Here is a 68,996-nt window from a genome sequence, read left to right as displayed (position 1 = left end):
AGCAGGTGTAGGTTTTGAGGGGATCTATAAAAAGTGTCTTTGTTAGTCAGACAGCATAAAAACTTTATAACTATAGCTAATGTGTCAGCCCATCTGTATCGGCCGTGATAGCCTCCAGATAAAACAGACCTACAAAGCCATGCACACGCCATCCTATTTACACAGCAGTAACACCTATGCCTTTACAGTATCACAACCAGGCCTCACATAGTCCCCCAGCAAAACACACGTAAACACACACCATCCAAACAGACATGGCCTGCATGACCCGACTCACAGCGAAGTAAGCAGTTTAAGCCGCACATCTCCCTCCAACACCTAAACAACTGACAAGCCTCTCATAAATAAGGCTGGCCAGCAACTCCCACATAATTTACACCTTGGTTATCTCCTGAGCTAACATGTCACAGGTCTTCACTCCATTTTTCACCACCCAGAGCTCACCACTCACTGTAGAAGATAGAAGTGCAAAAGTTAGTCCAGAAGATGGAGGCACAGGAACTTCAAAAGGTTAGTAGAAAGGTCTAGATTTGAGGATGCGGTGCAGGGATTGAAGTTCTTTTAGCCTGGAGACATGTGTGTGAGCATGTGAATGACCCTGGCTCGGGGCGTAGCCTAGCCTAGCCTAGCCACAGCCCAGCTCAGATCAAGGCCCACAGCCAGGAGTTCCACTTCTATGTCTGCCATAAATCGTCCTGCCTTTGTCTGTTCTCTCTTTCACTGGCTGAAACTTATCCTCTTCCATTAAGAGTGATGGATCAGTACCTCTCAGGGCGTAAGAGACTCTGAGGTTACAGGTCCTTGCAAAGATTGTACTTTACACTGCAAATGTGAAAGAAATATACACACAGGCATACTTCCACATACACCCCTAAACCAAACAGGCAAATAAATGTTATGGCAGGGATGGGAGTTGTTGAAGTTGTTTGATGTTGAAATAATTTCATAGCACCTGATATGCATCTTTAGTGGTAATTCTTTTAGAATGGGTATGAACAATGATGTATTGCTTCAATGTTTATGGTTCCAGAATTATGGTTTTTAATTGTAAGATAACTCCATTGGATTTAGCAGCCTCTGTGCTCCCTCTGGTGGCTGCTCCCCTCCATGATCATTTGACGTGTCATTAGACCCATACACAGCACCTCTGTGTTTATTTAGTCTTATACAATAGTCATTTAAAATGTAGGCCTACTACAAGATAAAGTTCTGTGTCAGTCATAGGCTGCATGTAACAATTAAAATAACCAATAAACGCACTAATTTGTGTTTATTGTAATTAACATAGATTTAAAATGATAGACTAGCCTAATGTTAAAATAACATGCATTATATTAATAAACAGACAGTTAAACAGAATGCAGTTTTTTACCCAACAAAAGGACTTGGCTGTGTGTGTGAGGCTGTATTCCTACTGCATGAGGGACATAATAGTTTGGCAAGAGATTTGACAAAAACTTCTCCACATGTTGCAACGACCTCCGATCAGCAGCAGTGTGTGTGTGTGTGTGTGTGTGTGTGTGTGTGTGTGTGTGTGTGTGTGTGTGTGTGTGTGTGTGTGTGTGTGTGTGTGTGTGTGTTGTTTACTTAAATTGTGTAATAACAAATCTGTATTGCTAAGCGTTAAATGGGGGTTGTTGAAAGATGAATAGCTTTATTATCATTGCAGAATATTTAAAATGTCAAAATCTGTACTATAAATGTGAATATTCCCTCATGTAAAGAAAGCAGGCCTCGCCCAGAAACGAAGCAAACTGCATTAGGATTCGTGGAAACTCAGGGAAATTGCCATATCCCTTATGCGTGAAAACAAATGCCAAGAAAACTAAACGTTGTAGACCCCGAGCACGGACCAGATTCGAACAGAAGCGCATGAATATTCTAATACACAATAGTATTTGAAGAATGAGTGTGGTTGCTTCGGGCTGCATCTGCAATCGAGCTGAGTGATGTTGCCCTCCGGTGGTGAGAGTGGAACACAGCAGCAGTGAATGTGAAGTCCATCAGCCAGCTGAAAGATTCACTACTGATGCTCTCATCTGCTCGTTCGGATAGTACCCCATTCATGTTGGAATGAAGCGTTTTTGATTTAGATTGTGTGTGTGTGTGTGTGTGTGTGTGTGTGTGTGTGTGTGTGTGTGTGTGTGCGTGCGTGCGTGCGTGTGTGTGTGTTTTTGCGTGGGTGTGTTGAGTGGTTGTGTGGTGCGCATGCGCAGTGGTTGGGTGAGCGGTGGCCTTTGTCTAAAAATGATGGTCTCATGCGCTTGCGCGTAGCTCTGCTGGACAGTGGAGGCACATAAAGCCTGGTAAATTGCACCAGGGCAATAAAATGGCTATAAAATGACAACAACAGTGCATTAATCCATCACCAGGGAGCGCTGAAGGTACTGTAAAGAGCTCTGGCTGAAGTCAGGAATGATTTCTAGGGTTTATCAGCTCTGCAGCGCCTATTCAGGATGCCAGGGGGCAGTGAGGAGCTGAGGAGGGCTTGGAGTCTCCCTCCCAGTGGACTAGGTTTATATTAATCTCACACAGGTAGGAAACAGTAATAAAAAGATGCAGCAACTTTATATTGAATGGTCCAGCTTCTTTTAATTAGAAGAGAGAATTAATAAAATGAAGGAATGGAGCTTTGAACTAACTAGGGGGTTGGAAATCCCCAGCTCGCTGCCTCTTTTCGTTTTGCCTTATTTGGAGCACTTTTTTTCCATAACATGTTCTCACAAGGAGGCAGAGCTTCTCTGTTGTAGCAGTACCGCCCCTCCAGCTTGCAGCCTCCCCTCTGGCTCCCTGCGGCTTGTAGAGAAAGAGAGCTTTATTCAGGAGCACATGGATTTATGTGGGGGAACCAGAATCAGCAGGTGATGGAAAATGCTGGCCCAGTAGATTGGCTGTGGCCAGGGGGTTCTGGCGAGGTGGTAAGTGGACCCAGTGGGTCACACTGCCATTTCCTGTTTCTCTACCCTTTTACTCTGTTTTTTACCGTCCTTATATCCCAGTCTGCTTCATCTACTGCCCCTGTTTCCTGCCAGAATCACTTCCTCCAATAAGAAACAGATGAGCAGCTTAGAGTCGGAGGTGGCCGTGCTTTGCCCTTTAAGTCATCAAGGCAACACATCTGACATACATTTTCACATAGTTGGGCCTAAAATATGCCTTTTAAAGATGACATTTTGAAGTAATGCAGCATTGCCAACAAAACTAATCAAAGGATATTTCTCCTGGCTTGTTAACATCTTTCTGAAACTTTCCTTTTTTTAAACATAATTGTTGCGTAAAGGTGAAACCATTCCCTTCAGGTTTTAACATGGATACTCAAACACTCGCTGCCTGGCTTACCACTGACTACTTATCTTTTGCATACTTAAAATTTAGAATGCACAAAGAAAAACCTTTTAAAGAGAATCTGTGGTGCAAACATTTAGAACTCCTCTCCACTAATGAAACCACCAGCCGCTTTTGCCGTCAGCTATTTCATAGAAACAGCATTCTAAACTGAACCAGGTGTGTACATGCCACAGTGGAGAGGTCAAAAGTGGAAACACATGATTCACCCTTTCTTCTTCATCCTGCTCTTCTTCCTCTAATAACAGACGCCTGGTAAAAGAAAGAAAGAAAACTATGCTAAAATTGACCATTAAACCTTGGAACAATGCTTGTGTAATGTGAAGCACAGTTAAAGTAGAACAGAGACGGATTTGGACAAGTGGACAGTCAGGTAAAGTGGGGGATAGATAGCAGAGAACAAGGGGATAGAAGTAGGAGGTGTCTATGTTGTGGAAAGACATCTGTTTGGCCTGCTCTGTCTCCCAGATTCGCTCACGTTTACTGGACCCCTTTCACATCACTTTGCCTTGGTTTATTTCTGGCCAACATTTGAGATTAAAGACTCAATGTTTAGACATGAGCTGTTTGGATAACTTGGCTCGTTTGTGTTACGGATCCTGTAAATAAAGCCCTGTATCAATCTTATGCCCTCAGAAGTATGACACCTCAGACACTTTATATTTCACCAAGATTCTACCATGAATCAGCAAACAGACCATCCTCCTCTGTTTTCACTAAGTGAAGTGTTTACTGCTAATCAGTGTAATGGACTGGACTGTGAGCACTTAAATGTGTGTTTAACGTATATATCCTGTGGGCCTCGGGAGATGACAGGGCCTTTACAAGGATGGTGGTTGTAATATTGAATTATAAAACCTATTCAAGAACCTGTCAAGAGCCCCTTTATCCAGTGTAGGGTAACATCTATGCCTTCTTTTATGTGTTAGATTTGTTATGCAACGTGGCTTTATAAAGTATTTATCAAGACTTTATAAGCCAATAAAATTATAATTAGTCCAGGAGCCACCTCCAGCAGCAGACCAGCCCATGTTGTTGAAAGTTCTCTATTCTGAGGCCTGGACAAGCCTTGCAGCATTATAAATTCTGCCAGAGCTATTCCTTGTGGATCACTTAATATGAATTTCAACATCTCCTGTTGAAATAAATACTACCACAGAAAATCCAAGGGATTTCATGGCCTCTCTGAACTCTAATCCATGATGGAAGTAAAAAAGACTGAAACTTCATGTTCATTTGACATCCATACGATTAAAATGTAAGATGTGTAGAGTTCTGTAGACAGATGTGATTTTTTTTTTGCCCTACTCTGGCAACAGCTGTACTCTTCTCAATTGGTTATAAGCCTTGCATTTGGACCTCAGGCATATAATACTTCCCGTTCATATACAGTGTAACATTAGATAGTTTATGGTGCTGTATTATGTGGAGACTGGCTATGGCTTGGAGCAGGGGCAGGAGAATGTTGTGGTCAGCGGTGGGTCAAAGACTGTCAGGGCTCAGGGCTGGCAGAAAGCCAGGCTGCGTACGTGTCTGCTCTGAATGTTAATGGATTAACGCTCGCCACACATACAGCTAGACTGGGAAACCCAAGATGACTTTTAACGTGAAAGGCCGCCAAAAAGTCGCCATCATAAATTCAGGGACACATGCTGTCTGTAGCTGCGCGGCAGTTAGGCATGTTTCCTCCAGGAGGCCAGGGCTGAGGGACTGTGTGATGGAGAACGGAGGAGCAGGTGGGCTCGACGTTGGCAGACCTTGCCTCTCAAGCCCCACAAGATATGATCAGTAGTCGGAGTAGATCAGAGGACACTGGCAGCTGTGGCCTTGCCTAAATATCACCCAAGGTATCATGTAGAGCAGGTACACCAACGCAGTTTCCACCGACAGACCACTGTGCTAGTCTTACTGTTAGTCTTACTGTTACTTCACCCTAATTTACTTTAAAACTTCTCGTAATCTGTATACAGTGTTTTAAACTCAGATCCTGCTGATTTAGCATTTTCCACTACAAGAAAAGCCCAATCTGCCACATCATTCTTCTCTTAATTGCTTTAACAAGTAACTTAGGCTTGTCTAATGTGAATTTCCACATGGCAAAGAGAGCAGCAGTTGTAGTGCTCAGACACTGTGCAGCGACAGCCACAATCACTGTGTAATTTAGCAGCAGGGTACAATGAGCTAATTTTGCAGGAGAGCATATACTCCCAATTTAAAGTCAATCAAGATGCATTTGGTTTTTTAGGACCTCCACTTGAGCTGTGCTGTAAATAAGAGTTAGGTTAAAAGCGCACAATTGTTGTCTCCCTGCGTGGGGGGTCATTTTAAATCAACTGATGGATTCACAGCACATTTCACTGCAAAGTTTCACACACATTTTGACACTAATATGCCCCATTTTTCCTAATCATTTTGCTGCTGCACTGAAAGTAATTAGGTATAATTATGTCAGTGGATGACTTCTAGCCATTTATTGAATAACTGACTTACAAGCAATCATTAGCAGCAGCATGGTTTTAAATACTTAAAAGAAAAACAAGTGGCACATGCAGGGACAGAAAAAAGTTATGGTCATGGAATTTGTAATCCAATTATTTTATTTTAGTGAATAAAACACTGTGCTGTGGTTTCCTATGATTTTCTGTCTCCAACCACCGAGGACTTACTTAATGCCTTCAATCTTTCCTGCTCTCTCTCCTCTCTGCAAATTAATTTATGGTCTAATTACAGGACAAGCCTCCAGATATGAAGGAACACAAATCACTGGTCCTTACCAGATGGCAGAAAAACGGCACAGGATAATTGAAAATGTAGAAGTGGATCAATATTTAGAAGCCCAAGGTTACACGAAGTATGACAATACTATTAATATGGAAATATGATGCATTACATCCACAGGCAAATTGGTGTTATTTGATGGTGAATGAGTGCTGTCTGAAATGTTACTAGTGCTGGCATCCCATACTAGCTTTATTACAGGTTACCCACTTCCATACACCCCTCGATTATCCAAAATGTACCGTTGCAGTCTCATGTGCATACCTCCAGCCATATGTGCACACTAACACGCACGCATACTGTTGGCCAGTGGTGTGCAGTTCAGGTCTGGAGGTCCCCTTTCCACCAGAATATACCGTGAAGCCTCAGAGCCCCACCGTGTCACAGACTACCTCTAGCCCACCCCACCCTCCTTTAGCATTTACCTCTGGCCTGTTAAAAATGATATCAGCTCATGGAGGGCAAGCATTAGCATTTGCATTTTATTGGAAGCACAGAGATTTAGAGCAGAGGATATATCAGCTCTGAGCAGACAGAATTAGTTAACAATGCATTACCTGCCTTTTATGGCAGCTATAACTCTCTCCCCTGGTGGGGAGAGGAGATGAAGGGAGGAGTGGGGGGTGAAGGGGAAAGACAGCCAGCAGAGGGTTGGCGGGGAGAGCCGTGGTGCAGTAGAGGGGGCATTTAGAACGAAGAAGCTTTGTCTATCGGCCTTTACTGCCCATTAAGTGTGATAGCCACCAAAATTAGAGCATCGCATCGCAATCACCTTCACACAGATCAGTGCACTGTGCGGAGAAATGATGCCCCAGTCATCAATGCAGACTTTTTTCTCTCTGGTTGCAACAAGAAAATGGAGACACAGCTGTTGGGCAGCTGTGCCTACATGATCACAGCACGAGGAAAGGCTACATCAAATCACATCTGCCTCTGTGATACTCATGACTTGCAACACTTTTAGAGACGTTTTTTCACAGCTTCTCTGGGACAATAACGAATACAAATCCTTTTTTTTTTCAAGATACTCTGTGCTGTGTATTATTTGTTTGCTGTTTTAGTGGTATTCTTGAACAAGCTGTGTAACAATGATGAGGCCCACTGCAGCAGTCTCTGCCATCGCCATAGCTCCCCCGACACTCATTTGGTGAAATGTGCTGCAAGATGCCTCACCTCTGCCGTGGGCAGTGCCCTGAGGAACTCATTTGCACTAGGTGTTACTGGTACAGAAGGGACTATGTTTGAAGTGCAGGGAGGCTGCTGTGAATAAATAAATACATTTACACCAACAATTTAACTATATTTTAACACATGATAATTGAGACAAAGCAAATGTTTTGCAAGACACACCCGGATAAAAATAGATTTTTCTTATTTCTAAGTAAAAAAGAATGCAGTAAAAAAACAAATGTTACATCAAAATATCTGTTAAATGTTTTCAAAATATCAAAATATTCAGTGCAATGTCCACAACCTATGCATAGGTCCTGAAAAATTGTCTCTCTATAGCTAAACAAAGCACAGACAACTCCTTATTGACTGCCACACATACAGTACACACTAATTTCTGCACAAGGCTAAAAATCCGATTTCCTCATTTCGAAATTTCGCTTTGGTAAAGCTTCCCTCTGCACGCCGGTTAACCACGTACCACAATTGTCTCTACAACTGTATTTGCCACACACATCACATGCTGAGCTCCCATGAGTGCCACTGTGGCTTTTCCAACCAAACCTACTGGCCTGGGTTTGTCAGCAGACAGCTCCGGGCTTCATAAAACAGCCTGCTGCTCGCTCCCTTTGCCCAGCTTAATGGTCCCAAGGGCTGGAAATTTACTAGTGACCTTTGCATTCCATTTGGAGTGTAAAAGCCTTTTTGCTAGGAAAATTCCATCACTTTAGACGTAGCTGAGCAGCACTTTGTGGGTGCGTGTGTGTGTGTGAGAGAGAGAGAGAGAGAGAGACTATAAAAAGCAGCATGAAAGAAAGAGGGTGGTGAGATAAGAGCAAGGATTAGATTCAACCTTCACTGCAGTTTATTACTCATACTGCAGTAGGCCACCATTGCAGAAACACCAGTTCTATTAATCATAATAAACAACAATTTTTTGTCGTGATAGCCAGCTTGTGACAATTGTCCTTACATCTTGAAGTATTGCTTAAGTGCTTTTGTTTTCCCTTGTTTGTTGAGTTACTTTTAAATTGAGAACAAAGCTTTTCCTCACATATTACAGCATTAAATATTTTGTTATTCAAGCATTTGTCGTGCTGACAATAAGTGAATATTTTTATGGCTGCATCATTACATCAAATGGAAGTGGGGTACCTTACTGGCCTAGGGATTTAACGCGCCAAGTTTGCTAAATGTTGTTGCATGTCATTCCCCATCTCTTTTTCTCTCTCGCCTCATTTCTATGGATTACTATCTAACTGTTTGAGGCATAACAGGGCACAAATGCACTAAATTAAATCAAATGGAATTATAAAAGTTATTTATTTTAGACACATTCACCCTGACATATGTTGACTTTAGAAACCCTACTAGAATGTAAGATAAATCTGTGTGGGCTTGAACACAACATGAGTCACCTACAGGTGGATTCAGCAGATGTTAAGAAGCCATAGTGACTCAGAAGCCAATGGACATCCTGGAGCAAGCTGTGCCTCTCTGAAAGATGCATAATGTTCTACAAAAGCTGTTCAGAATAGATTCATTTATGACTAGTTTGTGTGTTTAAGTGTTTGAACTGTGGATGACATGTATAAAAATGGGAGTCATGACTTTGCATCGGTGTTGTTCAATAGTGCCATCTGCTGGGGGAGAGCAGTTGTTGCTCTTGAAACTCAAACCAATAAAACAAACTGGTCTCATTTCAAAAAAGGCCACATTAAACAGCGTTGGTCCCATATACTGTAGGTTTTTATTATTCCCCCAGGACATAATCCCCTCATTTTCCCCTCCTGATAATAAGTTTCTTGATGTTGATATAGGGTTTAGTTTGATTTAGGACTTCTTTTTTTATTTCCCAGCTCACACTAATTTATTTAATCCTAGGATGTAGGTAAGTAACTTGTTCTGTCGGCAGGAATTCCACCAAACAAAAGGCAACTGGCAGCAGTTTTAACAGTGAAAATGTTTATTAAAAGGGTGCTACTATACACATATTTGTAACATTTAGTCGACACAAGAAATAGTCTACTTTTTAAAAATTATGCACTGGCAAAAACTGAGGACAAAGCTCAAGGGTGTGAAAGGACAAATTATATTTAATGACAAAAGGAAATTACCCCAAAACCATTATCTGAGTGATAAGGGACAAAATAAATGTACTGTATGTATGAAAGGGAGAAGGTCACAGCCTTCATTTAGAAGGCAGATTAAAGCAAACAGAAATAAACATCTCAGTCTGTAGACACTAAACATTTGGTCACAAGAGTCCATGTTGGAGCACAGCTGATTAAACTACAAAACCGGCATCCATCTTTTTTGTTGCCAGGTGGCAGTTTCTTCCATCTGAAAATTTTGAGTACTTGAAAATAATATTACTTACAATAAAAACCAGGATATGAATCATCTAATCAGAAAGTGGTTTTAATATTTCAAATCAGTGATTCCAATGATAACAAATACTCCTAGCTTATTTTTCACTGTCAAATTATTTAAAAATAAAACAAAAACAAAAACAACCAACAAGATCAAAAACACTTAAAACTACAGGGTTGTCATGGATATTGGTCAAATGGTGGAGAAGATTTTTGTTACTTAACCACAAGGTGGCAGATCTGATCCAAGACTGGTGAGCGCTGGTTTAAATCCATGTGGATATGCTGAAGATTGTCTGACATGTGAACATGAGACTGGTCCAACTATAACACTGCAATTTAAAAAATAAACTGGTTGAAAACCAAGCAATGTTTTTTGCTGTCCTCTTATACTGGTGATAGCGTAAAGAAATTAAAAACCACACATTTACATGTTAAACTTGGAAATAAAAATAAAAAACAATAACGAACATGGATATCATCACTACATTATTAAGAGATAATTGGCCGGCATCATCTGCATTTGTAAATTAAGTAGTTACGTCCTGGTTGAGAGGACAAACTGAAAAATCTACAAGAGATAAAAAAGTTTTTTTTAAAGGAAGCGATTATGCAGTCAGTAAAGTGCTGCGGAGGTTTCCCCCTGAATGTTGATACTACAGTTTTACTCTCAGTGGTGTTAGTGGGTTCTTAAAGCAAAGAGGTGCACCGCCTGTAAAGACTTGATGGGAGTTGTGCATCGGCCATGGGGCGAGCTCCTAGTTAGCACAGCTTGTACCAAGCTCTCAAGACTATGTTCTGAGTTTGACCAGATGGCCATGTGCTCATAGATGCAACATACCTTACTGACATAACCGTATCTTGTAAGCACTAAAACATGTGTTAAGATATTAAAAAGAAGGTAAAAGAATACAAAGAGAATACAAAGACAGAACAGCAGAAACCCTCCCCAGTAGCATGTCAGCCATGTCCACTACAGCATCCCCTCCTGTCTGATGGATCCTTCTCAGCAGTCTGGGGTCCCTGTCCTCCAACAGGGCATGGATGGAGATAACACAACTGTGTTCGCTGTCTTTGTTGGACATGGTGAAGCGCAAGAATGGGAGGTTTGGGTGTGAAAAATGTCTGACTCAAGGTTGTCCCTGTAGCGGAGGTGGTACTGTTTCCTCCTGAGGTGATGCACTCATGCACTGACGACGTCCTTCTCCTTCTTGTCACTGTCTTCATGCCAGGTGAGACGTTCCTCATAGAACGCTATGACAATTTGTGGGCACTTATGATTGGCCTCTTTCGCAAGCACAAGATCAGCCTCATCTGAGTCTTTCCTAAAAGATAAAGACCAAAGTGAATCTTTAAAAACTTGTTTAGAATTGTGAATCTCTGCAATACTTGGATATTACACTCATTTATAAAAACCAAAATATATATGTGTAGTGTCTGTATGGGAGATTTTGAAAGATGGCAAATTTACATATATATATAAAAAAAAGGTCAGTAACAACTCTGTCATTTAAACCATCTTTCAAAAATAATTGTTTTAAATTGTTTAGGTATTTGTGTACATTTTAATATGCATTTTGTAAAATCCCTGTGTGGGATTTCTTTAACAGAAGAGTTGATTTTGTTTGTGTATTTACCAATTATTTTAGTCAGATGTCTCAACACCAAAACAGTTACATTATAGATCATGTTTATCTCTTGCTTAGGATTGGCCATATTTATTTTCCTTTTTATATTTGATATTTTTCCTTATTTATAAAATACAAATCATAGCTATGTTACAACAGCCTTTATTTGAGCCTACAAACACCCTGGAATTGAGCATGACCAGGCATGAGTGACGAGGTCGTACACATATCCATCTAGCTAATATGTAATAACAGAAAATGTTATGGCGTGGCTAACTGTTACTATATGAAATGGACAGCTAGGCCATTAGTGTGGCTAATGGGTAATTTGTTAGTGGCTATCTGGCCCATTGAGAGCTGCTATTTAGAAGAATCATGCTTTGACAAGTCACAAGCTGCAGCCGTACATATGGAAACTGCTGCAGGCGGAAAAAAGGTTGACACCCAGAAACCGGAAGAGCACCAATATCAGTTGTAAATATGTACCAAGTACGCAAAGGGTTGTTACGAGTCATATCTGTAGAAGAATAAAGTTGGTGGGAAAAACATCCATGAAGATTCTTTTTTTTTTTTACCAATTACACAGTCCCATACAGTAAACTATGGCCCTGTTCAGACCTGCACTATGAGCACATAAAAACGTAAAAAAACAAATGGTTAGTACGATATAATACCAAAGTCAATAGTCATAGTAAGACGTGTGCATGAAGGAAACATATTTCCAATGACAGTATTGATGTCTTTTTAAAAAAATTGTTAAATTTCAAAACAACGTTGGGCCAAAACATGAACATATTAACAAAACCTACCACTTCATAAGAAACATTAGGTCTCCACATGAGTCAGTTGCACCAATGATCTTCTCCGGCTCGAGTCCTCTCTCAAAGCCACGAGCAACTAGAATGTCCTCCTGAAGGACAAAGAGAAAAACATTTTTCAAGTATACAAGATATGCTAAAATACTGTATTATGTAACAGCCAACTGTTTGTGTCAAATTGTAGACTAAATAAGGTTTAGATATATTGGAAAATAAATGCATGATTTACACAATGCATCTGCAGTTCTTACACAATTTTACCTAGCATAAAAATACACTCTACATGTCTTTGTTTCTTAACCTGATTCAATATATATTACCTGCATGCCAAAGAAAACTAGCATGCGTTTTGACAAATCAATGAAAAGCTGCTTCAGTGTGTCCTTAACATGTTTAGTATAGGAGTAACAGTTCTCTTTCTTCCAAAGCCCCTTTCACACAGCCAGTCTTCCCCTGAAATGGGAAGGCATGGGGCCATGTGTGAATGGGAAGAGGGATCAATATGCAGAAAATCTACCACACCAAGATGAGATAGCCAATGGCTGGTAATTAACATACAAATAATGACCTATGCTATGGCTTCTTTTAAGGGAGGAAAGCTCCGGTTGACTCCCCAGGGTGCAGCACACAAAGCCCGAAAAGGGTGTCAACCTCACACATGCAAATCATCTATCTGAACTGACTTTTAATGCCATTTTACCATGTTTTCTAAACTTGATAAAAATGACTGCACCAACACATTACATACCTCCTTCTTCTTCTTGGGCTTACTTCCCCCCTCCTCCTCATCATCAGAGCTTCTCTTCTTCGAGCTAGTCGAGTCTTTGGAGCGTGCCAAGGAGGATGTGACTGATTTGCTGCCCCCACTGCTAGGAGTGGAGATTCCACCACCACTGCTGCTGCTGCTTTTCTTGTACGTCTTCATGAATTCTGAAATAAGCTCAGGGCAGTCCAGATTCTTCTCTGGCTCCCAGGTGTTGTGCTTTCTGAGGAAGACAGTGCAGCAAGTCAGCCAGTATAGCCATAACTCTGAATCAACAGCACTGATCAGAGGTGATCCAATGAAATTACTATGAGCGAACTTGATATCATCTGTGATATCCTTTATTATGTCCTGGTCTTTAGGGCAGCATTCTGAGCTTATGAACATTGTATCCGACTCAAATAAAGTGGTGCTCATAAGCTTATGAACCCATGCTAAGAAGAACAAAAATCATATTTTGAAATTTGAACTTGAAAATTGATGCCTTAATTGGGACATTTTTTGTGCTGCTTCCCCTCAGGAAGATGGTCCTGTGCAACGAGGAGAAGGATCTCACATCACCTCAATAGCTGACCCCCCCCCCCCCCCCCCCCCCCACATGCTTTTTGTAGCATGTAGTATATAGTGTTTGTCAAGCTTCTGTGTTATTGATTGCCATCTCAAATTCCAGTATGTCTGCTGATGCATTAGGCAAATAAAGTGATTCTAGTTATTTCAACAACAAAAAAAGTGCCAGTTTCTCATAAAGAATTTTTTTTCCTTAAAATACAGGGGGCATAAGTATTTACACCCCCATGTTAAATTCCCATAGAAGCAGGCAGTCTTTTAAAGGTCCGTTATTTCATGCATCCTGATAAAGTTCCATTGGGTTTTGGAATTAGAATAGCCCCATCATCATCACATACCTTTCACCCTAACTAGAGATTGAAATGGTTTTTTTTTTGTATTCAAAATAAAGGCATCAAGATCAATTCCAAATCACGATTTGTACTCCTCGTTTTAGTCAACTTTAGAATGGGTTCACAAACGTATGAGCATTGACTGTAGGAAGTAAATGTCCCTGCTTACTTTGCTAATTAATTGCCAAGTAACACTCAATGCAATTTTCTTGGTGTGTAAGTAATATCATAAACAGCCGTTGGCCCCACTCGAAATATATCAAATAATTGCTATTGCCCAGCACAGGGTTGATTGATGGCGGTGTAAGTGCAAGTAACGTTAACTTTACTAGTTAGCACTCTGGCAGGGAAACAACTTACTCTGAATATCCTTTCCACTTCAGGAAGAACTCAACCCTGCCTTTCACCACCCTCCTGTCCAGCACCTTCTCCACAACATATTCTTCCTCATCAGAGGATGAGGAGTCCTCTTCGCGTGACTTTTTGCCCATAGCAAAGTTTGTTGCTGAACACTACGCAGTCGCAGGCCAATGGCACTTCCCTGTACAGGAAAACGGTAAAAAGGCTAACGTTAACGTTAGATAATATGGATAATAATTTCTATCCGATACATTCGGTTATATAGCTAACGTTAAGCATGAAGCAGGCACTGGCTAGATTAATTCTATGGTATGTCAACGAACGGCATAACGTTAATTATATTGTCGTTTCTTCATTCTGCAACAGGCACGACAAATGAAAAAAAAACTAAACTAATTAGCGTGCTAAAGACCTCTTGGTAATTTTCCACCCTCAACTATACCTAGGGGCTATATAACGTTATCCAAAAACGAATACGTGCACAAAGAAATGAAGATAGTTGTTAGCTAAGCAACTAGCTAGCTAGCTATTCAATGGGCATGATAGACAAACATGCTAATCGAGGTAACGTTAGCCGGAAGCTAACGTTTCAACAAGCTAACGTTACACAACGTTGATACCAAATCGGAAATGTAGAACGATACTTGTAGCAGCATGAAGCACTGTGATGTGTTAACCACTTCTTACCCTTGGACGTGTAGACCGTGGGTCTTGAACAGTTTGCTTCAGGGATACCGCGTCTTTTGTAGTTATACGGCGTTCAATGCTAACGCTGGGGCTACTTTAGCATCTAGCCTGTCCTGAATCACGTATGAAGGTGCTGTGCGTAGGCTTCACTGTGCGTAGAAAAGCGCGCGTTAAAGGCGCACAATGAATGTACACGCCCCTCGGTCAGTCGATGACCTACATACCTAACGTGATTATGCCTTCATTTGTCAAGAATTCGGAACACTTTTATTGTTTTACATTTACATTGTGTGTCTCGATAGAAAATACACATTACATATAAAGATGTGTATGTCAAGGTAGTGGAAGGTGTACAATTTGTAGTGGCGTTGCTTCACTGACAGCACGGATTCACCTCCACGTCAAAAATCTGATCTGTTGCTGTTGCCGTTTTCATTGCATTCCGTCAGTGTATTTTATTGCCTTTGTGTACATTATGTTTTAACAGCATCCTGCACAAAAAGCCATTTCTTGCCTATCCCTAAACACAACATAACATCCATTTTTTACCGTCATGGTTGTGAGATGCACCGCCTACCGTCAGATTATTGGTTGTTGATACTGACTGATTGGATTTTGACCAATCAAGATTCAACCAATGCTGACGACAGACTGCAGCGCGAACTACTGACCAATTGTTGTGTGAAAGAGGTGTTTCCTTTACTATTTATTCTACTGTTCAGAACAGGGCAAGGCTCGACTGACGCAGATCACTTCTCTCCGGCCAGTTTACAAGGAGTCTATAAGGATTTGCTGCCAAGATGTCCAAAGATGTAAGTTTTGCTTCGGATTATTCAATTTTCTGCAAATTGGAAGTCGGTAAACTATAGTTATCTGAAGCTATTGCAAAAAGACTATGCTCAATGTAGACTGCGTTTTCATCATTGCTACCGCAGCTATGAAGCATTGTAAAGCCGCCATTTTGTAGCAGCTGGGCCTCGTGGCCTTTTGTTCCTGCTGGTAGCTATGTACGGAATTCAGATGTTTCACTAAACGCATGTATTCAGTAATACTAAACGAAAGTTAAACCCTACTCGAACGTGCCTGCGTTAGGGTTTGCATACAAATGCTTCTTAAGTTACTCCCGATCAGCCGATCGGTCCGCTAACGTTAATGGCGGCGACGACTACATCCTCCGCCCTGTCTCGATTTTTGATATGTAAACTAAGATTGATTAAATGCGTTACTGCATTGTTAATTATGGGGTGGGTTGTTGTGAATAGTCATTATTGAAATGGCAACTACTGCTCCTTAAGTGCTGGTGATTGTACTCTGATGCGAGCTTGCATTGTCCATTGTGCGACGTTAGGTCCCACGTGAGCCGGAGCAGCTTCGCAAGCTGTTCATTGGAGGTTTAAGCTTCGAGACCACAGACGAAAGCCTGCGGGCTCATTTTGAGCAATGGGGGAGCCTTACAGATTGTGTGGTAAGTGGGTTTCCCATCAACCCGTGGCACATTTTTGTGCATCATAAATAAAAAGCATGCATTTGTGGGTAACACTGGGAATAATTTGTATATTAGGTCATGAGGGATCCCACCAGCAAGAGATCCAGAGGCTTTGGCTTTGTTACATACTCGTCAGTGGATGAAGTTGATGCTGCCATGTCTGCCCGCCCCCATAAGGTTGATGGAAGAGTTGTTGAACCTAAACGAGCCGTTTCCAGGGAGGTATGTATGATTCGATACATTTGACAAAACTTTCCTAGAGGAACTTTTAGTATATAAAGCAGATACAAGCGTTGTGAAAAATGGCGAATGTCTTCCCAGGACTCAAACCGGCCAGGTGCCCACGTAACAGTGAAAAAGATCTTTGTAGGGGGCATCAAGGAGGATACAGAGGAGTCACATCTTCGGGATTACTTCACACAGTTTGGCAAAATTGAGGTCATTGATATAATGACTGACCGTAATACTGGAAAGAAGAGGGGCTTTGCTTTTGTGACCTTTGACGATCACGATTCAGTCGACAGGATTGTCAGTAAGTACATGTTCTCTGCTGTAGACTGAAATTCACTTTTCTAGTGTTTTGAACGCTAATAATTTTATTTTTCCCCTGTGACACAGTTCAGAAATACCACACAATCAACTCTCACAACTGTGAAGTACGGAAGGCTCTCACAAGGCAGGAAATGCAGACTGCAGGAATGGGTATGAGAGGAGGTAAACTTTTTATGCATTAACACGGATTAATCAATACACATCGGAGTATTGAACCGTATTCCATAACTAAGGGTTGTTTTGGTTTAGGTCGCAGCAGCAGCGGTGGTAGTGGTGGAAGGCCTTATGACTATGACAGAGGCTTCAATCAGGGTACGACTATCGGATAACAGATTCAATTTAATTGTTCAAGTGTAATATGCAGTGTCCGGAACTTAATACTGCATTTGCTTCTCTTTTCAGGCAGCAGGGGTAGATATGGAGATGGTCCCTACAACTGCAATGGAGGAGATGGTGGTGGTGGTGGTGGCGGCGGTAAGCAATTTGGCCAGCTAAAGTTTAGGGGAAAAAAATGTAAGCATGGCAATGTACGGACAGGATTTATTTTGTAGGCTATGGAGGTGGTCCCGGTGGTCCTGGAGGATATAATAATGGTAGCAACCGGGGGTATAACCAAGGTTACAACCAGGGCGGTGGAGGAGGCGGTGGAGGCTATGGAGGAAATGGAGGTTATGAAAGCAATGGTTATGGTAAGTGTTTTGGCTCCCCTTGATGAACTACTGTGTTCAAGATGTGGATAACTAAGTGTTGCCAATATCTCATAGGTAACTGTGGTGGTGGGGGCGGAGGTGGGGGTGGCAATAACTACAACATGGGCCACTACGACCCCCAGGCCTCAAACTTTGGCCCAATGAAAAACAACTTCGGAGGTGGTGGCGGCGGCGTTGGCGGCAGGAACTTTGGTAAGATGGAGAAAACCGATGCAACGATGTTTTCTGTAATTTGGCATAGTTTCTGTATGCTGAATATTTTTGTTTGCAGGTGGCTATGGAGCTGGTTCAAACAATGGTGGATATGGCCGTTCTGGAGGACGATTTTGAAATGTGAAGTAAGTATTTGATGGCATGCCTAGATTATAAATTTTGTCATACAACCAGAGTTTGTAGTTGCAGGGACTCGTTAAGTGTAGCTAAACATAAATAAAAAAAAAAAATCACTCTGGATCTCAGGTCATACAAAGTCAGTGCACAGTTAACAATGTTGTTCCATATTGTTCAACAGGACTGAGTACTTAGGAGAGGAGAGCGAGGAGAGCAAGCGAAGTGACAGGGCAGCTGCAGGTTTACCTCCTAATCTGCTCAGCCAAACAGTTGTGGCAGGTTACAGCTGCTGCAAGAAGAGATGTACAGTAGATAAATCATGGAGGGTCTTCATTTAAACGTTTTTTTTTTCATCAATGTGTTTATGGAAAGCAAGCATTCCAATGAGGTTTTATGTAGATTTTTCTTTTCTTTCCTTTAAGCCTGGTTTTTATTTGTAACTGCATCAAATCAAGCTGAAATAAACCATCATTCAGTTTTTTTACAAAAGTCTTGGTAGCCTCTTGAGTGGTATGGGAAAGGGAGGGTTTACTATTAGATGTTGCACAATGTGGGGTGAGGGACACTTTACACCAGCCAAAAAAATCCACCTGGAAAGTCCTGCACTAGTCACAACATACACTATAAAACAATGGCAATGAAATACTGGTAGAGGAATGAGAAGTGGTGCACAGATACTTCCATCATAAAGAGCCCATCACTTGGTACAGACTCTACCCTGAGTTCTGCAAAGACCAACTGGAGGATGCTAGCTTACATGCAAGTCTTTGAGGCTAGTCATGGAAGCCAGCTGAGGGAGAGAAGTAGCAAAACCATCGCCAGGATCATTGAAGCAGGGGAGAGTGAGAACAGAAGCCTGAGGCTAGCAGGCAGCAGCTACCAAAAGGCTTAAGTGCTGTCTGTAGGTAAGACCAGACTTCTCAACTACTGATAGTATGTCTTGCATTTGTAACTTAGCTGGTAGTAAGCTGTGTAGCACCGTAATGACAACTTAAGTTCATCGTTTTTAATTATGACTTGCACCAATGTTGACTGGTAAAATTGGCCTCCTAATTGTGCATAGAGGCCCTACAACAATGCATGCTGTGAACATAATCAACGCACTTTCTTTGCAAAAGATTGCATTTTACTTATTTTGCATTTCTGCCCTCCTAGGAAACCCACTACATGGTCTCGAAAACCCTTGACTTCATTTCTGTGACAATGGCTCAGGTAAAAATTGTCAAAACATTGCAGATCACTTTTTCTGATGTTCACTTTATTTAACAGATATATGTTTTCACAGGTTTTCTGAATAATCATGTGGGTGCTGGACGACTTTTTAATTTATTTTTTTAACTGAAAACTGCAGTGTCTTTCTTAATAAAGTATTTTTTGTAAGGTACTCCAGTGTGGTTTCAGTTAATTGTAAGAGCATAAAATGTTTATTGATTGCGGTTAGTCATACCCTAATGAAAATGTATCTTTCACTTGATATGCTTTCGTTCGGCACAATCAAGGCAGTATACCTTCTGTCAGGATATTGAAACAAAACTATCCCCACATTTAGCATTGCTCTCTCTTTTGCATAGTTGTGTGAGGTACTAAATAAATTTTACCATCGGGTGTCTGTTGTAGGGCGTATTCATCTATTGAGTATGGCTGTCCATCTTCATCTCTTAAGTGAGAAAATACTTCTGAATAGAGACCTGTAAGGCGACACTTAATAAAACCCAGGCTGCGTTGGAACTCAAGCCTTTCCTGTGCCAGGTGCTCTCTTTGGGCTTGCAGCTCGTTCAGTTCTCTTTCAAGGTGAACTATGCTCTCAAGCTTCCGTTTCCTGCAGTTCTGAGCTGCGACTTTGTTCTTCCCTCTCCGTCTAATGTCCCTCACCAGTGCTAGTTGATTATCTGTCAGAGTATACTGTGTCACAAGTTCATTGAAGTCATCCACAGGTAGATTGATAATCTTCTCTGTGGGGAAGGGAATTTTCAAAGACATAGCCCGCCTCTCATCTCTGCTCAGTGGACCTGGACTGGAGATACTTGCTTGTGGTTTGATATACATGTTATGTGAGCCCCCCCTGCTGGACACCCCAGAGTCATTGAACAGGTTGCTCAGAGCAGAGGTCTGACTCTGTTTCACTGCCCGGGGAGTCAGAGCATTGGGTTGTGATTGTGATAAAATGGGTTGGGGTGAAAAATAAGCCTGTGTACCTGAGTGTAAATACAAGGAAGATTGACTTTGGTAGTCCACTGAGTAATGGGTGTGTGGTCTTCTGGTATGCTGAGTCATGCTGTCTGGTTCACTATCACAATATGGCATGCCAATGTCTACACTCTGGCAACCTGGTGCACCACCAACAGGATTATCTGGGGAGGTCAGAGGTGGACTAGAACCTAGAGACAGACCAGAGTCTGACTCTAGTTCATCGGCTGAGCGAGCCTGGGAACTTTGTCCATGTGTAGTCCACAGCATGTGCCGATGTATGTCCTGAGAGAGAAAAGCGTTGGCCCTCCTGTGCCCTTGACTGGTACCCGACATGCTCATCTGTTCCCTAAAAGCCATGTGTGATGGCTGTGTGTGAGAAGAGATGGGGAGCATTCTTTGATTGAGCTGAGCTTGTCCATACGCTGCCTCTGCGTTGCTGCCTAGGCGATGTGAGACTGGCACTTCAGAGTAACATCCATCGTAAGTGTCATTGGTGCCAAGCTCACAAGCAGCAGGAGGAGGCTCAGAATGGGACTGAGCCATCCCATTACCTCCCATAGGTACCATGGGCTCCATGATTTGGTACTGTGTTGTTTCATAGGAGCCTTCAGTGGGTACTTGAAACTCCTGTAACAAAAACAAAAGTTATGACTGACAGCAGGTACTGTACATCAGTTTACATGTCACACTGACAGCAATAAAATAATTGAAGGCAATTATTACATTTGCAAGACCTCTGAGTTAATTAGTGAAATCGTCTAATTTCTGCTTTTCATTTGGCTCACTAGAACAGTTTGCCACCACTTCAGCATGCCATCACTATCCTCTGAAGGGCTCTCATAGATGTGGTCAGGTTTCACCTGAAAACAGAGGGCTATTGTGCGGTGCAGGGGGCTGCTAGCAACATACAGCACTTGCCCCTTCTCACAATCTCTTCATCCTGCCATCACTCAAATGGGCCATTGTTGCCTTCCTCAGCTGAGTGTGTATTTGTTTTTCAACAGTTAGCAACACAGGAAAAGAGGGAAATATGTATTTATTCCACAACAATTAAACATTCTGTTTAGTAATTCTAAATTAATTTTAATTTCTGAACTACATTTTAACTGTTGTGTTTCGTATTCTTTGAACATGATACTGAGAATAACTTTTGTCAATAATAAAAATAAAACACATTCATGTCTCCTGAGGCCGATATGTACTGCAGTGTTTTTTGAAAAGCAACATGTTTTTGTTTTCTACAGTGTCCTCATGTGCATTTGTTAAAAAGGGTTAGTGGAATGTAACAGTACATTTACTCAAGTACTTATGCACAAATTTGAGGTGCATGTACTTTACTTGAGTTGTTTCTTTTCATGCCACTTTCTACTGCTACTCCACTACATTGCAAAGACAAATATTGTACTTTTTACTTCACTATAACAATATGACATCTTTAGTTACTAGTTATTTTAGAAATTCAGATTTTTGCACACAGAACACGTAGTTTATAAAATACGTTTTTTAAATAAGTTAAACTACCAAATAATATAACCGCCTACAAGAACGTAAAGCTAAAATTACCCAATAAATTATAGATCATAAAATTACCCTTTTTCATGCTTTCAATGCTCTTGTTAATGCACCTTTCTAAAGTGTGAGGCTTTTCCTGTATTGTTCTTTTACTTAACAGAGTATTTTTTACAGTGTGGTATTAGTACTTTTACTTAAGTAAAGCGTCTCAATACTTCTTCCACCACTGTCAAAAACAATGCAACCTTCACTTCTATGATAACACAGCGGGAGACGTTGTGATAACACACAGTAATTGGCATATCCAAAACACACAATATATAGTAACATTTTACAATAAAATAAAACATGAGCGGAGTTACCTGCAGCTCTGTGATGGCCATCAGCTCCTGCCATGCCATATCCATCTCTGTGTCCTGAGGAGCTCCATAAGATCTGACTCCAGGGAAATTAGTTGACATGGACACTCCACCAACCAGCCTGCCTGGAGTGGCTAATACCTTGTAACAGAAAAGAAAATTGATTACATCAGTGACAAGACTATTTTAGGCTTGATTATGTGTTTCTGTTTCCCCGGCTCTTAGACAGACCTACCTCACAGGTTCTCCTCAGAGGGAGAACATAATTGGCTGTTGAACACATTCAGGAGATACTCTTGCTGCAAAAGATTAACCTGGTAATGACAGAGCAGCAAGTTATTGTCACCTACCCAGCCTCTATAAACTTTGACACATCAGGGAGATGAAATACAAAACCGTACGTCACACCATGCTTTTAAACACATTTCTAAGTCATACAGCACATTACATATCTGTAGACCTGGCGGTGCTAAATAAGTGACTGTTTGGGTGTTGTATGGGTTCTTTTGGAGCACATGAAGGGTTCAGTTGAGTTGACTCCTCCCAACAGCTGTCCCGGGTGCAGCTATGCCGACCCCTGATAAGACAATCTGCGGGAAAACAGTGCTCTCTACAAGACACACTGGGGCCAGTGTCCGCTTTGGAAAATGTGGTGTAGGCCTGTAGCTAACATATTGGAAGTAATCTTTAAACTATTTTGGTTAAGCTCTGTGAGTTGCCATTATATAATTTTTCTTTTCAATTTTTAAATTTTTTTAGCATCTCCACCTTGTGTTTTCCAATTTAAGATTTTCAACACACAAATGTAACACCAACAGAGAGGTGAACAGAAAGGTGAACACTGAATACATTTTTTAATTTGTTCACTTATCACATACGCCAGCCTAAATTTATACTCACACATACTTGCACACCATATGTCGTTCACAATAGCCTTGCAAACACATAAGCGCATCTGTTTTATCGGTTCTGTTGTTTTTTGTTCTGAATCTGCTTGTTTAGATGTTTTAACCTGAAATAAAAAGTCTAACCAGGGATGGGGCAGCAAACTACCTACAGCTACACACCTGTTGCATTGTTTCCACTTATGAAGCAAGGTAACTAACAATAAATAAATGGAAAGAGTCTGCCTTAACACTGAACTTTTGCAGGGACTAGAATAACACTTTTCTTCCCTTTGTATTCCCTATCTTGACAGTCAAAGGGTCACTTCAATAAATTTCATATGTCATTCCTAATGCTACCGGTATGTTGACTCAATATGTTTTAATTCCCATCAATAAATTCAAAACGTGATGTCATGAAGTGGAAGCCTAAAACTACTCCACTGACAATAATGCAGAATCTGCTTTTTAGTTAATACACATAGAGTGTTTAAAGGTACCTTTGAAGTTAGAATAAAGTTATCAAAGTCAGGCTAATTGGAGTTGAGTATCACACTGAGATGTCACAGATTACCGTCTTGGTTTAATGAGTTTAACCATTGAAGAGACATAAATGGCCTGCATCAATTGAACAGTCTCTAATCTGAAAAAATATATATTTGCAAAATGTGGTATATTTCAGTATGAGAAATGTATTTTTCATTTGAAGATTTAAATTACTGACTTACTGACTTTCAAAACTTTGTGCATTAAATTTGTAATATTGCTCATTGTTTCAGTGGGCCTGTTTAAGGTTATTTGCTATCATGTGCCATGTGTAAATTATTTTGTAATATGTGAAGTTTCTGAAACAAGGGGTCGTATTTACTGTATCCTGCTATAACCAGCATTGTGTTTCTTGAAACTGTTTCCTAAACTGTAAAAAATCATAATTCACTTAAAACTACTCACTGGTTCAGTCAGTAGAGTTCCAGTCAGTCAAATTAAAAAGATGATAAAACAGTATGTCAAATTTAGCCAGCAGGATAAAATCTATTTGTCTGTGTTATTACCTTAACTGTATTATTTAAAACTTAAATGGAAGCTTATGCAACAATATAATTACATTGTTTAAGAGTTTAATTGTATTTGTTATGTGATGATGTGGAATGTCACCTCATCTAAAGTGCTACTTGTACCTAAATAAATACACTGCAATAAAGATTTAATTTAAGTGGAAACATTGTGATCTGCAGCATCCAGTATAGCTTTACAATGGAAAAAGAAAACATTGGACGAATCAGAACAAGGAAGATGTGAATGAACATACCTGAGCAACATTCTCTGCTTCTTCAACAGGTGATGAGTGAAAAAAAATATTCAGATGTGAAGCACAATCCTGGTGGTAAGAAAAAGAAAAAAATTAGTACAAAGAGAGCTGTTCTTTTTCACATGGAGTATGTTGTGCTGTTGCTGACTTTTACAGATCACAAGAAGTAAAACACACTAAGCTTCATGCTCTATCTCAACTGTCTGTCTCTTTCTGTTCAGCTACACATACAGCCAGCAGCATAAATGGGATGGCTCTGTGCAGAAAACGCAATCTTCCTGTAAAGCACCCACACCACAATTTTTTGCACTCTTGTATCCTAGCACACTTGCACCCCAACCTCCAAATTTCCCTTTTGCCCACAAGACAAACCACAAACCAACAGTCTGGCATCCAACACGACAATTTTTCTGCCAGTCCACACTGAGGTAGGTAGATGTTTACAAAAACGAAAACCTATAAGCAATTCTGATTCTAATTATGTAAAGACAATACACATTAAAAAAACACGTTGAACAAATAAAAATGAGTGAAAACTAGCCGGATGGTTGTCTCTGTCCCGGCCAAACCGTACAAGAACTGTGTCCTTTCAAATCCTCCTAAACGAAAGGTATGAGGAGTAGGATGTGGAGCACCTGGAGCCGGCATTGCTGTGAGGGCCCTGTTCAAGCAGGGGTGGGTTGGAGGTAGGATTGAGACTTTAGTTTAGCAGGGATGGAATGTACACCCTCCAACAGGTAAGAAAGACAACATTGTTCCTCTATCTGGCAGAGCAAGTGCCAAGGGAGAGAGAGGAGCAGGGGGAGAATGGAGGGGAGCGTGTCTTACATTGCAAGTGACCATTAAAATCCCTCACTAAAAATCCCCTCATTGCCCTGATCTGAAGCATTGTGAGCAGTGAACTTACAAAGGCTGTGTTATGTAGAACTGCACCATTGTGCAACAGCTTTCACACAATTACTGTAGAGATGTTGCCTATTTACTGTACCATAGAGCAATTTATCTTTATACACAGTGACAGATAACAGTCTCACAACGACAATGATGATTTTGGAACTGATCAACATCACATGAAATATTCAAGACATTTTAAGCTCTGTTAAAGACCCCCTACTGTGTACACTGTGTACAACATAGTGGATAGAGTTCCTTTTTAAAAGCATTTGTTGATTAAACCAATTGATAGAAATACTGAAATATGCATCTTGTTAATTCAGTTTCTGTGGCTACAAAATATGCTATAGCCTTCATTCTTCGTGAAACGAGCTGATGTAAATGTATGTTTGAAGGATTACCTGCATTTGAGGGATTGTCAATCCGCTTTCTGAAAAGACAAGAAGTATGCAGTCATTTACAAACAAACAACTGCAGCGTGCAACAGATGCAAGCAGTGTAAGCCTGGCTGGAAATAATTATTTTTTCTCTGAAATGTTAAGCCAAAAACAGATGTCACAATCACTTTCTTCTTTAAATAATACTTTTCACATCTTTTTACACTGTTAAAAAGAAAACAAAATTAAATAAAGAGGAAGCAAATCTCCAATAAACTGCACCTCACAAGTATAAAATAACAAATATTGCAACTTTAGTACAAATACACACAAATTGATTTACAAACTTTCAATCAATTATCTTGTGTAAATAAATGAGTAAAGTGTTTACCCGCTTTATAAATGGGATAGAACTAAATGTATGAAACACTACAGATTAAAAAAGTATAAAGGGGAGTTGAATATTTTTTATAGTGGGTATAAATGATTATGATCTATAAGATTCCCAGCAGCATTAATTACTTAAAAGAGTTCAGACTTTCAGGAAGGCACTGCATATTCAAAAACCATGAGAACGTAGAGGTTTTGTCTGGCCCATTACAATATCACATCCCACAGAAACATAAATCTCAATGTTTTCATTGTCATTGTTCTAAGATGGAAAAAGTAGGTGGCTGACAGAGTCAAGAAAGGTGAATGTCTACCAGGAATCAAAGAAGGGACTTCCCAACCCAAGTTCCTAGCACCCAGCCCCTGACTCAACCACTGCCCCAGCATGCCAAAGAGCACCCTGTTATTACTGCGACTACAGTGGTTTTGGATCTGGACACAGTTCCCAGGTTAACGCCCACTTTCCCTGTTTGTGTTTGTTTGCCTCAATTAGTCTTTGACATCTTTGCTTTCCATCTTGCCTTAACTTAAACCTCTCAGGACTGTCAGCTTTTTGTTGTTGTGCACCTCGGTGTTACCAACAACTCTACTTCAAAAATAGGCCAGACATGTTGGCTGGGAACTGCCCACAGTTGACTCACTTAGTCTTAAATTCTCTTAATGATCATCTAGGTTGAATATACTAGATGTGTCCGTTTTTTATGTGAAATTAATGGTTAAACATGTCTGTTTGGTTGTTTAACCACCTCCTGTATGTGTCCTGGTGTTTCCGTGGCTTAATTTGTTCATTAAAGATGGAGGAATGTGGCATCTGTTAACATCCAAAAGGCTGTATCAGACATGAGCGGAAAAACCACCTCAATACTAAACAAAATGAATGTGGGCCTTGGGTTGTGGTATCAAAAAAAGGAATATTTTTGGAGTCAGCTTCTGGGAAAGGAAAAATAAATAGTGAGGGCAGATGGTGTATTATTTTTTTACCTTATATTTGTAATCTAACTAGTTGTAATCTTGATCTAAAATGTAATAAATAAGGACATTTTATTTTTTTCCATCAATATTAAACTTCTTAAAAATGACATTCATTGGACATAAAATGGTAATATAGTCAATTTCACATATTTGTCGATCCTATTGTGGATGGTATTGAAGATGCATAATTTTTTTTTGGGAGAAATTATCTTTATTACACACAGTTCTCCTCAGTGCAACTGTAGATGTAAATAGGAATTGGATTCAGAGATAACCTTTCCATTGTTTTTCCTTAAAATGTCTGTCATGATGGTTACACATTATCACTGCCTGAAACACAAGCAAATGAGGAACATAAACATGCAGCATCATTCTTCTGAATGTCTCAATACGGCCTGCTCTTATCTCAAGATGTTTAGATTAAGATAACGTTTTGTAAGACCAGTACTGTATTTTTTTAATTATTATTATTTTTGCTTCTTTTTTTGTATTTATACATTCACATATTATACAACTGGTGTTGGGGTGGGGGGTGGGGATTGAAAAGATTTAACAGAAATAAGTACTTTTTCCAACTCAAGCATGCTATGCAAGTTTTGTGGGTCTATACTGTGCATAGGTAATTGCATAAATGCAACAAGGAACGTCAACTCTGGTTGGTATTACAGACAGAGAGGCAAGGTAAGGAAAGGAGGATGTTGGCTGGCGGAAGCTCTGCTTAATGCTGATAAAAGGAGCACTTGGTTCTTAGGAAGGGAACTGCTAACTGCTGTGGTTGCTGGCATAGCTGAGAAAAGGGGAGTAGCCCACACTATCACACATTACTTAATTCTCTCTATCTATAGCTATTTAATTCCTTTCTACTTTAGAATCTTTGTGCGCATTAGAAAGGAATAATAATTTATGGTAAATATTTACTGAACTTTAAGCGACATTATAGTTTCTTTTACAGTTTTCTCACATCATGCTTTAAAGATTTTCTGAAGAGGTCAATGTATTAATTTATGAATCATTCTTTAAGGTCCTTCAACTATGAAGTGAATGGGTGCACAAACATTTTTGACATCTTACATAAGTGTAATTCTATTTTTAAGCCAGCACCATAAGAAGTAACAGTCATTTTATAGTTTTTGCACGTTCATTCGTCATATGTGTTGATTCACCATTCAATCTTTATTCATCACCATCACCAACTCTGCCAGTCATCATCATCACTGTAATGGGTTTAATACATTTGAATAAATGTGTTTGACTTCTAATATGAGACAGCATGACATCTGAGCATATTTTAACCTATACGTTCGAGCTATGTTCAGGGCAGCATAGCCTACTGTTTCCTCTGCAGTCGGGGTAATTTTGAAATCTTAGTGGCTGGATTGTGTAAACAAAATGCAGTATTGCAACATTTTATGGTTGCCCGCAGGGGTGCTTTGAATACATGTCAAAATAGTTTGTCTCTTTTCAGCATGCACTTTTTCCAGTTAAATAATAGATGCACACGACTTGCTTTCACTGTACATACTCCAGTATTATTTGAAACTCAAGCCCAAAAAATATCTTACAGTAAGGTCAGTGATGTCATTTATGGAGTGAGATACAGGGAAATCCCCATCAGCCTGGGTTCCCAGATGCTTCCCAGAAGTGGGAACTATGATAATTGGAGTTGGTTACATGTAGGAGGATCCTGAAAAAAGATGTTGATGAGTTGAGTACGAGTAAGCTAAAAAGGCTGGTAGGCCTATGTGAATGTTTTCCCCTTTTTTATGTTACAATGCAGTACTATATAACAAAAAAACACCTTCAATCCCCAAATATATAAGGGTTTATAATAATAATTTGGTTTCCCTACAGTAGGCAACCTATAGAAGAGATTTGAGCTCTGACATTAAGCTACCATCAACGGTAGACTCCAGTTCATAAGAATATATAGAAAGAAATCCCCTACACTATCACCAAGTAATTAGATTACATCTGGGAATTACAGAACAGATTAACGTTATGAGTTATTTTAATAATAAAAAGAACAGGGTTTGGGATTGTTGTGATGTTAGCACAGGACAGAATAACACAGAAATAAGGTTTTTGGAGAGCAATGTTTGACTTTACCAGAGGGACATTATCATGATGAAACTTTCCCCACTGAAGGGACAAAAGTGTTACAGATGTTAGTAAGTGTGAATGTATTTTTTTTACTATGTTTTTTCCCCCTGGCTTCCCGCCCTGTCGTGAATTGCCCTTTGCCCTGCACGCATCACGCAGGTCCCTGCGTCAACCAATAGGAAAGAGCCTAATTTACTGTACGTGTTACGTAGCTTGCTGCTATCCTGCTAGCTACTTGCTAACAAGGAAAAAGATGGATTCACCCATACTGGTAATGTTAGCGCATGTATTCGTTTGATGCGGTGTACGTGTCATTCAAGCTTTCAGTTATAACTATTTCACACAGTGATATGTTGTTTCTCGAAACGAAGCGAAATATGTTAATATAGCTATGACGTTCTCGTTAACTCGACAGGGAGCTAACTAAAGTAAACGGCTTGCCTGTGTTGGCTAACCTGACCTCCTCAGAGAAATAGCTTCGTGTGTGTGTGTGTGTGTTTGTTGGTGATGTGGAAGTGTAATGTCTTCCTTTTGAATTCGCGAATAAGCAGATGTTTCTATTGATATCACTTTCGTGACTTTGACGGGTTTACGTTTGTTTCATTCATCCCATGTTGGCGCATCGGACTTTGACGCTACAAGTTCACTTTTTGATTGTTGACTTAAAACTATGTTTGATCATTTAAGTTACTGATTAATGATACTTGCGTAAATTGAGTCAATGCGTATGTCTCCTTTCTTATCAGGAACCGTCCCTGTACACTGTCAAAGCAGTTCTGATTCTGGACAACGATGGAGACAGGCTTTATGCCAAGGTATGGTTTAGACAATTACAACAAATCTATCCTCATAAGTTAAACTTCTATTAAGCATTTCCTGGCTGAACGTCTTGGCCCTGGGTCAACTGCAGTAAAGGATACGTCTGGTAATATTCTATATATTTTTCTTAACAAATCCTACTCCAATACTAAAACCATTACTGGTTTTGCAAATTAACATATTACCTTTTTGCACTGCCCTCATTCCAACTAAAATCTCTAGGTATATATGTATGTAACTGTATATATCGTTTTGTTTTATTTAATTTTTTTTCTACGCTATTTTAAGCATTTGTATACGTTCTGTGTGTGTGTAGTGTGAAGGGGCTACAGCTTACATGTCATTAGATGTGCAACGATTTAATACATCAGTTTATTTATCATTTAAATATTAATTGGTTATATATATATGTGTGTGTGTGTGTGTGTGTGTGTGGTAAAAATTCAGCCTCTTAAATGTGAAGATATTCTATATTCAACAACGTTATCGCATATTTTCGTTATGTTTATTACTGTTATGCATATTTACGTCTTGCAGCCGTATTTTCCAGCATCCCATGAAATATAAATTCCGAAAAATGACAACCCTCTGCATGCAAAGAACATTCTCCCATCACATGTGCAGCCCACATGACTGCACTGTCTCAGCCAAAAAACTTCATGCTTTCATGAATATATATGATTATATAACTATATGTCTTTTTTTTGTGATGTCATTTTACCAGTTGATAATAGCCTAAAGCAAAAATACAACTTTTATTCTGAAAGCAATTATTCAGAAGTACAAAAATTCAAAGTCCACAGATTAACCTGTTGAAGGCCCTGAAGACCCACACAGGTGTTTTTAAGTGACTCTGGCTGATTAGACCTCTTTCCAGGACTGTGTGGGTGTGTATAGACTGATTGCTTGACATCTTCCTAGTCTCGTTAGCTTTTGCTGCTTTCAGACAGTTTTATCACCGAAGCCTGTACAGCATCATCAGGGGTTGTTTGGGTTGTTTATGCACATGTACTACCACTGGTATGTTGATGTATACACTCCTGTTTTTAACTCCTTATGAGTTTCTCCTAATGTTGGCAATTGATTTTTAATTTACATTGTTGTTTTCTATGTGAGTGAGATGTCAATAACTGTAACGATTGGTTGACTGCCGTTCCATGGCACTTTCATGGGTAGAAGGTTGTGAAAACACGGGTTAACTGGAACACGGCATTAGTTGCACCTGTTAGGGCAGGACAAATGACGGCAGGACAAATTATGGCTGTATTATTTTTATTGGTAGAAATAAATTTCTGTCTAAGCTTCGGCTCACTTCAACCAGAGCAGAGGTCTAATCGGCCACAATAACTGAGATCACCTGTGTGGGTGTTCAGAGGCATTAACGCCTGCTACATTTCACTAGCAAGATGTTACCACATGGGATGTAGCTTGATTGAGCATTCAAATTGAGAAGTTTTAATTAATCTATTTCCATGCCTTTTTTACAGTAAAATATTTGTATTGTTCTCTTTAAATGTGTTTTTTACTTTTTGTGTTCACTTTAAACCCTACGTTTGAACACCGTTTAATTCTCAAAGTACCTTTCCCTATTAGTTAACTTGCTAGCTAGCTAACTCACAACATGGCACATTTTACACCATCTATTTTACAAATTAATGGATTTATTTGGCGAACTAATGGATTATGTCTTATATGAGGAATGGTTTGTTTCGATCTGCATCTGAAAGTCTGCATCTGTAAATATAGCCTGAGCAAATGACCGCTAAATTTGCCATTTTATTTCCTGTTAATTCCCAATGGGAAGTTTCCACCTTGACCATTTAAAACCAACAGTGAACGTACCCGATCAAGTATTTTCTCTGATGCCAACACCTGATTTATAGCTTATTTCTCTGTGCCATAGATCTTAAGTTTTGTCCGCAAACTATTAAAAACACATCAAAGAGCCACATTGTTGCACTGGGTGACATGTTCTATAATGGCCTTGAACATGGGCACTGTAGTTTATTTTGAGTCAATTCAACATACAGTGTACCAATGTTGTAAATACTAGTGCATCAGCAAAATATCACCAGCCTTACCCTTTTGATTAAAATTCAAACTATGTAGTGTTTTTGGGTTATGGATTAATATATCAACATATAATAATGTCTTCACTTTAAATCCATCTACAGTATTATGATGATACATACCCGACAGTCAAGGAGCAGAAGGCATTTGAGAAGAACATATTCAACAAAACACACAGGACAGACAGTAAGATGTTTACTACATTAAAGACTCCCTTTCCTGCCTCAGTACATGTCTTATAACATGCATGGTTCCTTTTTGTGTGTACTTAGGTGAGATAGCATTACTCGAAGGCCTTACTGTTGTCTACAAGAGCAACATAGACCTCTTCTTCTATGTGATTGGAAGTTCCCATGAAAATGAGGTAAGCCTAATTTTAGGATTTTATGATGAACAGTCTTGCAACCCAACTATTGAGCAATTTATTTGCAAAGTCACGCAAACTACCAGGTCTACCAAAAATGTTAATCCCATCCTTTTTCTCACAAGTGGGGTAATCTTTTGAACTTTAGGATATCAAACTGTAATTTGTGAAGTGACAGTGTCTGCAATATAATACAATATCCTAAAACAATTGCGCTCATTTTAATGTAAAATGTAATTTTACATGGCCAGTTCTGTAGTTTACATTTACTGTTTTTTGTTTTGTTTTTTTTACTTTTCTCCATCTGCAGTTTTGTTTCAAATGAATAGTTTGGCCCGCTGTCTTAAGTGATAGTTGAAGTGCCGTTACTTGGTATTTCTACATGTCCCTCGTGGCAGCGTTTTTTCTATTTTTTGTTGCTGTATTTTTTTTCTCCAAATCAGCATGACATCAATGTAGACAACAGATTCATATTCAGTTTAAAATAATGGCCCCATCGAACAGATTTTTAATTTAATTTTTTTGTTTTTGTTTTAACTATCAAATGTATTCTGTTTTAATCTATTGAAGTGTTGCCTCACGGCTCAGATTATTCGGGTTACCAATGTTGTGACATACAGTGCATGTTATATTTATCTTTCAATATTTGAGTTTTACAATTATATAAAAAAATATTATATTTTATTGTTTTATATTATAAAAACATTTTACCCAAAAATAATGCTTGTAATTAAAAAACATTTCACCCATTTTCAAATAGTGTGTTATTTATACTCTGTCTTTTATTTATAACCTTGACAGTTGAGAGCCTGTACAGATGGATATCTGATGGATCAATTTGGCTTAGGTCGAAAATATAAGAAATTGTGTACCTTGAGGTCCAAAGAAAATATTGTGAAAACCAGAACAAGTGATTACACACACGTTATTTGCTGTATGTTTTTTCCCCCAGGTGATTTAAAAAACAATGTGGGCTCATTAGACAATAGTACATAATAATCTAATATATTTTTCTATTCCTAACAGCTTATGCTTATGGCTGTTTTAAACTGCCTTTTTGATTCGCTCAGTCAAATGTTGAGGTATGTTTTGGCAGCTGTTAATCTACAACTTTTTTTGTACACTCTTATCATATGTCTAGAAACATGTATGACATACATGCTTGACATGTTGATATGTTTTTGTTGTTACTCTGTAGAAAGAATGTTGAGAGAAGGGCTTTGTTGGAGAATATGGAGGGACTCTTCCTGGCTGTTGATGAAATAGTAGATGGAGGGTACGTACGAATTGAGAGACTTGAAATTCTTGATTAGAAGTCTTGTAAAAATGACTACAGTTTTAGGACAGCGTTTTTCCTCTGGGATTACTAAATGTTGGTCTGTCTCTGCTGCCTCTTGCAGGGTGATCCTGGAGAGTGACCCACAACAAGTTGTGCACCGTGTGGCTCTCAGAGTAAGCTTCTCTTCTCTCCAAAATATTCAACATAGTTTGATGTTCTTCGTGTTGGATTTAAACATGAGATAATTGTTCCTGCAGGGGGATGATGTGCCTTTGACAGAGCAAACGGTCACCCAGGTGAGAAAAACATTCCTTGGTCTACTCTCTGCTATAAAGTTTAAAAGCTCCATTAGTGTATTGACTGCTAAAGCTCATTACTTTTGAATGAATGAATATAAGGGCATTGTTACAGCACCATTCTCCCCTACTTTGTCACAGTCCTCTATCTTGTCAAATATTGCATTATCTTCTATGCATGATGGTGTACATGATTACTAATTATTCAGTGTACAATGTTGGTAGCATACGGTGGTTCCTGTACTATAGTGTGCGTGCGTGCGTGCGCGTGTGTGTGTGTGAGAGCTTCTCTTGATTAATGTTGTCATTTAAGAGGCCTTAGACTGGCTACCGCCATCCCTCCTCTGGCCGTGATTAATGGCGACCCCCAATCCCCATACTTTATGGTTATGATTCGGCTTTCATCCTATGATTAATTGGAGCTTTCCTATTTCTCTTCATTTACATAACTTGTTCACCTTCTTATATGTACATTTTCTACCCTTGTTCCCACTGTTTTTTCATTTTGTTTTATTTGATACTTTAACTCTTACTGTTGCCTTTCTTGTACTGGCCAGTACAGTTTTGTTGTTGAAGTGGTCTGCTTGGTCAAAACCTAGTTTTCCTCCACAGGTTCTTCAGTCTGCCAAAGAACAGATCAAGTGGTCGCTTCTACGATAGTCACCCGTGCACCAGTCTACCAGTGAGCCGCTGTCCAGTAAAGTCTTTGTGGCACTGATCCGCATACTCCTTTCCTCTGATATCCACTCCTTCAATCAAAGCTGTGAGGAGTACCACTGGCTGATCCAGTCAACACTTCCAAGACTACTGCTAGACAGTTTCATTTCACAATTTCTTTCTTTATTCTTTTTCCTCAAACTCGCATATGTGACATAATCAACATGAGTATAATATACGGTATGCATTCCAGTACGAATACTGGCCTGTTCGTTTTTTTCATTTCAGCATCTCTGTGTTTATTAAACCAGCGTACCTGTCTATAAAACATTGATAAACCTCATCATAGCCTGTGGCAACATTCCAACTGTCTCCTTGAACAAGAATGTTATCCCATTGACAGCCCCCTGTCAAACTGTACAAGGATAGAGGCACTATATCATTTAATTTGCATGAATATTGTGATTTTAAAAAGTGTACAACTAGTACTATAGTCATACCACTGATCACAGAGGTATGTTTTGCATATATTTTGTCTGGGATTCTTCCATTCATCACATACTTGTAATAAATGTTTGTTGACAGTGATGTGTGAACTGTGGTTAAACTGTAAAAAAGCTTTCTTAGTAGTAATATGAATTTTCATACTTTTTTATGTCTGCAAATGTAGCAGGCTAGTAAGAGATAGTATTTCCTTATTTCAGAGCTGCCATAATGTGTGCTCTTTGTTCTTCAAGAGACACTAGAGCAAGGGCTCCATCTCCTGGCATCTACAGCAAATTGCGATGCTGAGGTACATAAATACCGCAGACAAGAAGTTAAAGAGGGGCTATGCAGCTTTGATTAGGAGCTTACACTGTACTGCTTCTGTGACACGGAGATACGTTTTATGGAGTCATAGTTGATTCATTTCTGCTCTGTAGAGAGCCACTCTGTGCCGCATAAATTGTGGGCCTCAATGTATGCACCCTCAGCTTCACACACTATCTTAGTCTCATTGTAATGCAAACGAGAGAGAGAGAGAGAAATGGATGTGAGAAACCACACTACATCATGTTGGTATCTGATACAGGAGAATAATTAATCTATCTGAATTCTACTAGCTAGATATCCACATATGTTCTCGTGATGATCCGTAGAAGATATTTCTTGCTATAAAAGATTTGCGTTGGCTGTGCAACAATCAGATCCAGCAATGCCTAATTTGAACTACCTTAGGTAGCTTGTATGGTTACACCTTGTGTCCCCTCCTTCCTTGTCTGTACAATCTGACACCACCTCCTACTGTACTTGGCATGCTGTGACATGTCTGTTGGCCTGAGTCATTGGTCATTAAGCTACTGTTTGTAGCCTTTTCACAAACTGGCTAAAAACAAGTTTGCCTTTTTTTCAGTTTCTTTCTCTTATCTATATTTATGAGGCATTTGGCCTAGACATCAGTGAGAAGCGGCCAAAGTGAATATTGTTGATGTAGAGCCGTGTATGGCCAAGAGCAGTTTGTGAATAGGATCACAGAGTGGTTATGTCGGAATGTAAATTACAGCGTTTCACCTGTTTGCCGAATGGTAAAAGCCACCTTTCACTGGCAAAGAGTCCGTTAAATCTTTATTGCACCCAAAGTGAAATTTGATGGGAGCTGCTGTTCTCAATCACAGAAAACAGCATAAAAGATTGCAGTTCTGGTATGCCAGGCACAGTTATACTGCAATTTAATGTCCACATACTGTAGTGTTTGTGGAGGCAAATTACATGTAGTTATTCTGGGCCAGATATCAGTTAATCAGCTCAGCATTACAGTACATTACTAATAAATAGCTCTCTGCATGTTGTGTGTCACAGCCAACTGCTGCCAGAAAGCAGCTGATAACACAAGGCAACAGAATGTATGTGTGTGGAAGCATGCATGTGTTTTGTTTTCACATAACGGAGAGGAGTGTAGTCAATGAAACGGTTATGGGCTCTGATCTCTGGACCTATTGTCTTGGCTTTACACCAGTTTGATTCAGCCCTTGAATCGGTGGCTCTTTATGGCTGCATAGATAGCATGAAGGGAGGCCATTGTTGATGCTACTTTCTAACTGTTTTACTGGATAAAGAGCAGTAGGACAGGGAAAGGTAATCATTATAAATGGACTCCATTATCGCACCAGTTTACTGTTATCGCACCAGTTTTCTGGTATAATGAGGACAGCTTCTGTCTCAGTGTGTGGTTTCAGTAAAGGAGGGGAAACATGAAGGTTAAAGAGGACGAGGTTAGCAGAAGTGGACCGCAGTTAATGTGATTAGTGAGATCCCAGCTAGGGCATTGCGGGGAAGAGAGAGGGTTAAAACAGATCCCACCCAAGGTGCCTGTCCAGACTCTCACTTTTAATCTAGATAGCCCTGCAGCACTATCAGGGGCGCAGTGACTTGCTTTCATCTGCTAATTACAGTTGCACCATCGTAAAAAAACAGCTAGGTAATTTATATTAATTATACAGGCATGAGTATAACAGTTTGAAACACCATTGCTTGACATGCTGTACATAACATGCAGTAAAATTGTCAGAGACGTGTGGGCTGGAGCCTTGTAATTGATCGATGCATACAGTCAAAGAGTCACTCTTTCTCTTGTGTGTATGTGTGTGAGTGAACTGTGTGAATTAGAGCCAATAAATTATCATCATCTGTAAGCTTACAGAGTCTTTATGTCATAGTCAATGGGCCTGAGCACCCATCCAATGGCTTGCACTGCTAAATAGAAAAAACACTGGGGAAACCGATGACAGCATGTTGGATGCAACACAGTAAACATATTAAAGGAAATGTCATTATATTGTCTGAGCAGGACAAAGGCCAAGACCCACATAATGTTTTATGACCCAGTGTATTAAAATTAACAAGGCCATTTAGCTCTACTGCTTTCACATTTCAATTTAAGCAGATAATGCTTGAGACTTAACATAATGAATTTAACATCATGTCTGGAAATCAGGCCATCCATTGTCTATTGTTGAGCTGCATTTCTTCAGTTTTCAAAAAAAACCTAGCCACAATCATATCTGCAGAATCATTGTAAATGTTACATAGCATTTTGAAATAGGTCATTAAAAGCTGCTCAAAGCGAATGTGGTTGTGAGTGAATGCAGAAAGCAAGTGGTATGGGCCCAGGCCTGCTCCCTTTGCCTCAGCAGCATCTCGGCAGCCTGACGTGGTTTATGGTCCCAGTTGCCCCCTGTGGGTCTGTTTATGGATTCCCATAGAACAGAGAATCATGGCCACTCCAGGAAAAGCCAGCCAAAAACAACACCTCCACCATTGCACTCTTGCCTGCCTTTGCCATAACTCAAAAAAAAAAAAAAAGTGTTCATGACAATGACATAAGATGACTGTAAATTCTGAGGCTAATGCTTAATTTGTTTTTGTTGATATAAGATAAAAATGTCACCACAAATGTGGCTGTAATACTGTATGCCCACATGTTGGTGAAAATATATATATATATATATATATATATATTTTTTTCTATGGTTTGGAGTGGCAAAGCAGTTATTTTATAATATCAGTAAGATTTATTACATGAAGATGTTCAACTTTGATAGGATAATGGAAGGACACCCCCAAGGCCATTGTTAATCGAGGAAATTTTCTACCTGATGTGTTTTCCCTCTGCTGTTTTCCACACTGTTCTCTTCTGCCAGTACAGTGCATTACTCTGTACTGAAGCATGTTTCAGAAGACTGATAGTGGAAGCACTCTGAATGTGAAAATACTCTCTGGTTAAATGTGGTAGGCTACTGATTGTGTTTCTTTGTGGTAAGATGGCAGTAAATCCTCAAGCGTAGTTGCTGCTGCAGGTTTGCCGTTCTGCAGCTCCATCATTCTCTGAAGCTGCACAACTGGGGCACATCTGGTTTGCGGATGGCTCGACTGGACTCTGCCTGTAATCCAGAGGTTAGTGTTTAGCCGGGCGCCTGCCACTGTCATGATGACAGTCAGAGGTTACTGGGTTACTGCTGTTATCAAATAGTCAACACTAAGCTTTCGTCTCTCAATGATGCAAAAGAAGCACTAAAGGAGGGCCATCCGTCATTTTCACTGTACACAGTTAACATCAGACATAGCCATGCTGGCCGTAAAGCTTTATGAGTCTTTCTGCTGGTGTTATTCAACTCCCACTGCATCCATCAGGAAAACATATTGTCTCTTTCTCTTTTTTTTCTGGCCTTGTTTAGTCTTGTTTTGCCAGGAAAAAAATCCTCTGCAAGCCCTCCACTGTTTTACTACAGCATGTGTGTATGTGGTTTTGTAGCAGGACCAAAGAATGAAAAGAAAAGCATTTTCTGTTGCATAGCTCTGAAGCCTCCGTTTGTTCCCTCCTCCCTCTGTCATCTACTCTTTCTTACTTTCTCCCCTCCCTCCCCGTGGATTCCCCAACCACACCACAACACCGTTAACAGACGCAGCCCTGACAGATTTACTGCCATCGTCTTTCCATTGGCCGCCAGCGTGACAGCGGAGATTTAGTGCTGCCCTCTCATTGGCCAAGCCTTGACAGGTTAATTTATGGGTGCACTGTGATTTGATGTCTCCTGCCTTTGAAGTGAGTTACAGCTCTGTCGCTTATAGGACACAGAAATGGTGTCAGGTTGCAATCGTAAAATCTTAGCCCTGAAGGGAGGTGGCGCTGGAGTATAATGGTTCTGACGTCATGAGAGGAGAAGAGACCTTCTTGTGAGCAAAGAGGAAAAACAGTAATGTGTGATAGGAAAAAAATGCTTCTGTTCAAAATGTTTTAAATAGTTCACAAAATATTCTGCTAATGCCAAAGAAAGAAATCCATTTGTGCTGCAATCTTTGTGCGCGTCTGCTTGCATCCAGTTACATCTTGCCTCTGTTTTGAGGTTTTTCTACCTGTGTAGGAATGTGCATTTGTCTTCTTCTCTTTTCACATTCCACATCGCTAATGTTCAGCAGGTTTTTGCTTGACTTTGAGGTCAGTAGATCCAAAGTGACTTGAGTAAATCACACATATATCTCATAGCTGATCAACAGCAGCAAACTGCCAAAGTCACTTTGGTGTCAGACTACTGTATCTGCTCACTGCAGCCCCATTCGTGCAACACCATCATCTATCTGCAGCCTATCTCTTCATCAGCCTGACAGTTTATCCTGACAAGTTCAAGAAGAGCAAGAGCATGCAGCCCTGTACGAGCCTTGACCCATGGAAATCTCTAAGGGTAAAAAGCATGGCTGCCCCTGCCCTGTCTATCAACCTCAAGTGAATTCCTTGCTCCGTTTCCCTTCGATATCAAATCCCTGTCTTTACTCTTTCGCTTTACACTTAAGGTTGTCTGCTCAAGTGGAAAATTGTCGAAAATAAAGAGACAGAGGAAACCCCTAGACTTGCCTTGTCAAGTGGGATTAGATCATTTCATTTGAGACCTTCTCGTGAACTTGATAACTTGGGGTTACACACCTGCTCTCTGACAATGTGCCATGTAAGAGAGAGAAAACAGGTTTTACATCTTTAAGAGACATGATCCCTCTGAACTCAGGGGAATGATGGATAGTTTGGCGGTGTGTTTGAAGAGATTGAGACAAATATACTTGCATAGTTAACCATTTCACTGAGGTATTTTCTGTAGAGTCATGCTCTGGATGTAAACCACTCTTTTTGTTGCTCCACTGTTTGTAGAATGGTTTTAATAGTCAACCTGCATCGTTTTTTTAACCAAATCTGCAGTTTTGAATGAAGGAAAAATGGCTATTCTGATAAATTTGTACTAGAGAAGAAATGGGTGGTTTTTATTTGCATCTCTCCTGATATTTTTTAAGTGTGTTTCTGGTATATGAAACATAATGGTTGTGGCTTCCCAGATTAATATCTTTCCACAATGTAGTGAGCATCCTGCCCCTCCGAAGTCCAAGTATGGACTCTTGTTGTGGCTGGTTGGTTGTTCCCTGGAGAAGCAGCTCAGTGCAAACGTGTAACAACAAGCTATAGATTAATAGGGAGGCGTAAGGCCAAGGCATGTTAATGTATCTGTCGAGGCTAAACGCACCTGTGTTGGAAAGGGATTTTTACACAGTTGGCAGGACACCGGGGTGTCCATCCTGTCAAGGGGAATGTGGATTACTGAGGTCAAACAAATCTCAGCACAAGATGACACACCTGCACATCTGAACATGATCTTTGTAAATGTATCGCTCTAGGGTTAAAACAAGAGGATATATCCAGTGAGTGGCAGGAAACTAAGGCTACAATCGGCACGGGCTCTCCAACATTTGACGGAAGATTAGAAAAATGTCTGCTGCAAAATTCAAAGGGTAGAGTCAGAATTTGGCATAAACAACATGAATGTATGGATCCAACCTGCCTTGTATCAACAGTTCAGGCTGGTGTTGGTGTAATTTTGTGTGGAGTATTATCTTGGCACTCTTTGGGCATGTTAGTGTCAATTGAGCATCATTTAAACGCCACAGACTACCTGAGAATTGTTTCCATTCCAAGTCCATTCCTTGATGAACACAGCATACCTATCTTCTTATGGCTACTTCCAATACAATTACAAGTCATGTCACAAAGCTCAAATCATCTCAAACTGGTTTCTTGAACATGACAATGATTTAACTGTACTCAAATGGCCTCAACTGTCACCAGGTCTCAATCCAGTAGGGCACATTTAGGATGTCGTGGAACAGGAGATTTGCATCATGGATGTGCATCCGACAAATATGCAGCAACTGCATGATGCTATCAAGTTAATGGACCAAAATCTCATAGGAAGGTTTCTAGCACCATTTTGAATCTGTGCCATTAAGAATGAAGTCAGTTCTGAAGGCAAAAGGGGGTCCAACCCAGTATTAGCAAAGTGTGCCTAATAAAGTGGCTGGTGAGGGCAAGTGCACACCCTGAAACCGAAGCAACTAAATGGAATTCAGCCATTATTCATTTTATTATCTACACCTGTACTCTTCCTACTGTGACATATCAGAGACGCCATTGGTCACAGGTTTAAAAGCGTGAAGCCTTTTTTAAATCTCTGCTTTTAAACCACCGCTGTTCCCCCTAACCACTTTCCCTTCTTTTCTCTCAAATCTCTCAGGCTTCGCTCCATATGTGTGATTGAGCCAGGTTGCAACAAAATTATTTAGAATATTTAGGTTGCAACTTATGACATGACTGGAGATTCATTTTCATGTATGAATATTCATGATTTAAATGTATCAAAACAAGCAAGTAGGCCAAACTTGACTTTTCCCTTGTTACCTGTCACATGGCTGATGGCTTTTGCTTCTCCTCGTCTCTGTGATACAGTTTGTAGTACTGGGAATGATATGCAGAAGCTAATTAATCTTGTTGAGTTACACTAATTAGAAAGGTAGTGGCAGACATCTGAATATGGGACAGGTTGAAGCAAGATATGACAGACCATTCCCCATCAGAGACATTTTGTTAAAGGTCCCATGGCATGAAAAGAGGTTTTTTAACATTAACATGAGTTCCCTCAGCCTGTCTATGGTCCTCCAGTGGTTAGAAAGGGCAATAGGTGTAAACCGAGCCCTGGGTATCCTGCTCTGGGATGGGCCGATCTGGAATCTGACATCATAAGGGGCAAGGTTACCTCTCCTTTTTGTGCTTTGCCAGCCCAGAGAATTTGGCCCACTCATAAGAGAGAGACATCATGGCTTTTAAACGAGCAAAGTGGCAATTGATCCAGGCCACTAAGGCCTGTATAAAAGCATCCAAAGAGCACCATGTCAGGGGACCTTTAAGCAGGTGGCTGGCAGGCATCCAGTTGGTAATTTCCATACATTAACTCGATTTTAATAACACTAACAGTACTACTATGGCACTATGGACACTGTGCATATACACTTTGGAGGCCATTTTGTCTATCTCAGTTGGGGGGAAATGGCTGCCGCTAAAACCCCCTTCACTTAACCCAGCTTTCCTTAATTCTAGATTACTAAAGTTCTCATACTGGTGCAGGATGCCTTTTGGTTATAAGGCAGACCAGAATTCAGCTACGTACATAATTTATTTCTGACTAATAGCCCCCAGTATAAGAGAATATTACAATATTTGGTGATCATTAATAAGTAATGCATTCCCACTTTCACAGCTCATTGTTTGACTAGAACTTTGGATTTATGGCAAAATCTTTCGTATAATATCAAATAGTTCTTATTGAGCAAGTGTGATACGTCAAATGAATGTTTTTACATTTATGCTAACACACTTGGGTTAATATTAAAATGCTTGTGTGAGTGCCCCAGTAGAGTTATGTTCGCAGTTAATTCATCTGATTTCAGATTCAGTTACATTTCTGCTTTACATTTCATTGAGAGAAAAACGTTGTTTATCGTCAGGTCTTGATTGCTACTTGCATTCAACCTGTTTCTCCGTGTAAATGTTTGAGGAGGTGTTCACTGAGGTGTCCAGGAGAATGGGAGTAATCCGGACCGAGGAATTGAAATTTTTATGATGATGATTTTATGATGGTGGTGCTGCTCTTGATGAGCAGCACCACCACGCTGACGGCAATTGAGCACCTCAGACAGCTTAAATATCACCGCTAATTAACACAGAGAGGTGGGCTGTCGCAGGCATGATGGATGTTCTAGGGTTGGGAAGGGTGTGGGCAGATCCCTGCTTTCAACCAACCAGTGATTCCTTTATTAATCAAAGCCTGAGATGAAAAGGCTCTCCCACACCTTGGGGAGAGAGAGATAGCAGGAGCCATTGTTGGGAGGGTTTCAATCATTCAAAGGGAGCCTGTGATGTATTTGATCAGGGGGCATCCAAACATTTGTAGGAGACAGAACATTTCTGCTGCTAAGCGCTTGTTTTTGTAAACCTCTGAACCTTCCACATGTTTACAGAACACAGTATGCACAGTCAACTGAGATTTACTGGTTTCTTAGGAAAGTTTCTGTTCGGAGGACCTATTTTTTTGTCCCTCTGACAGGAGAAGTGATCATGAAGAGAGTTTGCTATCACTCTTAAACAGCTCTCCTCCCTGATGGAGTGAGACAGACTAAGCACAAAGCGGCACCCCTACACTTTACCTCTGGACCGACTCCATGAACAGTCTGTCTTGCAGAAATGATTTTGAACCTAGATGATTTCAGCACTTTGTGTATGAAGATGGAGTGTTATCTCCCCCTCTCTGGTCTCCTCCCTATCTACCTCACTTAAGGAGGTCCATTGTTAAGTGCCAGGGGCCTGTGGGTGCTGTAAATCAGGTGGCAGTGGATGTCTCTCATGGGGGAAGGCGCACACTGCCAGCAGCCTTCAGGCTGATCTCATCCTGCCTATCTTAATGCTTTAATTAAGGAGCTGGTCAATAGCAAAGAGGAATGTACTAAAGGGTATGATCTGCACATCCTAATGTACGACTGATGTTATGTCTGTTTGACTACCCAGTTTAACAAATAGTTCCAAGTACTGGGATTTAACATCAGATCTGGGTCATCTATTTCCAACCAACTCCAGGCCATGATATCAGTCATTGGCTCAGGAAAGATGTGTATTGGTTATCTTAAAGCTCCAGAAAACTAGAGAGTTGGATTTGTACAGTGCAAATACCATCAGTTTCCTTACTGTCTCAAGGAAGGCTGTGAACAGACAGTAGCTTAGGATACACCTCCCTCTTGTGGCTTGGTACGAGGTGTTAAAACTATTGTATTATGTACTTGTGCTTGTTGATTAATTACATTATTCAGTAGTAACTCATTGTTTTAATTTTCTTATCAACCAAACATGTGAAGCATTCTTCAATGAAAGGATTGGCGTTGTGTCATTGTAAATTGAATAGGTTTGGTTTTGCTGTGACAATGATCAGAAAACGTTTAAAAGTTCCTCAGTTTTAAGACTCTTCTTAAACAATGGACATTTGTCGTTATTTCAAAAAATCTATTTATTTTGAGAAGTAGTTAGTAGATTAAAACAGGCTACTTTTGCAGCCTTATCTGAAACAGAATAGCAAATGCCTTCATCTCATAGTTTACAATGATTATTGGGCTTGTAATCATTTCCACAAATTGTGATGTTTTAGTAGTCTTATTGTAGATTGATTATCTTCTTTCTATTCATGCCAAATGAATGTGAAATCAGGATTTGATTCCCCTCCGGGCCTTGACCTCACTGCTGGTGTTTTCTACAGACTCATTGTGCCATTAATTTGATTATTTAAACAATTATTAACCTTTTATAGAAAGTGAGCACTATCTGCTTTTATCTCAATTATGTCAATACTTTTTTTATTCAGAGAAGTGAACACTGGCCTTTATACTGTGATGGATGCCATCTGCTGACAAGGTTGGTGCATTACATGTTTCTGAAACGTTTGCAGTCTTTCTAGTCTGGAGGATTCAGGACGTAATGTGCTATTTGAAGACAACTAAATTCATTTATTTTATGTTGATTCAGTGGAATCCTCACATCCACTTTTGCTATCTACAAAACAAATTCTGAATATCTGGATCCTTAAAAAAAAAATTACTTTAGAGCCACTGGTGCAGAAAATGTGAAATACATGCATTTGTTTAAAAAGTGTAACAGCTTTATTGAGACAGTTGGGGCCCTAGAACTCCTTTTACTACAGTATGATTGACCGAGTCAATAATAATTTCACTTCACCCCTGAATAGACAAAAAAGGTGGGGCTCAAATAAAAAATAAAAAAAAAGTATATATCTTTACCAAAAACAAAATATATGGAAGATCCTTCAACAAATACATGCAAAAGACACATTTAAAAAAAATACACTGACTAATCATGGCTGCTCATCTAAAAAGGGAAAAAGTGGCAGCTTTTACTTTACTCCTAATAGCAAGTTGAAGGATGACTTTTTCAATTTTTTGCTGTAATAAGTAATGATCAGACTAATGATTATAAATTTGTAAATACTTTGATTTTCTTTTGAAGTGTAGGTCTCATACATACTATTTTCTACCCCTAGTACAATTTAAATATATATTAACTTCATAAAAAGTAAACAAGTCGGTGGTGGGCCCCAAACTTCTTTCACATAATCTAAATGTCGGACAGCAATAGAAGTACCAGTCTACAATACAATCCATTAGAAGTGAGCTAACGTCTTCTGTCCAGTGTTTACAGTCTGATTTCATCATACAGAGGCCTTAACAGAATATAATGTAGGTTATCGTCGTACAAAAAATAAAACACGGGGACCTTATATTCCCCTGTCCACTGCTCATCCTCTTCATTGTAGATGCTCAACATTAAACTGAAGATGAAATGACATCCCACTGTATTCAGATCACATTCAGTCAACTGAAGATGAAGTCAAGCTCTCGAAATCTGTGGATGAGTCTTCTCACCTGAGAACGGTTTGAATTCATCTGGGCACTGAATTAGACTAGTCTGAACCAAACTTCCCCAAGTACCTCAGGTGAATGTAACTTCAGATCTAGGACTAGTTTTAATCAAATTGTGTGTTAATGCACTCTCACAAACCTTTATGTGTATCTCAGGATTTCAGAATACAAGGTGACCCAGCCTCACTTACCAAAATACTTTTGAAAGGATAGATATCTTTCAAAGTCAGAAAAATCTATCAATGCTGAGCAAGGAAAAAAAGACTGACAGCTGTTTTTTTAGGAACAGAGAGACAGACACAGTTCATTTATATTGAGGGGGTTATTACAGAAGCACCTATTACTGCAACAGACAGGTGATTCCTACATCCAGTTTTTATATAAACAGAAAAGCTCACTAACTTTGTTCAAAAGCATAAAAAAACAAATCTTCCTACAAAACCTGTCAGCCTTCTACTGTATTTCAACAGTAACCTATGAACAGTCAGGACAAAACCCCTCTAAAACAAGGTACAACAGTGAATATGTGAGCCAACAGTCGCTACTCAACTTAACTAATACCAAGATTAGTTGAAAATGTTACATTTCAGGAGCATCTAGTTAACTTTTAGTGTTTTTCCACCCATTTGTACAAATCGCTGTCATCTGTTATCCAGTTTTACAGCTGAATGAATAGCAGTGGAAAAAATATTTTAGATCCATTTAGATTGTGTATTTGAAAAAAGGTGAACTACATGAAGGTAAAATAGATTAGCAGTTTGCTATGTAATAGGTCCATTTCATGTTTAGATCGGTGTTATCAAAAATGACATTAATTTTAATTTCAGATTACGCACACAACACCTTGAGTGTTGGATAGGTGGCAGCACAGACCACAGGTCAGCTGTGATCTGTCCCTTAAAAGCAACAGCTGGTACTTCGTCAGTTGCATTAAGAACACAAAATAAGAAAAATCTGAACACTAAAAAGCGACACAGTTCTGTATGTGTGTTCTTTAGTGAACAGTCCATATGTAGTAGAGGGCAGCACTGGGGTTGATTGCAGGTCAACAGGATACCTAAGAGGTGCTGCACGATACATTGACAGTCAAAATTACTGGCAGCAATATATATTTAAATCAACTGCAACATGTCAGATAAAGAGACTTGCGATTTCATTCAGTTATTGCCATAATAGCAAGACCTGTCGTCAATTACTCCTTCCCATTTTGTCTGTATAGCGAATGAGATAGTAGATTTAAAAAAAAAAAAAACTACAAAAATCCACTATCAAGCTCTGTGAAAGAGCTGGCCAGAGCAAAGTAAAGATTGGTTGTGTTTAAGCTAGGCTGTTTTTCTGGTTACAGTACTGTTGAGCTCCAATGTGAGGCATTTCTTAGTTGCGGACTGTGGTTTGCTGTTTGTAGGGTCTCTGGAAAACGGTGGGTCAGACAGTCAGACGGTTGTTGGAAGGCTGTAGGGGGCTCCAGGAAGCTGGATGGGCAGATGTGTCCTGTGAATACTGGTTCTCCTCTTTGCTCATCCCAACTGTACATAGCCGTCGGTGTCTCAGTAGCCTGTCTGTCCGTGAGAAGTTCTGGAGGCAAAGTAAGATGTTTGTTTCAGGCAAAGTTAGCGGAACAATGCTACCGACACTGCTAAAACAGATGGATTCGTTGAATGCGGTAAGATCCTGAATAATGTGCAAAAACCTAGAAGTACATGTAATGCACATACACTTTGATGAAACAACGGCTAACTAACCTGATGGCAGCGATCACACTGGTACGGCTTCTCTCCGCTGTGCACTCTCTTGTGTCTGTCCAGGTGGTAACGCTGAATGAACCGCATGTCACAAGCGTCACAAGCAAATGGCTTCTCTCCTGTGAACAACAACAGGCCGATCTTTTAGCAGAATAGATCAAGACTCAAGGCATATTTCACTAGATGCAAGATACTTTTAAAAATTAATTAGTAAATACAATCTCTTTTTTTGAGAGGCATTGCCCAAAAAGCAGCACAATTACATCACATTGACTAACACAGAACCAACATTTACAAAAATTGAAGAATAAGGACAGGTAGAAAAACATATAAGGTATTATAACACATTAAAAACATGCATTAAAACACTTGTACCCACCCAATTTAGTTTTAAGTCTTTGTTAATTGTTGTTGTTGTTTAATCCAACAAGTTGGAGCTTTAGAAGGGTGGATGCTGACTGAGGTCCAACCGGCTGAATAGTGGCCTTGCTACTCATAACACCACGTTTCCCATATCTAATCACTAAATGCCAAGGAGCGAGAAGGGTCACACTGAAGTGAAGACGTGAGCTCTGAGTTCTCACCTGTATGTGTAAGTATGTGACGCTTGAGGTGGTAGCTACTCCGGAAAGCTCCATAGCAGTGGTCACAGATGAAGTTCTTCTGGACTTTCAAGGAACTGTCATCGTCGTCCATAACCATTGGTGGAACAGAATGCTAACAGCAATAAAAAATTGAGATGAATGCAAACTGAACATCAAGAGCAGATATTTGCAGTTTTGCATGTATACTTAAAAGTGCAGCTGTAACTACCTTTACCTCCACTTTAACTTTGCTGGATGACCCTGATTTTTTGTGCTTCTTCTTGGGTTGCATATTCTGGTTTGCCTGCATGTCCTTTCCATCCATCATTCTTGATGAGTGATAATCCCCGTCTTTTCGAATCAGCTTTTAGAAAAAGGAATGGCATTAGATAAACTAGCAAGAAATAACAGAGTTAGAAATTACAGCTTTAACTTTCAGAGTGACCCTGCCCAGTTTTCTCTCTCTATCTTACCAGGGGTGGACAGCTCCCGGCTGAAGGATGGCCCATGTGGCTGTTGTGGGGTTGTCCATGGTGAACCTGGTGTCCATGGTGGTTGTGGCTGTGCTGCGATTGGGTTTGGTGGCTCTCAGGACTAGCCCGGTGACCTTGACCCAAAGGGGACACCATCCTCTTCTGGCCTGGGATGTTGTTGGCCTGCATCAGGGCCATGCTGGACAGCACCGCCTCGCAGCCCAGCAACCCAGCCTGGCAACACAAAACAACATGTCAGAGCAGAAAGAGTGGGCTGTAGGACTCCTCACAGAGAAAAGGAGTCAGGGGAAGGAGAGAGAGAGAGATGAGTAATGGGTGTAACAGAGAAATGCACTGGCGTCTGGATTGGAAATACAAACTAAAAACAAAATGGTGAATCTGGAGATGAAGAGACTTCCACTGACCCATTTCATATGGTCTCGAACAGAGTTGTTGGGATGGTGTGTCATCGCCGTGGTTTGAATGCGTGTGTGTTTGGGGGAACTGGGGGGGGCTTCACTTAGGATGAGGGGTAACAGAAGAGACCACACCCACCCAAATCATCAAGGGCCAAGCCTGAAAGTAGAGGCATGATAACATATGGCTAACATTTTTACATACTTGAATCAGGAGCTGGAAATCAGACCAATTTAATCGGTTTCACAAATCTGGATATCTGACCAGAAATTTTGATCCAGCATATGTGCAGTTTATCAGGCAAGTATGCCCCAATGGTTTGGTGCATTCCGCATTTTCATGGGTGAATAAAACGGTCAGATTGAGAGAGAAAAAAAACAACATCCAATGGGGGAAATTAAAACAGTCAAAAAGAAAAGAAAAAAATCTGTGAAGGTATGATACATTGATAAAACAACTGCTTCATATATGGAGTGATACTGACATATATAGAAAGACAAGTATCTAAAAGATGAGCTGCTGTTTGAGAGCAGCAAGGGTACTATAAAACAGTACCCAATGTGTAGGCATCTTAAATTAGAACACAGGCAACATGGAATGCTTTCTAAACTGTAGCTTTACTCTGGCCTAATATAACTGTGCACACTTTAAAGCATATTTAAGCAAAGGTTAAATAAGTTTACATGCTTAAATAAGTCTACACCTAAGAAAGCAATATTGGCTTTGTCATGTTTAATAGCACAAGCCAGTTGATGAAACATTAAGGTATTGAATAGTTCAGTAGCCAGTTAATCATTATACAATATACTGGATATCAGGCAATAAAATCTGTCAATGAGGTTACAGATGATATTAACACATGTACCCAATGACCTGTGGTGAATTGTAATACAGGTCATTAAAGCACTGCATGTAAATTACTGAGCACCACAAACTATTTACTAGGAATAGGTACAGTGTAAAAATAATGGGTAAGATCCATGTTTGCACTATTCTGAAGAGGAAATGTAGCTCTATTACTGAGACCTTTTATGCTCTACTTTGATTATTTTCAAACTGAAGTAGTGAGGGAGAAACATTAATTACTAATGAATTACTACTTTCATCTTTTAGTATCTGGGACAGCAATGTTAATGCTTAGTGTGAGTGCAAAATGTGTTACATTTAACAAACAGGAACAGTTGTGTAAGCCGTTACACTTGCATACTTTACAATTTTAATTAGAAAATAGGACTAACTCTTGGTTAGAGTTAAGCATTTAGAATCCATTCCAAACTTTCCAAAATGTGTCATTTGTAAATGTGCCACTTAGACAGTAGTAGAAAAAACAACTGCCTCTTGTGCTGTGGTACACAAAACACAAAACTAACAAAACTAAAAATGGCAAATGGCCTTTGATCTAAGTGGGGAATGATTAAATCCGTGGCACTGGAAAGCAGATTATTTGATATAAACACGTTAATTTCCTGGCATCAAGGCAAATTTACATAAAACCACAACGCAGATCCTAGATATATACTATGAGTATCATTATGATTATTGCAATTTTATAAAAAGAATTTCACATCAAATAAGCTGTGAATACAAATACATAGCTGATATATCGACCTTGCATGAAAGCTTAAACAAACACTGCTATACATAATTTAACTCAATGTTAATCATTCTTTACTGTAAGCGTGTGGTTTTAGAATCTTACACACATGATAAGTCGCTAGCTAGCTAGCTCAGCTAGCGCAGCTAGCTAGCTAGCGACTTATCCTAAAAACGTTATAGTTTCTGTTAGAAAAGCGACTACCGGTATGGCTGAATTAGCTTTTAAATCAAACTGGACTAACGTTATTTATATAGCACACTGGTAGGGCAGTTTGTATTTAGATACGAGTTAGACTACAGGTGCAAAAGTGTGAAGCATGCGGAGAGTCTCTGCTGAATGAAACAGAAAAGGCTAACCTGCTAGCTAGCCAGTAGTTGGGGTTTTGGGGCAACTCTTGTATGAGTGAACCCCCACCCCCCGCCAGACAACACAACAACAGCCAGCCAGCCAAGAAGGCAGGCAGGGCGTGCGGGCTCAGCGCCGACCACTAAATTACACCTCCCTCATAGACTACAGCTGTTACAAACAGGCACGTAGCTGATTACACAACGTTTAAAGAGCCACGAGTTAAATTCTTTGGAAAAGTGACGGCTTACCTTTTGATTTGTTTGAGTTTTGTAGGTTATTATTTCTTGTCGCACTTCCAATTTTTCCTCAGTTTACAAACACTGACAGGAAACGCCACCGGAAGTGCTACCCGCAGCGAGTGGTGATTGGCAAGAAGCCCTGCCACGTGACTGAAGCGGAACGACCCACATTCACGGCCATAGTTGTGAGGGAGTGAGACCTTTTTAATTATATGTTCAATGAGTGAAACAGAAACGTAATCGGCGACTATTTTGATTATCTATTATACATTTAAGTCATTCTTGAAGTAAAAATTACAAACATCCGGTTTCTATTCTTGTCCTCAATGCAGTTCATGGACGATCTTAGGGATTTTGGACTTTTGGTCAGGCAAAACGAGACGTTTCAAGCCATCCCTTAGGCATTTTCACTGTTTTCTGATGTTATCCAGATCGGAGGTTCTCACATCTTCTTACAAGAAAGAAAATATACAAGGGACCCCAAATTTATGTCCTTTGGAATAATTGGACATAACATTTCTATAGTCTTAGTTTTGCAAACAACACAAGAGAGATGTATTAGATATATATTACAATTATTTCCACGTTCTCAAAACAGAAAACAATGCAATTGCCATTGATTAAATTACCTGCAAGTAACACTGTGCTAACAAAATATCAATTGCAAATCAAGAGAAAGGGGCATTTCAGAACATACACACACATATCAGAGAAGTGTGAAGTGTTTTACATTTAGTGCATACATGGTCTAAATAAAACGTGGATTCTAATTACGGTATTGAAAATATACAATTTTTTAGATTAAAACATAATCCATGAACTAAATTTAATTTACAAATTAAAATAACCGTAAACCTTCATTGTTGAACTATAAAGCCTTTTGTAATAAAACGATGTATGTCATGCTCATTTACATGAATGAAGAGAGCCACGGACCCCACTTTGAGAAATTACTGTTTTATAGAACAAAACATGATTGAAAAATAAATCACCATAATCACCAGTTGCAGCATAGAGTTGTGGAATATGGGGGATCAACTCACATTAAGTCTGAATAAATACCTTCCATTCAGAAATTTTACCAATGGTCGAAAAGTAAAATATAACAGAATGTACAAATGATGGAATAGTATTTCTCCAGCGTTGTAAAAATGGCGTAAAAAAGTGTATGGCAGACTGATTTCACAACAATGCGGAGCCTCTATATGTTTATTTATTCATTCATTCAGATTTTGTTCCCCGGTTAGTATCTTACCTTATGGTATCACAACTGTCTAAAATAAAAACAACACATCTTTGAGTTTGTTATCATTTCTGATGTTACAATGGAAGGCTTTGTACGCAACCATTCATTTTAGATAGACAATTATGTACATCTTATAAGTTTTCTGTGTTCACAAGTCTTTTCCTAGTCTTTCAATTTCGTCAAGAAAGAAGTCCATATCCTTCTCGGACAGCAGTGGAGAGCAAACAACCATGCGGAAAAAGTTGACCTTGTTTCCCAAAGGTTGGTAGCCCACCATCATAGTGCCTTCTTTTATCATGCGTTCCTTGATGACTGGAGCTACCTATTACCAAGAACAAAAACACACAGAGTTATATGTTTGATTCAGAAGTGGTAAATATTCAAAGATGGTGGCTTCCATGCTTTTTGACAAAGTATGTGAACTACAAATAATTAAGAAGTTGAATCTGAGTCAGTCCACTGATGTCAAACAGAAACTTACTTTTGCCAGTCTGTCCTGGTAATCTTTATTCCCTTCCTTCCCTCTTATACTGGGTGGTATAAACCAGAAGCATACATTCACAAACTCCGGCTGTCCATGGAAACAAACACACACATGCTCAAGATTTTGCAAGTAGAAAACAACCCATTTTTCTCAGTATGCTTGAGATATTTGCTTACCTCACGCAAAAGATGAAACCCTTCTCTTTTCTTCATCTGCTCCACCAGATACCTACCAGAAGAGATGTTACGTTTTCACTTTCTGTTGGCCTGGATAAGCTAAACAACTGCCTCTCATACTGTGGTATTTAGTAAAAAAAAAGATTTTAATAATAATGTTCCCGCTGTTCTAGATCAATGGTTAGCCAAGAGGAAAGTAGCCTACAAGTATCCTTAACCTTAAAATAGGCCAAAAATGTTCCTTCTTCCTTAATGTTTACATTTAGGAAAATCAACATCTAAATGGCCAACTCACTAATAAAGGGGTAAATTATTTTGACATGCAAAAGCAGAAATAGATAAATATCAGTGCTTTTCTCTGTGCATTTTGAATGTACTTCTTGAATCAACCTACGCCAGGCTCATGTTGTTGTTCACAGCTGCATGCCTACCTTGCATGGATAAAAGCTTTGTCTACACGCTTGGCCAAGCCACTGGAGCCAACAGCTTTCCACATCAACCATAACTTCACACAGTCAACCTTGCGGCTGCACTGTATCGACTTATCCCCGAGATCCAGATTCACATCATAGAATTTGTCTTGCTGGAAGAGGTATGTGGCGTTAGCACTGTGGCACTTCTTCAACAAGTTCTGAGGACAAGCAGAAATGATTGAGTGTCAAAGATATTTTAAACATAAACCTTTAATATGTGTTTCCCATAATGCTGAAGCCTCAAACCGTGGTATCCTGTAGCAGCAAGGCAGAACACTGCAGGCCAGCAGTCAGCATCTTGTGTGGATTCCAGGCGACTGAATTTGCTCTTGTCATTGACACAGAAAAACACATGCTATTAGCTATGAAATGTTTATATATTTTATATGACCACATCTGGACAACTGTGTAGCTTTACCATTGACTGTACATTAATGGACAAAGCATCCGGTTCGGCGAAGTGCTGCAAATACGAAAGCGCCTTAAACCTGCCTTCTGCCTGAACCTGCCTTCTATCTGAATTTCAGCACGGGCCAACACGTGCGGTTGCAAAAGTTGGTCAGTTTCTGTCGAAATCTATGAGAAAGTGATCCACTTCTCACTTGAGTTATTACCTCAGAAAACATTTCATGAAGAGTTTATGATCTCAGTCGCTAGTTATAAGTCTTCTGCAACACAGAATGATGTTCATTTTTTTGAATTATGGTCTCGTTGATTTTAAAATCTGCAACAAAGCAGTGGGTGTGTGAGGGCGTGGCTATGATGTGTAAGTGTGTAACGTAACGTAGAGTGTAAGGGCTCCTCCCTCGCTTCTCCCTCTTGTCTAAAATCGCTGCATCCGCCACCAGGATGGCTGCGCCAGTAACGGCAAACTCGACAACAGATAGCAGATCTCCACAAACCAATGGGTGGCATCACACATGCTCTGTCCACTAATTTTCCAGTCAATGAGTTCTACTCAGGTGCGGGTAAAATGTTGCCATACTCATAATGAAAAATGTATGTTTCTGGCATGCATATTAATACCTGTCAACCCCTTTCATCAGATGTCTGTGTTGTTTGGAAAAGAGCACGCTCCCTCCCCAAGCAGCCTGGAACACAACAAACAAAACTCTGCATGTTCTTAAATTTGAACAAACACAACAGAAGCTTTTCAACAGATATGGATTTGGCTTCTACCGGAGGACTCACGTCTACATGCATCCAGAGCTTGTGTTTCTCACAGATATCAGCTATGTGGTCCAGTGGGTCAAACGCACCCTGCACTGTGGTCCCTGCTGTGCAGCTGACAAGCAAAGGCACAGCACCCTGGTAGAAACAAACTGAAAGTCAACTAAGCTTTCTTGCACGTGTCTCGCAGCTTGTACAACATGTTTTATTATTAGTTATACCTTGTGGATAATCATTGTTAAAACCAATACAAGTAACCCCAAAACCACAACATGTTGTATTTGATATATCTAAGTGCTTACTACACGCCAGTGAATTTACCTGAGATTTTGCCAGCTTTATCTTTTCATCCAGGTCCTCTGGAATCATGCGACCTCTGAAGTGCACAAGAGAACAAATGAAAAGGTATCATTCTGACTATATAGAACCCTGAGATTATTAATGCATAGGGCTGCAACCAACTAATAATTGTCTAGGATATATATATATATATATCTTAGCATATTTCCAGGGTAAAAGCTTCAAACTGCTTATTTTATCTGATCAACAGTCCAAAAAGATGTTCAATTTACAATTATATAAAACAGAGGAAAGCTGTAAATCCTCACATTTAGCCTTTAAACTGACTAAATGAGCCAACTGGGATTGGCTCATTTATTATCAACGGGGTTCACTTTTAATAGGAAAAATACATTACCCATCATCCACTTTCACCAAGATGATATTGTCTGTCCCAATGCCCAGAAAGGCAGCTCCTTTCTTCACAGAGTAATGGCTCTGGAAAAACAATCATATTTATGTATAAAACATGTAGGCCTACTACAGTGTAATCTTCAATAATTATCTCTGATTCATCATCATCATCCCCTCAGACTTGCAGTGTTTAACAGCCCTTCCTGACCTCTAGAGATGTAAAGATGGTTAGTCGGGGGAGACCCCACAGCCCCTGGGTTTTGACCTCTGGGAAGAGTTGGTAGCGTGCAAGGTTTATGGCGTACATGTTAGAAACGGAACCTCCAGGACAGAAAAGACCATCTCCTTCTGTCCAGCCGACCAGCTGCCGCAGCCCTCTCAGGACCTCGATCTCCATCAGCACAAACACCGGGGCCACCTCATAGGTGTAGCTGCAATTGACACACACTATCTGTGAAAAGGTTGTACGTGCAAAACAGATGATCGCCCAATATGATTATAACTCTATAACAGCAATATAACAATAATGAAAGCTCTGCGTGAGATCCCTTGATACTAATTTTTCCATTATGAACCTGATGTTCTTTTATAAAAACCTTCATAAACACATAAACTAAAGTGTATAACTGCATGTACGTCACTATTTTTTTAGATTACATTTAATTACATAGGACCCTATTCTGCATTAGTCTATTGGGAATATGTTTGTGCCAAAAAGGCATATCTCACTCTTTTTTTTTTTTTTTAAATGTTGACTAAATATTATTTTTAACTGTAAGTGTAGTAATATTGTATTTGGTAGATAGTGATGCTCAATCTGATAAGACTAAAAGATCAATTGTGTTCAGTAGGTCAAACGGCAACAGCGGCGGATTCAACTTTGGTCAAATTTTGTTTGGGATCTAATGTAACATCTGATAAGCATCTTACACTTCTTTGGCTCCAAGCCATTGTGTGACACATGACTAATAAAGATTTGGGAAACTGATTGATCCATCCCCCATATAAGGTTTTCCATAAACGCTTTAGCTATATGTTATGTTGACTCTTACAGGTTTGTGTTGAGAGCCTCAGTGAGGAATCGGCCTGCCAGGGCATGATAGTCGACTCCTGCAAACAGCTGATTGAAAAAACGTGGGTGACCTGAAAAAAAACGAGAAAAGTGTCATCGTAAAAGAAAAAGGGTCAATCTATTAAAATGTCTCCACTGTCTTTGGCAGTCTTACTTGTCTTGATACTGTACTTGGCGACATCTTTTACTCTCTGTAGGAGCTGCTGCTGTGACTCTCCTGTCGCCCTCAGCTCCAGATCTAGCAGCAGAGTCAGCTGCTCCGGCTCTTTCCACTCACAAACCTGCCACAAAAAAACATGGATGAGTTTTGCTGAGAACCCACTGTAATGTGACACCTTCGTGATTTGAGGCTTTACAAGACCTTTTGCTTGACATCCGTGCCCCTGCAGAGCACCTCCTCCACAATAATCTTGAAGGCTTCATTCAAGAAGAGTTGCCCCTCTGAGTTGTCAACAAAAGGCTCACTCAGGTCATGGAGATTAGCTGATTCCAGCCCGTTAGCAGCTGATTCCAGTCCGTTTGTAACTGGTTCCAGCCCGTTTGTAGCTGGTTCCAGCCCGTTTGCTGTTGTTAGATTCAGATTCATTATGTATTGTCATAGAGGAGATTTGCTTTTACAGTCTGTAGGCTAATCAACAAACACTCAAAACAAAGTTATGGGCATTTCATACTAGCGGCAACGGCACCGCTGCGCTCTAAAACCCTTTGTTTCCAAAGGCTTGCGCGGCGCCACGACGGCGTTTCGTTTGGTTTCAAACCGTTATTTCGCCCAGGATTCCTTTTTAATAGTCCTTACCACAGGGTTCAGCGCACATCTACAGCGCGTTGCGCCCAACTTTTGAGCCAGGTTGAACGTTGGCCAGCGCGCTGCCGCTGCGTCGAGCAGAACCAAAACGCCGTCGTGGCGCGCCGCAAGACATTTGAAACCTTGGGTTTCAGAGCGCAGCGGTGCCGTTAAAAGTCAGTGGGCCTTTAACATTTAGAAACAAGTTAGATATATATGTAAATATATGTATATTGTTCTTGTTTTTCATATATATATATATATAAACAAGAACAAAAAAAACAGAACATCTGAACAACACAAGTCTGTAACTGTGTAACTGTAAATGCTATTTAAAGCACTGCCTTAAATAGCCTGGCACACTTTTACAGACAGTACAGGCAGTGATAGCTTAGAGCATGAACAACCACTTCCAAAAGCCAAGAGTTACAAACAACACAGACATATATTGCACACTGTACTTACATGATGATGGTAACATGTTTGCCATATCCACGCGTTAGAAAAGCTGGTGACTCTTGACCCTTCTTTATTTGGTTGCACTAACTAGGCAGACCGCGGAAAAATGGCTGCAAAGAAAAAGGAGAGTGGGGTACAGTAGAAGTGGGAGGGCGTTAACCTTTGCTCCAGTTAAGTTAATCAATGTCTTTTAGTTTGAAAACTCCGGGGTTGCGTTGTACTGGGGTTTTTCCATTTGCACTTCTGCCTGCGTGACCGCAGCCTGAGATGAGGGAAAAGCTGGAAAAATCCATAGAAAATGTAGGCACCAGAAAGATTCCAAGTCACTCTTCTGGCAAAAAAAGTTAAATTCCTTTAGTTGGATGAGTATTTCATGTTAAAATTATAACTAGTAGGCCTATATTGAAATAGAGCTGAGTAATAACCCAGGTGTAGCAGCACAAACAATGTATTCTGCATTTCATTATGATTCTCAATGAGCTCAATCTGTTTAGCCTACAACTTTATTTTCAAGAGTATCAGACTTGTGGAATTTTACAGAGAAGAAATCTCTTAGAGGCAGCAACGGTGATATAATGAGTTCATTCAATGTAGTTGTGGTCCGGGCTAAGTTGTAATCTGTTTTATATCTATAGGCTGGTAAAAGTAATAGGTGCGCGGTTAGCCCAGAGGTCAGAAGCCCAAAGGTAATTAAAGCTGTCATAGAAAAGTAGTATAAGTTGATCCTTAACCAATATCTTAAAGGGCTTTAAAATCTGTACAGCATACAACACCCTCTATCCTTAGATAGAATAGACCAACATAGTAAAATTACAGTATGGACAATCTGCATGAAAAAAATATAAGAAGATTGGAAACATAGGCTATAAAAAAACCTTGAAAAAAAGATTTCATTGTTACTAAATGGAACTGTGTGGTAATACCACACTAACGTATTCAAGTGTTGTTTTTCCCTGATATGAATTTTTGAAGAGAAACACAATAATTCTGAGTAAAAACAGGGTTTCAGTCCCACCAAGTACCAGAGAGTGACGGCCTCAGTCAGTCTCCAACAGAGAATCAATGCTTTCAGGTGGCAGTGCCCAGTCTTCCTGACTGAGCAGTGAGTGCAGGTGAGCAGCAGTGGCTTTTTCCCTCTGGCAAGTTCTCCAGAATCGCAGCATTGCAAACACTCGCTCTACATGGAGCGAATGGTCCTCTACAATCTGTTCCAGCTTTACGGAGGGGATGTCCAAAGCCAGTCTGCCAATCTCCCTCCAAGATCTGCCAATGGTACGAGCCACGGTCATCAGCTGCTTCTCCTTCACTATGCGAGACCCTGTGCAATAACAGAGGCAGATATCCTAGGTGATGGTCTCTACAATGTTTTAAAGGGCAAAGTTTTGAGTTTATTGTGACCTACCTTTGGTGTAGATCTTTTTGGAAGGAATGGTCTCTTGTAAGTCAGAAGCTGTTTTTCTCTTTCTTGATGTTTTACCTTTTTTGTTGTAAATAGAGAAAACTTTTATATTTTAACAGTATTTCAAAATGTGATTACCGGCCATACTTAACAGACCTTGTCCTACCTGAAGACAGTGTGTTGACTTGCATGTCCTTAATAAAGTGAAGCCTTGGGAAGGTTTCCTGCAGGGCCTGGTCGTTCAGAAGTTCCAGCAGACCCCGCGCTGCTTCAGGACCTCTCTGGATGATGTGATCCAGCAGGTCTGTCACCTTCTCACTAGGAACACGGCAAGCTTTTACCTGCTGGTAGCCGTGAGCAGACAGCAGACAGCGAGAGTCTGCATGCTGCAGGACAAAATCGGCATCGGCACTGAGAATGTCTATTAGCTTGACCTTCTGGCTTCTGAGTAGACGGATCTCTGCTGCTGGTTCCTCAGCCATGACTGAATATCACTTAAATGAGAAATAAAGTCATGAGGTATTCTTTTAATGGAAAATCTGAATCAAATCTAAAATAATTGCAAAACCAGCTTTTGAATACATTGTGGCAGTTCAGCAATACTCAGTTATACTGCTTTAAGTAATGAAATATATTAACGTATATTATTGATAGTGGATGACAGGTTATCTCCATTGCATCGACAGTCACTTTTTGCCCAATAATATGTCAAATTCCCTTGTTGCTGACTACTATAAGCTCACAGTATGGGAATCATGTGCTACTGTTGCTTACATCTGAATAGAGGTTATGGCCCAGCTTAAACGACAGCTGAAGGGGTTTAAAGCAGTGGTGTAGTCTACGTGATACACAGGTATACGTAGCATACCCACTTAAAATGCCCAAATGACATGCAACAACATACCATCTATTATATTTATGATACATTTTGAATCATCTGTGTTTTCTTCACATAGGCTAAATAAAGGTATTTTCATTGCAAATTGGTGCATTAAAGTGTATCCAAATACAGGAAATGAAGTTGTTTATACTCGACACTTCCCGGGGGAGGACCCCCCGCCCCCCCCCCCCACTATGATATGCCCCCTCCTCCAAAGGCAGATTCTGCACCACTGGTTTAAAGCCTTAAAGGATTTCCCATTTTTTAACACAAGACCAAGAAAAATGAGCCAGCAGACTCTCTTCCTCATGTTTACATGGAAACAAATCAATTAATTGTCCGGCCAAATAACTGCATAACTCCTGCAAGACTCTTCACGACTGCAACTGTAACTAACATGAATATAGAGATAAAATACACTCACATTGAGTTTGAGGAACACTCACTATTTGAGGACCACTTCCAAAGCCACTATAGCAAGTCCTCTCCGGTGATTTGTTAATGACCAATAAGCAGCCAATCTTCCAAAATATATTATAATGTATAATGGAATACATCATTATCTATTTAAATTCAAGTATAGTACGACTGCCCTATCAATCTTCAGCAAATCAACTAGAGCTAAAATGGGCGTATTTGTGTATATGTAGGCCTACTGTATGTATGTGTATGGCTATATGTATACACAATATAATATTCTAAGGGGTAAAAACTTCATTCAAAATAATGTTTATATGTTTGTTATTTTAACACCACATTATTCACATTCTAAAACTACATTACAACGTCATGTATGTGTCAGCAGTCCAATCCTAAAAGATCTGGACTTCCTGTTTCCTGCCGGCTAACATTCAGAGTGCACGGCATCTGTTGTCGTCCAGTTCCAGATGCGCCTCACACTCTCTTACCGCAAGTACGGCTTTTACTGTATGTAAAAAACCAAATGTATTACCATAAGCCTCTCTTACCATTATTGTAACAGCTGGAGTATTAGATAAAAAACATACGATTAAACAAAAACAGCTGTTTGCAAACAGACTGAAATGTCTTTCTTCTGTTTACGTGATCACATGCACCGTCCTCCTTTTACTCCGCAGCCTGATCTTCTTTGTCTATTTTCGACAGACTGCATCCAAATGCCATGCATTTCAATGCAGCGGAAATATTTTTTCCCACCAGCATTTCTTTTCTGTGTGCTTCCATCCAGTGGATGGAGGATTTAACTGCAGTAAACTGCCCCAGCTGTGAGGATTTGGTGACACCTGGTGGAATGGATTATACTTTGCATTAATAGTGAGGGACGCACTCGGGGCTTTTAGATAAAACTAATAACACAATGTATATGTAAAGAAAAGACTATAGTGATTCACGTGTTATGGCAGAACAGAGACAGGCAATGAGCTTAGAAAGCAGATTAAAAAAAAACTATTTAAGTGAAACAAATAAGAAAATAAATAAAAGATGTAGGAATTATGAGTGAGATTATTAAAATAAAACAAAATACTGTGGAATAATATGTGATAATATAAAAGTACAATATTAACAATAAAGTAGCTATAAATATTTAATACTACGATGCAATATAAATTAAATTGTATTATAGATATTAGTTAGTCCTTGTACTAGTACTATTAAATGAAGAAGAGAAGAGAAGGATGCTATGGGTAATGCTGTTTTGCTGAAATGAACACATAGTATACATCTGACTGTTGTTGTTATTCATTTAAATTGTTGAACTATAAACTAAATGGCTTCTCTTCTTCTGGCCTCGAAGCTCAAATATTCATCTCAGACATCGCGGAACATGTTGTTCGTACAGTGGAAGTGGAATGCTGTCGACATGGAAATAAATATTTGATAGTTTTATTTGAGCAGAAAAGATTCACGAAATGAATACCAAACACAAGATGTGTGTGTGTGTGTGTGTGTGTGTGTGTGTGTTTACAGGTGCATGCATGGCCATGTGAATGATGTAGTTTAGTGAATAATTTCCCCCACAGGCCTCTGACTGTTACCGAACAACAATTATCAACCGCCACCGGTCACACGTCTGCTTAGCCTGTTTACTCAGTTTCTCTGGGAAATGACAAATCAATATCTTATTCCTGGACAGATATTTGCTTTGTGTGAGAGGAAAAGCCTCTCGAGCCCATTTCATCCACACACAGTATACACTCTGAATCACTGTTTGTATTAGCTGTCTGAATAAATCCAGTTTTCTCTCTGCCTACAGTGGGAGGAAAGAGTGGAGAGAGCCATCCTTTATTCTTATTGTTTATTCTTACCACCCAGGTGAGACTGCAGTATGAGAGAGGAATGCACAATTCATCTACGTTAATGTACTTCCGACGACTTTATTATGAGATAAATTTGTGTTGTGTTCAGACTTGATCTTGAGAAGATACATTGTGAAGACTTACACAAAGCTAAAACGCAGTGATCTACTGATCTGAGAAAATATGCACATGTTGACACTCTGGTGAGCTTTCAACTCCAAATGCTGTATAATGTGCCAGTGAAAAGTGCACTTAGTCATTTTGCATTAAATCACTGCAACACAAGTGGAGCATGTTCTGTATGGAATATGAAAATGAACCTACTCTGCCACTGACTGAGCACGATCCCCCTCATACTCTTGTGCTTTTCAGGCCCCATCGCACTCTCTGTCAAGTGGTAAACTCCATTTGTATGTGCATGCAAGTGGTGGACTGTATAATAGCTTGGACACTCCACAGTGCAGATGGAGAATAATGCAGTTTCCTTATGAGCTCTGACTTCATTCTACAGACCTCTGCACCTGGAAAATTGGTATTTTGTAGAAAAGTGTGTGTGTTATTGTTGCATGTATACAATTCAAAGTGAGCCGGTGCAGCAGCTTATCTTCTCCGCGCCTTAACGATAAATTAAATTTACATGGACAGTAAGAGACGGGGGAATTTGCTCGTCTTCAGCACAAGTAGATAAAATGAAATTTAGTCTACATTTGCTTTCACAATACACAAGTATGGACTTTGGTGTGGATACAAAGAAGCGATTGTGCACTAAAACTGAACTCCTTTACAAGAAAGAGGTGGTGAAAGTCTTTATAAAAGAGACTTTTTTCCTTTGAATAAGCATCCACTTTACAAATAGCTTCAGACACAACTCCTTTGCTATAGTTCCCTGAAAGTTAGACTTGAACACATTTGCCAGTATTCTATATTATAGCTCCTTTCTCAGAACTGGTATGGTTTTATATGATGAAAGAGGCTTCACCTTTTTGTTTGAATAGACTCTCATATGTAGAATTCTGTATTTGCTGTAGCTGACTGTAATTCAGCTGGCACACAGGGGCCTCAGAGACGTGACCCCCCCACTCTCAGGGTGAATGGAGCAGCAGCGAGGGGACAGCAATGCATTTGAGTGACTCTGACACATCTGTTTGTTTAACATGCATTATATATGAAAGACCAGAGTGAGGAAAAGAGCATGGGAGCAGGGCAGCAGAACAGAGAGAGGGAGGAAGAGAGAGAGGCAAAGGGCAGCAGCTGTTTACAGTAGAGTAGAAACATACTGTAGGTGGAAAGTTTCAGTTTTTTCCAAAAGGAGGCTAACTTTATGTATTATAATGGAAGGATAAGAGCAAAGGCCTACAGAAAAGTAGAAAAATAGATTTCAGTAAGGCTCAACTCAGAGCTACTTAGTAGACCTAATCCTATCTGAGATGATATTATCCTTAGAGGAAAGAAAGTTGTAATATGGTATAAAGGCAGGATAACTATCCATTATCATTCAGCATGTCACATGCATTCTCTCAAATTAAACACACGGTATTTGAAGCTGTTGTTCATTATGGGAAGGAGACCGTTTGCGGAGGACTTATAGGTTGAGCCCGTAATATAATTGACAGCGCTGGTAGAAGTGTACACAATTTAAGTGTGTGTGCTCCTCAGCACCCCTCCTGTAGAGAGGAAATTGAAAAATGGCAAATACAAAGGCATTTTCCTCCCTTTAAGTCTAATGAATGGAAAAGACAGTGAGTCTGACTGACAGACACATTCTCAGACTGCATTAAAGCCACAGAGGAGCTGCCGGAGAAAATGGATAAATTGTGTGTGTGTGTGTGTGGGTTGGTGTTTGCGTGCGTGCTCGAGTGCTTGCGTGCATGCTTGCATGTGTGTGTGTGTGTTGTCAAGCAGGAGACCTTGAGATCATCACAGTTGAAGTCACTGAACTCAGGGAGAGGAAAGTGTTCGATGATGTCAGCACGTTACACCTGCTGTAATTCAGTGAAGTCCCCCGTCAGAGTTGTGTCGAGACGCTGTTTACAGGATTCAGCGATCATTCACATCTGCATCATTACATCAAATGCAAAGGAACAAAGTGAACCAAAGATGGGAGGGAGCAAATTAATGTTTCCACTGCAGTGAGAGTTGACCTCTAGAGGGAGCACTTATCATTCTAAAGTAGTTTTTGAATCTCTAACTCATAGCAGGCCTTTTGGATAATGTCAGCCGTTAAGCTCAGACCTGCCTCAACCCAACAGCCTCTCTGTTTTTTGACATGAGAAGACGCATGGGAATACATCTTGAGCTTCCTGAGCTCTGTTTTGCTTCCCTGCTCCCGCACGAAACCCAGAGGCAAAATGGACCCACGCTGTGCTGGCTTTGGGGTCTGGTTAGGACTGTCCTAAACTATTTTCCCTCTGTGGCCTAATGAGGTCTGAATCTTAAAGTGTAAGGTTTATTGAGGACGTCACACCCGACCTTTGGATCCAAGCAAGTTCCTCTGTTGTGATAAAGACTGAACATCAACTCACGTCTCTATCTTCCTCTGCATTTAGGGTCCTTGTGGATTTTCAGCAACATGAACAAATATACCAACGCTGTTCTGATTTAAACTTACAAGGAAAACCTGTCCAGAATGTCTCCCCAATGTTGTTAGGGTTCTCAAGAGATTTACTCAGGTCAATGGGGACAACATCATTTTTACAGAATTCCCAGATAACAACTCATCCCTAAATAATCCAGTCTTTCTCTGTGGTTTCCTAACAGGTTCACCGCTCATTGTATCACAAACCTGATCCTGTGAATCTGTATTGCATATTATAAAGGGTTGTTATGTTTGTTTGATGTTAGTCACAGTTACCCAATATAAGCGGTTTCCTCTGTCACAAGAAACATTTCCCAGTTGTTCCTTCTGGCGTTTAGTTAATTTGGCAGTCTTAGAAGTGTCCATAGATTGGTAGTGAGAGGTTTGCAGATAGTCTTGAAGTGCACTTGCAACTGATCTGTCTGCAGTGACTGTATTGCACACAGTCATCACATTTTGAGAATGCACTGCACCTGCCTGTGCCCCTATTCACAACTCATTGCTGGAAATATGACAAAAATACTCAAGTTTGGGGTAAAGGTTGTATTATCTCTTTATGCTTGCTGGTTATTTTAAAAGCGTGAACATAGATGAGTATTGTGGTATTTTGTGTGTGTGTGGGTGTTTGTATGTGTGTGTGTGTGTGTGTGTGTGTGTGTGTGTACAGTACTTGTGGCTGAATTTACCTGCATGCTATAGCTTGCTGATGATTAATGATTTTCTGAGGTCAGATAAAGAGAACACATGCAAACAAGGTTTATTTTTCCAGATATGTTCTGCATGTGCACAAACAAACAAATGCACTCATCTACAGCTACCTACTTATTTGATTTGGTAATATTTTTTGGGCTTCAATGAATAAGTTCACAAAAACAATGGTTTCATTTGTAGATTTCATGTTCTCACAAAAACCTTTTGCAGGCAAAAGGGGAAATACAGAGAATAGAAAGGAATCATTATTAACCAACTGCTTGCTTTGCCTTCAGCTATTTTGTCTTGTTCCACCAAGTGAATGTAACAGTAGTTTAAGTTTTCAAGGCTTATATTATCTTCAGTGTTCATCGTCAACCGAAATAATCCATGGAACTTTATTGATCGGATCAATACAGGAAAAACAGTGCTGTTTATGACAAATTCAAACCCCACGTCGTTAGTTTCTTTGCCGTCACAAACATTATATAACCAAGCAAATTGTCTCTCATTCTTTCCTGTCAGCTTCCACCATTACCTGCAAACAATCCTTTCTGTTACTCTATCTACATGCTAATGTCCTCATTAGTGCAGAAAAACAGCAAATTTGACTGGGTTAAAGTAGTCCACTTAACGCATGCAGGGTGTGTTTCTCCCTTACGCTTTTTAACAAATCCTGTTCTAGCTAAGCTAATTAAAGCACTAGGAGACCGGGGAGATGACTTTGAGTGAGTTACGTATGTGTGAATGTGTATGTTTGCTGTAGTGTTTCTGCGTAAAGCTTGGAGATGTTGTCCCTGTCTCTGTGATTTTGAGTTTGTGACAGCTGTCACTCTCTCCTGCTGTGTTTTCATTGCGTACTGGTGTGAATATGTGTATTTGTGCATGTTATAATTGGTGGCAGTCCAAATATGTTAATGTTAATCACCTTTGAGTGTTGCGTCACACCCTACATCCCCAGCAGGAGGAAGTCTCCTTACCGATAACGTGGAAAAAAACTTGGCGTGAAAGCCTTGGGGAAAAAGAGACAGATTGAAGTTGGAAACAACATGTAATATATTTTTTATAATCAGATATATTGGAGTATTTTAGTCATCATTGTCTCCATATTTATTTTGAACACCCTGACTTTATGGCATTACTGATTTTTGATGACAGATGCTGATGCAGATATTTTTAGTAGAAGTTGCTGATTGCTGGTATATTGTGACAAAATTCCAAGTCTGTAAATGTAAGTTTTATAAGTGTTTGTTCAACAAATTGTTTCTCAGAGTGGCTGAAAGTCCTCTAAAATAACCAGGAAAGTTGCTTTAGTTGGGTTACACATTTTTTAAACAAGATCCTCATCTTACCTTGGGTTACTGGCACACCCTGGAATATATTTATATATGAAAAATCAATTCATGAATAAGGAAACCAAATAAGATAAAACAGAATTGCACATTGATGTGTGATGTGTTGAAGATGCAGGCTCAAGGGCCAGGGCTGGAAATCAGTCCAGGGGTGTCCCCTGCTTTCTAATCATTGCATGTGCATATGTTCCAGAAACTAAGTAGTAAAGACAAGGAATGAGTAACTAACCAATTACATACATTTTGTAAAATGTTCATGTATTACAGTGGTCCTGGCTAGTTAAATTTGAAAAAGTGAATAAAAAAGTGAAATTGTATTGGTCTTCTGCATCTTTACTGAAAAACTGTATGCCTGCCTATAGAATCTCCATGCTATAACCAGACAATCACTTAGTGTCTGGCTGTGGCCTGCAACCCACAGATTGCATTATTCCTCCCTTGGCTACAGGAATGGAGTGTTATGCAACGGGTGGCCTACCTCAGGTCATTAAGATGCCCTCACTCAGCAAAACTGGCACATCTGCGTGTGCTGATCAGCCTGGCCCTGTGGTTGGTGGAGGAATGATAACTGTGCTAATTAAAAAGCCATTCATTGGAGTGAAAGGCCAATTAAAGGCCTAATATTTGATAAGGCTCTCAGTTCACTCAGCAGCAAGCCCACCTGGGTAGTATTTATTACTTGGCATGTTAATGGAGACCGTAATTAATATCCAGGGTGGATTAATGTGCGTACAACTATCATTCACAATCCGAGCAAGGGGGAGGGAGAGAGAAGAAACAAATACAAGTGATAGACAGATATGTAACTCAGTATTTTGATTTGGTAAAGTGAATACAAGAGGCTGTTATGCAAGATCGTCATCAATCCAAATTGTTACTGCCGTGGAGCATGACAATTCTTTTTCCACAGACTGTAAAGAATGATAGCAGAAATGTTCCAAATCCTTGTCCCAGTTCACATTTTCTAAATATAGCAGCCAGTTAGATCTTGATATAGGGTGTTTGTGTCTCTGTGTATTCACACTGATGAGACACCGGAATAGTGCATCTGTGTTTATGTGTTTGTAAATGAGCGTTATGTGTGTCTGTTGATGTTTCTGCATTGATATTACGTTCTATATTTTACTGAATACTAAACGCACAGGAACTTGAACGCATCATGCACAGTGTATTTTATTTGACTTTCACATCCAAGTGCAAGGGTCCCTTTGCAACTGAGAGATTTTTGTTTGTTTACCTGTTTAGCTTTTCAACATTCCATAATCATGTTCAAGCATACATTTTTCTAAATGCTCCTCTCCTTCCACCTTGTTTTCCGTCGTATTGGTCAGAAAATGTACTTTGACAAAGTTGTTCCAAGGCAATAAAGAATTATAGGGCAGTTTCGATGTTTTAGGCCCCATCCGCTCCACACTTGGATTTCACTTCAATCACTGATCATTTTGTATTATGGTGTGACTACACTTGTAGATTGGTCAAGTCACGATGGGATCTAATGGCCAAAGACTCTTCAAATATCTCTTCAACCTTTCCTATTGTGCACAAAAATGTAATGTAAGGCATGTTTATCTTTCTATCACATTTAATAAAGAAATTCCATTTGTGTTTTATATAAAGCATAAAAAAGAATGAACATTCAAAACAATTAAAACAGAAATTAAGACAATTTATACATAAATATGGATACATTTAAAAAAAATTACTATAGATTTGAAATGCTTAAGAAGGGCAGAATTAAAAAAAATGTCTTTAAAAAAATCTTTAAATGACTTCAGCAACAGTAGCAAAGTTTAAGGCCTCAATTTGAAATAAAATAAAATTACTCTTTAGGCCTCTATTTCATTCAATTTTTTCCTGACTGAACTCACATCGCACAAACTGCAAAATACAAAATATCCACTCTATTAGTATGTTGTACAAATTTTTCAAAAACAGTCTGTGTTTGGCCTTCTTGTGTAAAGTCCCCGTTTTGTGACCGCGTCAGTGTGTTCTGTTGGAGTGACTGTCCTTGCTTCTGTCAGTCAGAATCTGCCCTTTATAAGTTGTACTCATAAAGTAAAACTGTGTCCTCCTGGTCACTAAGCAGCACAAAGCTTGGGAGACACACTCCCTGTGTTCCTTGGCCTCTCAACAACTGAGGACAGACCAAGTTGAACTGTAGATAATGTA

At 39.8% G+C, this 68,996-nt stretch overlaps 7 protein-coding genes and 1 long non-coding RNA gene across 22 annotated transcripts; 3 read left to right on the top strand and 5 right to left on the bottom strand.

Annotated features, from left to right (window-relative positions):
- Positions 1-9,241: 9,241 nt before the first annotated feature.
- On the bottom strand, positions 9,242-15,121 carry cbx5 (chromobox homolog 5 (HP1 alpha homolog, Drosophila)). Its single transcript, XM_034876005.1, has 5 exons — positions 14,821-15,121; positions 14,134-14,314; positions 12,860-13,097; positions 12,103-12,203; positions 9,242-10,990 (listed from the first exon to the last, which is right to left on the bottom strand). The coding sequence occupies exons 2-5, from the start codon at positions 14,262-14,264 to the stop codon at positions 10,849-10,851; spliced, it is 612 nt and encodes a 203-aa protein (XP_034731896.1). The 5' UTR covers positions 14,265-14,314; positions 14,821-15,121; the 3' UTR covers positions 9,242-10,848.
- Positions 15,122-15,384: 263 nt separating this feature from the next.
- Positions 15,385-19,503, top strand: hnrnpa1b (heterogeneous nuclear ribonucleoprotein A1b). Of its 6 annotated transcripts, XR_004657207.1 has the most exons (12): positions 15,385-15,632; positions 16,169-16,285; positions 16,382-16,528; positions 16,628-16,838; positions 16,925-17,020; positions 17,108-17,170; positions 17,261-17,334; positions 17,409-17,547; positions 17,623-17,760; positions 17,840-17,906; positions 19,054-19,111; positions 19,187-19,503. XR_004657207.1 is itself a non-coding variant. In XM_034876000.1 (11 exons), the coding sequence occupies exons 1-10, from the start codon at positions 15,621-15,623 to the stop codon at positions 17,896-17,898; spliced, it is 1,056 nt and encodes a 351-aa protein (XP_034731891.1). In that variant the 5' UTR covers positions 15,385-15,620; the 3' UTR covers positions 17,899-17,906; positions 19,054-19,503. The 6 variants fall into 6 exon arrangements, 5 of the variants coding, with proteins under 5 accessions (XP_034731891.1, XP_034731895.1, XP_034731894.1 ...); XM_034876000.1 differs by having other exon boundaries at positions 19,054-19,503; XM_034876004.1 differs by lacking the exons at positions 19,054-19,111; positions 19,187-19,503 and adding an exon at positions 18,080-18,387 and having other exon boundaries at positions 16,925-17,008; positions 17,261-17,329; positions 17,410-17,547.
- nfe2 (nuclear factor, erythroid 2) lies at positions 19,392-24,429 on the bottom strand. Of its 3 annotated transcripts, none has more exons than XM_034875997.1 (4): positions 24,153-24,429; positions 22,195-22,273; positions 21,963-22,100; positions 19,444-20,715 (listed from the first exon to the last, which is right to left on the bottom strand). In XM_034875997.1, the coding sequence occupies exons 2-4, from the start codon at positions 22,240-22,242 to the stop codon at positions 19,444-19,446; spliced, it is 1,458 nt and encodes a 485-aa protein (XP_034731888.1). In that variant the 5' UTR covers positions 22,243-22,273; positions 24,153-24,429. The 3 variants fall into 3 exon arrangements, with proteins under 3 accessions (XP_034731890.1, XP_034731888.1, XP_034731889.1); XM_034875998.1 differs by lacking the exon at positions 24,153-24,429 and adding an exon at positions 22,398-22,630; XM_034875999.1 differs by lacking the exon at positions 24,153-24,429 and having other exon boundaries at positions 19,392-20,715; positions 22,195-22,627.
- Positions 24,430-29,001: 4,572 nt separating this feature from the next.
- On the top strand, positions 29,002-34,966 carry copz1 (COPI coat complex subunit zeta 1). Its single transcript, XM_034875780.1, has 9 exons — positions 29,002-29,156; positions 29,632-29,700; positions 31,879-31,960; positions 32,047-32,138; positions 33,165-33,220; positions 33,337-33,414; positions 33,539-33,590; positions 33,675-33,713; positions 34,326-34,966. Exons 1-9 carry the CDS (start codon positions 29,139-29,141, stop codon positions 34,371-34,373), a joined length of 534 nt encoding a protein of 177 aa, XP_034731671.1. The 5' UTR covers positions 29,002-29,138; the 3' UTR covers positions 34,374-34,966.
- A 7,164-nt stretch (positions 34,967-42,130) lies between these two features.
- Positions 42,131-45,029, top strand: LOC117947159. The gene is made up of 2 exons (XR_004657178.1): positions 42,131-44,508; positions 44,627-45,029. It is a non-coding gene; the product is annotated as an uncharacterized LOC117947159 (long non-coding RNA).
- znf740b (zinc finger protein 740b) lies at positions 44,899-51,217 on the bottom strand. Of its 4 annotated transcripts, none has more exons than XM_034875771.1 (7): positions 51,108-51,217; positions 48,923-49,073; positions 48,498-48,731; positions 48,260-48,388; positions 48,025-48,157; positions 47,441-47,559; positions 44,899-47,273 (listed from the first exon to the last, which is right to left on the bottom strand). In XM_034875771.1, the coding sequence occupies exons 2-7, from the start codon at positions 48,965-48,967 to the stop codon at positions 47,124-47,126; spliced, it is 810 nt and encodes a 269-aa protein (XP_034731662.1). In that variant the 5' UTR covers positions 48,968-49,073; positions 51,108-51,217; the 3' UTR covers positions 44,899-47,123. The 4 variants fall into 4 exon arrangements, with proteins under 4 accessions (XP_034731662.1, XP_034731664.1, XP_034731665.1 ...); XM_034875773.1 differs by lacking the exon at positions 51,108-51,217 and adding an exon at positions 50,868-51,066; XM_034875774.1 differs by lacking the exon at positions 48,923-49,073.
- Positions 51,218-52,409: 1,192 nt separating this feature from the next.
- On the bottom strand, positions 52,410-57,894 carry csad (cysteine sulfinic acid decarboxylase). 3 transcript variants are annotated; one of them, XM_034875769.1, is made up of 14 exons: positions 57,662-57,894; positions 56,774-56,976; positions 56,567-56,693; positions 56,393-56,483; positions 55,549-55,771; positions 55,345-55,424; positions 54,969-55,023; positions 54,669-54,785; positions 54,504-54,568; positions 53,724-53,805; positions 53,436-53,635; positions 53,005-53,056; positions 52,826-52,915; positions 52,410-52,666 (listed from the first exon to the last, which is right to left on the bottom strand). In XM_034875769.1, the coding sequence occupies exons 1-14, from the start codon at positions 57,684-57,686 to the stop codon at positions 52,493-52,495; spliced, it is 1,584 nt and encodes a 527-aa protein (XP_034731660.1). In that variant the 5' UTR covers positions 57,687-57,894; the 3' UTR covers positions 52,410-52,492. The 3 variants fall into 3 exon arrangements, with proteins under 3 accessions (XP_034731660.1, XP_034731659.1, XP_034731661.1); XM_034875768.1 differs by having other exon boundaries at positions 56,774-56,979; positions 57,662-57,796; XM_034875770.1 differs by having other exon boundaries at positions 56,774-56,955; positions 57,662-57,781.
- Positions 57,895-58,607: 713 nt separating this feature from the next.
- zgc:174906 (uncharacterized protein LOC571548 homolog) lies at positions 58,608-61,088 on the bottom strand. 3 transcript variants are annotated; one of them, XM_034875776.1, is made up of 5 exons: positions 60,903-61,070; positions 60,359-60,455; positions 59,221-59,548; positions 59,058-59,132; positions 58,608-58,973 (listed from the first exon to the last, which is right to left on the bottom strand). In XM_034875776.1, exons 3-5 carry the CDS (start codon positions 59,534-59,536, stop codon positions 58,693-58,695), a joined length of 672 nt encoding a protein of 223 aa, XP_034731667.1. In that variant the 5' UTR covers positions 59,537-59,548; positions 60,359-60,455; positions 60,903-61,070; the 3' UTR covers positions 58,608-58,692. The 3 variants fall into 3 exon arrangements, with proteins under 3 accessions (XP_034731667.1, XP_034731666.1, XP_034731668.1); XM_034875775.1 differs by lacking the exon at positions 60,359-60,455 and having other exon boundaries at positions 60,903-61,088; XM_034875777.1 differs by lacking the exon at positions 60,359-60,455 and having other exon boundaries at positions 59,221-59,538.
- Positions 61,089-68,996: the final 7,908 nt, after the last annotated feature.

The sequence above is a fragment of the Etheostoma cragini genome, chromosome 7 (genome assembly GCF_013103735.1).
Source record: "Etheostoma cragini isolate CJK2018 chromosome 7, CSU_Ecrag_1.0, whole genome shotgun sequence".
Lineage (NCBI taxonomy): Eukaryota > Metazoa > Chordata > Actinopteri > Perciformes > Percidae > Etheostoma > Etheostoma cragini.
This window is presented reverse-complemented; position numbering and strand designations above follow the sequence as displayed.

Coding starts and splice junctions, on each gene's coding strand:
- cbx5 (XM_034876005.1), bottom strand. CDS start 14,264: ATGGGCAAAAAGTCACGCGAAGAGGACTCCTCATCCTCTGATGAGGAA. Junction 13,098..14,133: donor AAGTGGAAAGGATATTCAGA/GTAAGTTGTTTC, acceptor TGTCTTCCTCAG/AAAGCACAACACCTGGGAGC. Junction 10,991..12,102: donor CTAATGTTTCTTATGAAGTG/GTAGGTTTTGTT, acceptor TTTATCTTTTAG/GAAAGACTCAGATGAGGCTG.
- hnrnpa1b (XM_034876000.1), top strand. Junction 16,529..16,627: donor AACGAGCCGTTTCCAGGGAG/GTATGTATGATT, acceptor ATGTCTTCCCAG/GACTCAAACCGGCCAGGTGC. Junction 16,839..16,924: donor TTCAGTCGACAGGATTGTCA/GTAAGTACATGT, acceptor CCTGTGACACAG/TTCAGAAATACCACACAATC.
- nfe2 (XM_034875997.1), bottom strand. CDS start 22,242: ATGTGTTCAACAGCCAATTATGTTCTCCCTCTGAGGAGAACCTGTGAG. Junction 22,101..22,194: donor CTCTGAGGAGAACCTGTGAG/GTAGGTCTGTCT, acceptor TTCTGTTACAAG/GTATTAGCCACTCCAGGCAG. Junction 20,716..21,962: donor TGGCCATCACAGAGCTGCAG/GTAACTCCGCTC, acceptor TTTTTGTTACAG/GAGTTTCAAGTACCCACTGA.
- copz1 (XM_034875780.1), top strand. Junction 33,221..33,336: donor TCGCTCAGTCAAATGTTGAG/GTATGTTTTGGC, acceptor GTTACTCTGTAG/AAAGAATGTTGAGAGAAGGG. Junction 33,415..33,538: donor GATGAAATAGTAGATGGAGG/GTACGTACGAAT, acceptor TGCCTCTTGCAG/GGTGATCCTGGAGAGTGACC.
- znf740b (XM_034875771.1), bottom strand. CDS start 48,967: ATGACACACCATCCCAACAACTCTGTTCGAGACCATATGAAATGG. Junction 48,389..48,497: donor CCGGGAGCTGTCCACCCCTG/GTAAGATAGAGA, acceptor TTTTTCTAAAAG/CTGATTCGAAAAGACGGGGA. Junction 48,158..48,259: donor CCAGCAAAGTTAAAGTGGAG/GTAAAGGTAGTT, acceptor TATTGCTGTTAG/CATTCTGTTCCACCAATGGT.
- csad (XM_034875768.1), bottom strand. CDS start 57,686: ATGGCAAACATGTTACCATCATCAT. Junction 55,425..55,548: donor CCATCTTTACATCTCTAGAG/GTCAGGAAGGGC, acceptor TTGTTTTTCCAG/AGCCATTACTCTGTGAAGAA. Junction 53,057..53,435: donor AAAGCTTTTATCCATGCAAG/GTAGGCATGCAG, acceptor CTCTTCTGGTAG/GTATCTGGTGGAGCAGATGA.
- zgc:174906 (XM_034875775.1), bottom strand. CDS start 59,536: ATGGCTGAGGAACCAGCAGCAGAGATCCGTCTACTCAGAAGCCAGAAG. Junction 59,133..59,220: donor AGTCAACACACTGTCTTCAG/GTAGGACAAGGT, acceptor ACAACAAAAAAG/GTAAAACATCAAGAAAGAGA. Junction 58,974..59,057: donor CAAAAAGATCTACACCAAAG/GTAGGTCACAAT, acceptor GTTATTGCACAG/GGTCTCGCATAGTGAAGGAG.